General features: G+C 37.9%; 1 protein-coding gene and 1 long non-coding RNA gene across 2 annotated transcripts in view; both read left to right on the top strand.

The window, feature by feature from the left end:
- The first annotated feature begins 9,454 nt into the window (after nt 1-9,454).
- Nucleotides 9,455-46,561, top strand: HECTD2 (HECT domain E3 ubiquitin protein ligase 2). Its single transcript, XM_017804087.1, has 21 exons — nt 9,455-9,688; nt 14,238-14,367; nt 19,717-19,855; nt 21,594-21,696; nt 22,623-22,712; nt 23,306-23,370; nt 24,416-24,461; nt 25,523-25,632; nt 26,955-27,103; nt 28,613-28,736; nt 30,922-31,018; nt 31,902-32,009; nt 33,800-33,932; nt 36,915-37,003; nt 37,798-37,956; nt 38,359-38,433; nt 39,326-39,413; nt 39,656-39,762; nt 40,935-41,050; nt 41,679-41,822; nt 44,013-46,561. Exons 1-21 carry the CDS (start codon nt 9,470-9,472, stop codon nt 44,131-44,133), a joined length of 2,412 nt encoding a protein of 803 aa, XP_017659576.1. The 5' UTR covers nt 9,455-9,469; the 3' UTR covers nt 44,134-46,561.
- A 17,799-nt stretch (nt 46,562-64,360) lies between these two features.
- Nucleotides 64,361-65,631, top strand: part of LOC108510200 — a 13,120-nt gene continuing 11,849 nt past the window's right edge. The window contains exons 1-2 of the long non-coding RNA XR_001878757.1: nt 64,361-64,574; nt 65,123-65,258. This is a non-coding gene — a long non-coding RNA (uncharacterized LOC108510200). The remainder of the gene's footprint in view (nt 64,575-65,122; nt 65,259-65,631) is intronic.

Here is a 65,631-nt window from a genome sequence, read left to right as displayed (position 1 = left end):
AGATCACTGAACAAAAGCGAATCTATACTATTACAAGTTTTCTGAATTGTGTTGCCTTAGACTTTAATACACATACTCAATAAATAGTGTGGTGGATGGAGGCCTGTACTCTGCAATGATTACTGGAGGAGGAGATTTTGGTGATCCCTGGAAGAAGGTCCTTCCTTGTCTCAATGGGAATATTAGGGAACCTCCACAGTGCTGGGGATTTCATCTTCCCTTTCACTTTACTGTCAAGAAATATGTTATCATTTTGGGTAGTGTGTTCATTTCAGGTGTCTTCTTAATTATTTTCCTTATAGTGACTCTGTAAGGATAGTTCTGTTTCACCAAAAATGACTATTACTTACACCTGCTTCCAGGGCCCCAGCATCCTTGGATTATCACTCCAGTGTGATTATTGGGCTTCTTATTCCACAGTGTTCAGGACTGTAATGCTGGAGAATGGAGTAATGCTGGAGGAAGGTGACAGAGTAAGCTTTTGTATAATTGAAAAAGCCATGAAACTAAAGCATCTGCAACCACTGCATAAATAAGCCACTTGACACCTTTAAAAGTTTCAACATACTCTATTTTTGGCTAAAACTAGCATCTGTGCTGACAGCTTACATGCCAAGTTTCAGCTTGATGCTGAAAATTTGAAAAATCCTGAATAAAAACTGCTAAATCTCAGGAGCATATAAACACTACCTGATCCTAACTGACATTCAAAACAGACAGTAGCTAAGCTGGACTATTTATATAGTACACTGCTTCATACTCTGAAAGATAGAAACTAATCTCCTTTAGATGTGCTTTACCAAGTATCTGATTGGGTCACCTGAAAGGTTATTATAAATAGAACTACTTGGCTAAATACAAATGATGTTATAATTTGGCACCACTGTCTTGGGAAGGAGCCTGTACTCCTGCAATGCTCTCCAGCAAATCAGGCACCTCTGTACTCAATAACAGGAAATTCTGCAATACCAGCTAAAAATGTGGGACACTGTGCTACAAGCAGAGGCTGGTTCCCTTGTTCTCCTGCTGCCAGCTAAGCCCCTTGGAAGGAGCAGGGCCATCCTTGCCTGCCTTCCCGACACCCCTGCTCCCCTATATCCAGGCTTTGTGGCACAGGGAGGATCTACACACATTTCCTTATTGCCTCTTCTGCTGGACAGAGGGTTCACAAGAAGCTTTGCAAGAGCTTTCCTCTGCCCCTTTTCTTTATCCAGAGAGGTCAAGTGGAGCAGTACAGCGTGGAAGTCCAGGATGAGCCAATTTTGTCACTCAGATTGAAAAGGAAAGTGATGTCCTGCTCACGCTACCAGCACTGGACAACAAAGCCAGGAGCTGAAGCCAGTCTGAAGAAAAACACTTCCAGATTTATTTTGAAGAATTGTAATAATTTAGACAGGGAACTGCTATACAATCCTGCTATACAGGATTCTCTACTGCCTCTACTGTATGTCTCAGGAACTCCAGTGAAGGTGACGATACTTGCAAGAAAATATCAAAATATTTCTTTTTAAGGAGAATAGGTGCAGGAAAAGTTCAAAGGGAAAACATTTCTTAAAATGTAATTATTCAGGAAGAAGTCAGATGTATCAATCCTATTACCTAGAACAATGCCTTGCTTTTATAAAGTTTCTGCCCCTAGAATCAAGCACTGTGGTGGATTTTTTTTTTTAATACAGGGATACAGGGCAAGGATAGAAAATGTGATTATTAACCACTTGTTGGACATTTTCTCTGAAGATGACAGAAACAAAACAGCATTATTTGTTCATTTATTAAGTAAATTTAGTCACCATTACATTAGTTGTGTTTACATCACTCCTTCTGTCCCACACAAACTGAGAGGAAATTTTTGTGCTTTTGGGTGGACAAGAAGGTTTGACTAGAATAGACACTGTTTAGGAAGAAACAAGTTTTGAGTGAGTATGAGTATTTATATAAAAGAAGCTAGACAGTGTCCACAAACACATCCTGATCTTACTTACTCATATTTGTGCATTTTTTTTAAAAGGCCAGCAGTGAGTACACTCCTGCGACATGCACTGAGTGCTGTCTGCAGCCACGTGCCAGCAGTTCAGGGTGATCGAAGGGCATCCACAATGCACAGCACAGGGATGCCCTTGGCACCCATCCCATCCCATAAGCACTTCTGGTGCTTCTGGAAAATTGAGTTGTGTCCCTTGCTGCCTCTTGCTGGCACACAGGGAGCTTCTGGTTTCAGAGCCCACACTGACTGAAGATTTGTCCTAAAGCTGCTTCTCACCCCAAATCTGCTGTGAAACCTCATGTGCTCCTCAGAGGTATGGTGAACATTTCAGTCTATATGTGTGTGACAGGCCTATAGGGACACTACAGAACACTCTGGGGTCTTGTTGGGAGTTTGCTTCTCCCTTCTGTGATTCTGGTCTGTGGCTGCCATAGCACCACCCCGCTGTTCTTTATCTCTACTCTCATAGCTACTTTAGGTTGAAAAGCAGCCCGTGGGTCTATAGCAGTGTCTAAGGGGAACTTTGCAACTGATAGCAGTGTGGGAAAGTTAAGAAAATCTTGTGAAAGTGGAAGAGTTGGTTTTGAAACTGATGGTGTTTACAGGAGACAAGGGAGAAAGCCCTGGTACTCATTTTGAAACAACCAACTTTCTCAAATAACTTGCCTTGAGCAGGGAAGAAGGGAAAGTAAATGAGCCATAAAAGAGGGAAGGCTGAGCCTAGGAAAGCCAGGTACCTGCCCATTTAACATAGCACTCAACAGGTTCTGCTTGTTTCTGGGGCACATCAGTGTCTGTGTTACAGTTCCACAGGCAGATCCAAACCCAACTCCAGCTGCACATGAGGAACCAGATTTCGGGAGAACTGTCCTCAGGGCTTGCTCTGCTGCAGGAACAGCCCCATTAGTACTGTGGTATAGGCTCCCCCTCCACTTTGGGTTTCCATAGGCTTGTAGCAACAGATGAAAAGCAGAGCTGGTTTATCTTACAGACCAACCTGAAAAGCGTGGCAGGAAAGGTGCATATTCATTGGCAAGGACCAACCATTCAGTGGGGGGTCAGTAACAGCCACAGCCCTCTGATTCCAGCTGCCATCATATGTCTGCCAGAGGCCTTTCTTCCTTGGGAGAGTCAAGACCTCCACAAGTTGTTCAGACATCTCTCCTATTTATAAAAGTTAGCCATAAGTAGGAAAGACAATTAGAGTTAGCTAACCAAGATATTGAAAGAAGCAGGCACTGTACCCATCCCATTTAGACATTGCAAAAGGAATACAACATGCTGCATTAAAAATTCTCAACAGTCTTCAAGCATCTAGCTCTTAATCCTGCCCAAACCAACACATGGGATTAATTCTGTCTATGCCGTTTGCCCTAGCAGTTTCCAGGATACACATGCAAATCACGGTATACATGATATGACCTATATTTATTATCTTTAAAGTTCAAAAGCAAGGAAATTCTACCATGTGAAACATGTCTGTGAGCTAGTACGGAATTTCCAAAAGCCAGGAACCCCGAGTGCGATGATGTTTTCTGAGCAGAGGCCGGCTCCCTTCCCTGGAAACGCCGCCATGCCGGCGCTGGAGGGAGCTGCAGCCCCGGCTACTGCCGCCTCCTCCGGCACCCTCCGTTCCTCCCATTCCCCCTAAGCAAAGAGGATGAGCATACTGAAATTATTTAAATGTTATATCTCTCTATCGCAACCGTTCAAGAATGCTATCTTTTTAAAGAAATCCGAGTCTTTTTTTAACCACTAAGTAAGTGCAGGTTTGCAAAGCCATGCTAAACAAATCTTAATTCTAACAGCATTTTACTATTTTATAGGTCATATGATGACAAAGGCACAGCAGCTACTTTCTGAATTAAGCATTACTACTGCCTCCTCATTTGAAACTTCTTTATCATGGCACATTTGTTTCTTATTTCCAGTTTGAATAGAAATTGGATAAAATTCTGTGCCTAATATCTGCTTTTCTCTCATTTAAAAATAAACTCTGGATCAAGCATGACAAAGGTAGTGGGTTATGTCCCAGCCTTAACTTCTGTCCCTTGCCAAACATTGGGGAAGATCGTGTTCCTGTTATGTTCTGTAAAAATTTAAGTTAAATTAACTACAGTTTAAAGATTGAATAACCAACATCAACTTTCTGGAGAGAAGAAATGAAAACTTTAGTAAAATTATGTGGTCACTAAGTGAGTGCTCTTCACTTGGTAAATTATTCTCTTCCCATATCTTTCTTCCATTGTTTGCATGTTTACACTGTGTTATCACAGATAACCTCACTCTGGACATCATTAAAATAGCCATAGCATTTCTAAAGGAGAGGCTAATGATTTCTTTCAACCCAAAAGTCCTGTTCCATGGCAAGGGATAATATAATATTCGTCTTATTCAGGTAGACAAAAACGAGTTAATCACTAACCTAGAAAATCATCTGTTGCCTAGGCACCAGTGTCCATAAGCCTTTTTCAGTTAGCTGGTACAGCTGTTGTATTGCACCAGTCAGTGATGACAAGGAACCCAAAGTGAAAATGTAATGATATCAATAAGACAGAACTGCTGATTACCTCTTCCTTCTCTGTTCTAGGAATGCCCAAGTTGGATGCATCACGTCTGATGATGTACCTTCAATCAAAAAGTTACAACTTGCCAAAGAGAAAGATATAACTGAGTATCTGCCACGACAAACCAACTTACATGTAAGTGCTTCAGATGAATTATCTGAGGAGTTCTTTGCCCCACTTTTTATAAATGTCTATAAACTTTTTTTAAAAATGAGGCTTTCCAAGTACTGGAGGATGTCCAAAGGGTGAGAGCTATAGATTAGTTCATCTAATGTTGGTCATAAGGGAAATAATGTGGACTTAGCTCAGGAGAATTCGAGTGCACCTTGTACATGTGCTCCTGGAATAGAAGGAGCTTTTCTCTCTTGCANAGGGACTAAAAGACAGAGTAAGACAAGCTCAAGGTTGACATATTTCCAAATTTGCACCAAGAATAATAAACATAAATGAACTAGCTTGTTAGCAATGGCAGATGGATTCATAATCATTTGGATTCTTTTTGACAAAATTCTCCAAATTTATACCTTAGTCCAACTTTCAAGGGAAACAGATGGCTGCGGATAGGAAGGCTAGATAAGACTGGGGTCATTCCTTACAAGGTCTACGGTTGTGCAGTCTCAGAACAGTTATGATTTGTAAGCAGACATGAACTTCCATCTTCCCTAAATGATGATGTGGGCAGGTGGCACAGGAGGGTACTGCAGCTCAGGAGTTAGTAAGAGTCCAGAAGTTATGCTGTCTCTGATTTTGGTGATTCACATGGCAAATGTGGTGAGCTCTCCAACTGAGTCGGCAGAGTAGCAGGTGGATTTCAGTGGCATCTTGCCTGAGTTCTGCTAAAAGGTCACTGAAAAAGATGCTTCTTTGTAAAACATTTCCATTTCAATGAATCAAGTCTTTCTGTTGAAAGCGAAATGTTTTGCTGAAAACCTGTTGTGTTGGAAAACTCCCAGCCATTTCTTTCTCGCCTACTCCCATAGAGAGGAAATGGGTTGTCTCCAGCCTTTGCTTCCTCTTCTGCTTCCCCTTGTGCCCACTCAAGGTCTATCTTACAAAGCACACATCTGTTTAATCATCCAAATGTTTTTTACTGGGAAGTGTACAAGATCTTCAAAAGGTGTGAAGAGAAAGAAACAGGACTACTCAGTAAAAGAGAGAGACACAGTACAGATGTGTGATGCGAGTATATCGCCAACTGAATGGCAAAATTCAGCCTACCTTTTCTAAAGGACACAGGTCACTTCAGTTCCTAAAATACCAGTTTGCACCAGAGATGTTTGACACCATTTGATTGCAAACACTAGTAAACCATTTGAGGATCAGGGAAAGTCCAATAATGGGCCAAACTTACCCCTAATGTTACTGAATTAAACCAGAGGTAATTTTGGCTATGACTGAATTTGACTTCTGACTGCAGAGAAACATGTGAGATACTCTCATTTATCATGAAGATACTAGCCAGGGAATTTAGCCCTTTTTATTTTTTACCTTTGTGTATCACTCCCAAATGCCAGTCTCTGTGAGTGCGTCTATTACTTGTAAGCATTTACTAATCATTTGTGAACAAATGTTAGCATTTAGTTTGGTTCCATCTGTCATTCCTAGTGGCGGTCTGTGCCTGGCCACGTCATTGCACAGAGATGTGTCGGTGACTTTTTCCCCTTCCTGAAAACTCAAACTCTTTGGATAGAAGAAACATATTTTTGAACCATTTTAGAATAAATTGTCAAGGAGGTCTTATTCTGGTTGAAAGGATCAACACCCTGCTAAGGCAGGACTGTTCTTTCCATATGTAGAAGAAAATCTGTTCAGGGTCACATCCCGCCTGTGTCTCCCACCTAATCATTCAGGGCTGTTACTGCAGTGTACATATGTTTATCCGAGCCAGCAGCATGGCATGCCAGCATGGCGTCCAGTGGGACCGCAAACTCAGCCAGGAACCAGGGGGATATGTAGGCCCAAGCAGCATGTGCTTGGCATGAGCAACAGTTTTCAGCCGAACTTCATCTTTCCTCCTATCACCAAAAAATACTGTGAGGTAGCTGGCACCATGTGATTTAAGATTTCTAAGCAGCTTAGAAGAGATTTAAAAAATTAAGGAAAGGGTCCTTCAAAATACAGGCACTGAGTGTGCATGGCCCTCTGTCAAGACTCCCAGGCCATCTGGCCAACAAATTCATAAAGTTTGTAGAATGGCAGTTGCATACTTCCATTTAGTTTTGAAAATTGTGTATGCTGTATATCCTACGAATCTTGTGTTTTAGAAGATAGACTGTCTTTATCCTGTTTTCTGACTGCTCCATTGCCCACTACCCCAGTTCATCACTTTGGCAACAAATGACTGCAGGGTCTACATTCATTGCCTCATTACATGCAGCACTGCTGCTTCCAGCTAGCACCCATCCATGCTATCAAACTGAAAGCCAGTTTAGACATGTCCTTCACCTCTGTGGTTACATCTTTGACTGTTTTGTGGATCTATGAATTATCATAGAATCATAGAATCAGCCAGGTTGGAAAGGACCTCTGAGATCATCACTTTTAGTTTCAAACCCTGAGCACCAGATGTATGCTACATTCGTTAGAGGTAGGAAAATGTGTTTGCTTCTCCTTCAGTATGTGGTCCCTTTACTCTCTTACAAAAACAGGAAGAAATTTTTTAACAGTACTTTTGTGCCTATTTTCATAATTGTCATGAGTCAAAATATTCACTTTAATTAGTTTAGTTCAATAGAGTGCTTCAGCTTCAAATAGCACAGGAGAGCGTGGACAGTAAAATTTATGTCTTTGATGTTGTATTAGCTTTTTGAGAGATAATTTTGGTAGAAGGCTATTTCAGTGTTTTTGAAACTGTCAAAAATCAGGCCTTTATAGCTCAATGGAACTGAAAAAAAATTATGAGTTTTTTCCTATACTTGCCTTCCTACGTTTCATTTTCTCTTTGTTTCATCTCTCTCCGCAGGTTCAAGGGAGCAGATCTTTCCATGTTTCAAGCCGGCACAGCTCCACAAAACAGCTGTGCCAATTATTTCTAGTTAGGGACTGCCACTGGGTGTAAAGCTGCTTGTACTGAAGTTGCTGCAATTACTATCATTATGTTATTTCTTGGCATGGAAAGGAAAAAGATAAGTGAGTGTTTGGGGAGCTTTGTTTAAGTGCAGCAGGTCGCTTATTCATGCAAACTGCTGAGAGCCACTGGGAAGTAAGCACAGTGAGGACAGTGAACTTCTTGGAAAACCAGATCTCATATTTAATTTGGTAAGGAGACAAAGCCATTTCTTAAGGAAACCTAAAAAACTCCAGGTCTGCCAGTTCATTCAGAAAGGAAAAGCATTTTTCAGTGCGTTAGATTAACACTGCAGTACCTATTGTGCTTTTGCTTTTATGCCGCTTACAGAGATCTTTCCCACAGCTCCTGCAGGAGCTACTTGTGTAGAGCCAATGCTCAGAAAAACCATCACGTTTACCTCCATCTGAAAAACTATTTTGAAGATTTGTTTCAAGTGGTCTGTAGTGCTATTCACACACTGTTCATGAAGCTGGAAAGGAAACTCTTCTTCAGACACACGATTAGAGTGATCTGAAAGAAACTTGTTTCATCTGGCAGCTAATGGTTTGAAGGACTTAAATTTGATGTAGTTTAGGGTACACGACATGGTCCCCTCACACGCAGCAGAGCTCCTGTACCTGCACATACCAAGCCAAGGGGCAGTTCAGTACCCTACAGCCAAATGCTGTTTACATTTGGTCTATATTGCAACCAGTTCAACATAGCACCTCTTCTCAAGACAATTTTTCTTCATATAATTATAGCAAAGCTTCAGCATGCTCAAGGAGCCGCACAGAGGCTCCAGCAGCAGGTATTATTGCCTCAGGCTGCCCAGACCTGCCCAAACAAAGGGCCAAGACCTGCCAATTGCACACCCCTGGCACTGCTCTGGCTTTGCCACTGAACAGAGACAGGACAAAGACTTCAGTTCAACACTTCATCTCATACATTCATTACACATCCATTCTTCACAATATGGTTTAGTCCTTCACAATAAGGTTTCAGCCTCATGATATGGTGTAGTGGGCACAGTGGTATTTGGTCGAAGGTTGGACTTGATGATCTGGAAGGGCTTTTTCAACCTTAACGATTCTATGATTTCTGTATTTTCCTCGTGTGAGCATGACATGAAGCCGCGAGGAAGGTGCCAAGAGGTGACAGGACGGTGAGAGAGGTGCCACTGGTGTGAGAGGTGCCACTGGCAGCACAGCCCGGGGTGAAGGAGGAGCGGGCGTGCCTTCACGGTACCCGCGCCGAGGGCCTTTCACGCCAGATTTATATTTATATTTATATTTATACTTATGTTTATGTATATATTTCTATTTATGTTTATATTTATTACTTGTGTGTTTACTCGTGGCCCCACAACCCGGCAGCGCTCTCCAGAGCGACTGCGCAGGGACAGCCCCGGACCCAGCCCGGCTGCCCGGCCGGCACCGCGCCGGTTCCTGCGCCGCGGAGTTTCCGTCGCCGTGTCCTCCGCTGCCCCCGCGCCGCGCCCCGGTCACCAGGCGCGTTTCCATGAGCCGCCTATAAACAACATGGCGACGGCGGCGGCGGTCCCTCTTCCCGCCCGCGGTCTGTAGGTGGCGCGGCCGCCGAGGGGACGCCCGGGCAGTGGGTCCGGCGCCGCCGCCTCAGCTGCGCCGCGTTCCGCGTTCCCCCTCCTCGCCGGGGCCGCGGCGGGGGCGGCCGGCCTCCGCTCCGCTCCGCCCCGCCGTGCGGGGGTGTCTGGGCGCTCGGGAGCAGCTCGGCTGCTGCAGTGCCGCGGCGGCGCTGAGGGTGCCCGCGGGGGCTCCTCGGTGGAGCAGAGGAGGGCGCGGAGTTTCGGGTGCCGGCGGCAGCTGAGGGGCGGCCGGGATCGGGACCATGTCGCTGCAGAGCCCGCCAGCGGCCACGGCCGCCGCAGAGCTGCCCCCCGGCCCCGGCAAGGGGCTCCCGCCGGGCGCGGAGCTGAGCCAGGGCAGCACCGCGCCCCCGTCAGCCGAGGAGGGCGGCGAGGAGGAGGAAGGAGAGGAAGAAGGGGAGAAGGAAAAGGAGCGAGAGAAATTGCCGCCCATCCCGTCGGCGTCCACCGCGGCTGCCGGGGTAGGTCCCGTCAGCGCCCGGGCAGCCGCCCCCGGGACCGGACCGGGGACCAGGACCGGCTGTGCCGATCCGTGTTCGTTTGCTGTGTTTGCCGCTTTATTTGGGAAGGGAGAGGGAAGGGAGGAAGTATCGTGTTCGTTTTCTTTCATGTTCTTTTCCGTTGAGAGGCTTTCATTCAAGTTTCTTAAAAATAACAAGTGCATCTGTAAGCAGTGACATAATGAAGCTATAAATTCTCCATCCGCTTATAGTTCTTTAACATTTTACAACGGTCTGCTCCGGGGGGTTAGTCATGACTGAGGGTTTGCAGCACTGGTGAGTGTTCATTAAGGGTTCTCGGGGGTGGAGGGTTTGAGCGCAATACACTTAATGGCAAGAGAGTTAGATGAGAAATAGTTCTGTATTTTTAACTTTTTCTTAAGAAGTCTTCCGGTTTTTACTTTGTGTTGAAGCAACGATGACAGAACAGAACGTTTTGATGAAATCATGAATGAGTTAGCGCGGGTAAAAAACTGGGAGAAGGGTATTTGCCAGAAAAATTTCATTTCAGAAGCCTCCTTTGAGATTTTTAAGTAAAATGAAGTTTCTTTATGTTTTGTAACACTGTATGGTCAGCAGAAAATTTTCCTGGCATGAGTTGAATATCTTACGTAGCTTGGTGTTAAAACTTGGGACAAGTTACTTCAGTCCAACAGCAGAGCAAAAACATTACTAATCCTGTAGTTAAGTAATACACTTATGAGATTTTAGTTCAACAGTTTTGATAAGTATCTGATTTACTAGAAATTAGCATTTTACATAATTGAATGTTAAAAGATTGAGCATATAATATTTATGAATGTCAGGAAATAATTGTAATGTTGAACTAATCATATGCAAACTACAAACTCCTTGGAACAATTCTGCCAATTTTATGTTTTGTCTAAATGTTCCAATCTTCTGAAAGACTTTCAGCTTTGCAAATTTGTCAGAATGTGGAAAACTATGTTTGTTCTTGTGATTCAAATACCAGTGTGGTGGGACAAGTCTGTAATGGACAAGTGCCCAGGAGTTATTTTTACCTTTGAAAATCTCCAGACTTTGTATGGCAAATACCAGTCCTTTAGAATAAAGATACAAGTGATGGCGTAAAATGTGTCAGGCTCAGCTCAGCTAATGAAAAATGGGTGCACCTGGACAGCTGTGGAGAATCCCAACTGCCTTAAAGAATCAGAAGAACTTCCTTGTAGTGAACGTCCTTCATGTACCTCTGAACCGCTGCCCACAGGCACAAGTTCTCTAAGTTGACCTGCTGCAGAGGAGCTCAGGTCTGGCTGGATGTCACTGCTTGTCAAATGCAGGGCAGGGCTTGAATTTACAAAGAGGGGGGTCGACAGTATGTTATAGAGAGGGAGAGAGTTTTGTGGAGAGATGTCAGAGACAATTCCATAGCCCTGGGTTTCTCTGTAACAGAATGCCAGTTTTGATTGAAATACATCAAACAGGGAATGCTTGTATGCTTTTGCAAGATCTTCGAGTTGCTGTAAAGAGGATATTGGACCCTTGATCTGCTAAGCCCCAGTTGTGACCAGCTGACGCATCTAAATCCAGGGGTTAGTGAAATATGTTGTGACATTCATCTTACATAGCATGATTTTAATACAAATTCTTGAATTAAAAATTCTAATAGAATAGCTGAAAATGAGTTGCTTAATGCTTGTTTGATTTCTTTCTTTTATTTCTAAGGAACATTGTGGAGATTAAATTAGTCCATGAATAAATTACCTTGATCCTGCAAGGAGTTCAGGCTTTTCTTTTGGTCCAAATGGTGATTAGAAATAATGCACAAGGGGTGATGGTTTGGATGTCAGTATTCAGATTCTGAAAAGAAACTCGTGGGAAGGTAAATAACTTGCTCCCTAGTAAGCAGGAACAAACAGAGATTTCTTGGAGTAAAACCAGTCCAAAGTTACACCTTTCAAGCTATGAATGGAAGGGGAAATCCTGCTTCTTGTGTAGGCTGTTGCATTGTCAGTTGCCTTTTGGTAATGGGTGTCCTCCGTGTCTTCTTGCACAGGGAAGAAAATCTTTTAGTTTTCACTAGTCTTTACTTGCCACATACATATGGCTTTTAAATAAGCAATGTTAGGGCTAACATAGGATTTTCAAGAAACTCCTCTAGATGATCTTTTGTCTCTTCCCTGAGGGCGGTCTGTATGTGCTCTTCACAAACAGTTTGACTTGTTTTCACCATTTAATTTCACTTCAATAATTAAAATCACAGATTTATAAAATATAATGCTAGTACCTCTCCAGTCTTACCAAGGGTGTAATGTTTTGGAAAACTGCCACTAAGAAGCCAACAGAGTTGTGGATTATTAATATGCTCTTAAAACAGGACTAAAGATGACTTTGATCCACTTACTCCCTCTAATCATACTCAATCCTTATGGTGGGGAGGAGGTAGGGGAGTGCATGTTCAGTTTTCTGATGGCAGTATGTGTGTAGGCTCAGAAGCTCAGTGACCTCCTACAAAATTTTGTAAGTATGACATGGTGCTGTGCTCTTGTCCTAGATTACACCCCAGGAGTTGTCAGAGTTCCTCATTAATGAGCATGAAGTTTCCCAGTATGCCTCCAGAGCCTTCCAATGAAGCTTTTGTCCATTTGTTTGTCCATATGTTTGTCTTTGTTGGAACTGCACTTGAAGCAGGATGATGGAGTTACAGCATGTGCAATTTTTGTTCTTTATGATCACTTCTGAGGGAGGTGGCATTAAGAAGAAAGTTTTAAAATAACTGTTCACCTGTAGTATTTTAGTGGCATTGCTGGAGTAAAACCTAGAAAGTTAAGTTGATCAAAAAGGGTGTCACAATAATTTATTTCATAAATCTAATTTTCTCAATTATCTATGCTATCTATTCCCTATTCATCATAATTTGGCTAGTCTGAGCTTCAGAGGTTTTCTGCCTGGAACATACATTTTGTGACAGAGCAGATTGACCTCAGATCTGGATTTGTTTAAAAGTTCTTTTTCAGTCAATGATCTTTGTTCAGGGTCTGTTTTTCTCCAGTCACGTGCCAGGTGATTTTTTAAGAAGCGTCTTTATGATATTTCAAAGATTGTAGAACAAAAGAAAAAGTTAATGCGAAAATTACTGTGGTAGTTACATTTTATTTTTGAATGTTTGTTTCGTACAAGCAATTTGGAACTAGAAATTGAAACTTGGAATTTTTAAAGCTAGATGTCCTGCTGATTGTTCAAGTTTGTTATGTACCGAGTTATAAGCCATGGAAAAATAGCTGTTTATGCCACAGTTATTTAAAATTCCTGGCAGTGTTCTGGGTTGTGCACACTGTGGTGTGGTAGGTTTATGGGCTGTTATTACCCTCCTGGTGGTATTTCAGGATGTTGTGGTGGAAATGAAGTTCTTTCCTCAGAACTCTGGCTACATGTTGTAGTTCAAATTTATTTCTCTTAAGCAGAAAGGGAAATGTACTGGCCTAAAAATTTTGATAGGATGCTAATTATTCTAGGGTTTTTATTCTCGTTATGGGAATTAAAGTTTTGATTTTCATGGAAACATTTTTTTCCAGCTGAGAGCAGAGATGCCAGATATCAAACAAATGAGTCTTTAGGTTCGGTGAGGCTGAAAATCATGATGTGCAGGAAGAGTGTGTATCTTTTTTTAGGTTGACCTACCTTTTCCTGATATCAACTGATGACTTGGAGCTGATATGAAAATTAAAATCTTCATCATGCGACTTCTATCATCTTAGGCAAACCCCTTAAGACATCCATACTTTGCAAATTCAAGAGTAAATAACTATATCTAATAGCACCGAGTGTAAAACAGACTAACTGGCGCAGTTTTTTGGAAGTCTGTTGTGTGATTTCACTTCTGTTCATTGTTAAAACACATTAGTACACAACACTTCTTAGCAGAGACTTGTGGTACTCAAGTAGAGTTCCTTTTAGCGCTCCTTTTAGCATTTGTGTTAACAAATGTTTGTTGGTTAGCCTTTCTTACGTAGCAGCAGATGCTGACAATTGGAATCATTTGGGAGTTTTACCCAGGTAGTCAGTATTTAAGTTTTATTAGCAAGTTAGAATTTTTGGCTCTGCATTTCAAGTCTTGGGAAATTTTTCAAGAATACTTCAGTATATTAGGGTTATTTGGAAAAAGGAGTACAGGACACTTTCATCTGTTTAAACTGAGCTGGATGTAGGGAGGAATATAAGAGAAGTTAGACATTTGGATACAGACAGTTTGAATATTGTCAGCATTCTAATTGTATTGTGTTTTCCTCACAGTAATCCAAGGATATCTTCACATCCTGCGAATTAATACTTGAGGTTTTTTAATGTAATGAAAAGGAATTTGATGGTGTATCTCCTGATTTAATTTGAAACAAAATTGCAGAATCATTACTTATGTCTCATTTAATTTTTACCTCTCTGATTTCAAGATAAAAGGTATTTAAGAGAATTCTGTGTAATACCTCACTAGTAAGATTACTCTTGCAGTAATGTATTAGCCCTTCATAGCATATTGTCATCTTAATTACAGGGGTTGGAGGGAGGAGCCAAAAATCAGTTTTCCACTTTCAGCAATTTCATCACAACTATCAACCAAAAGAAAGAAGGCATTGGAAACAGAAATTCACCTACACAACTTGTTATACCCAACATCAAAACCGGTAAGAGAATAAAAGCCCTGTGTTACTTGGTTACCAAGGTAAGAAGGTGCTCAGTTTTCTGCCAATATTTGTATTGGCAGAAACTAGAAATCTAGTTTTCATTAAATTATGCTGTGTTGTACATTGTACAGGCAGGCAGTGATATATATGATAGTCCATCCTCAGTAGAGGTTGTGTCATAGAGACAAGTTGGAGAAGAGAAAAACAAATAGACCTGGAGGATGAAATAATCATCTGAAGTTAAAGAAAGTTACCGATTCAGTAGTCTATCTACAGAGACTCTCTGTCTAACTGCAATCAGGCAATGTCTCTAGAAATTGTGTCAGAATTTTGGAGAACATTTTTCAGTTGCCATCTGAAGGATGTCAGGGATGAGGCAATCATAAGGCTTTTAAGGGAGACAGTTGCTGAGAGATGGTGTTTTTCAGTGAAGATGAAGGCCAGTGCTGACACAAAATGAAATGCACAGGCAAAGACTGATAAGTTCTAAGGAGCTTTAAAGGCAAGAAGGAAGGTTGTTGTGGTATAATGAGGTAAAACAATAACTGATGAAAGGATAAAGTGAAGCTCTATATTCAGTTTGGTAGGCTAGAATCATAAAGCCTAGATGAGATGATGTTGTGGTTAGACCTGGAATTTTTATTAGGTTTTTGGGCTAGGATATGGAATTTCAGTATTTTGGGACTTTTATGAAGAGTCTGTTCAAATATTTGTCAGGTTTATATTGATTTGTCTCTGAGCAAGTCCCTTTCAGCCTTATTGTGTTGTGGTTGGCTAAGTCATTGTAGCGCTCAATGAATTTGAGGCTAGAAAAAAAGAAACTGCGTTAAGAGATGGCTCATAACTTGCAGCACTGGACCCTTACTAAAGGAATCTTTGTTCTAGCTATGCTGAAAAACGAGAAGTCAGTGCAAGATTTTTTTTCTTTTTTTTTAAATCAATTTTTGTTACGGGATAAAGACGTGCTTTCTAATTCCAAAACAAGGGCAATCACTGAAACACAAAAGGCAGTATTGTTTGAATGATGTATCAGACAGGATTCTGTGCTTTGCTCAAGTCACTTTGTACTACACAGAGGAAACCACAGTGGCTGGAGATGGCCAGTAAAGAATTCTCCCACTGCTGCATAACATACCAGAGTTAAGGTCAAAGTGGTGTTCTTGAGGGCAATATGTGGGCTAAGGCAAAAAGAAGATGCTGCAAAGCAGGTCAGAGCTCTGCTGATTCTTACGAAGTGGTGTAACAAAGCTGGAAAATGACCTTCAGGTGGCCATTGCTCTCACCTCTGTATTTTAAAGAACTCTTCATATGTGAATTGCATAGAAGCAATTGCACTATTGTTGCAATCTAAAAGTCCTCAGAGAAATAAAATATTTTGCCTTTCTTGGATAACGTTATTTTCCTCAGAAACTAAAAGTGACCTCCTATCAATATTAACTACTCAGCTGCTAGCCTCTCTACCAGAAACATGGATGCAGTTCATTCAGACTCCAAGCTGCTGTCTTTCATTATTTAAGCCTTAATTGTTTCCCGTCCAGCTTCTGTCTGAATAGTTACTTAGTACAATCTTAGGTCACAGTATGAAAGCTTGATGCTTAATAAAATTTAGGACAAAGTAAAATTAATATTGGGTCAAGCAATGTGAAAAATGCAGTACCCTCTTGCAGAATTCATTTCACTAAACAGAAGAAATATGCTCCTCTCCTGCCCTCCTGCCTTTTTTTTTTTTTTTTTTTGTACCTGGCAAAAATGGTGAACTGTAAACACCTTTCTGTTGAAGTGCCCTCAGTTTTGCTGCGCATAATCCTGTCCCAGTTGTACCCTCATAGGTACTTAGTTGTTAATTTTCACCCCACTAATGCATGGCAGTATTTATTATAGTCAAGGATATATTCTTGAAATAGAGCTCAGTGTGTAAAATTGAGCAGATATTCTGGTAGTTTCAGGATCAGAGTAACTTGCCTATATAAAAACAGATTATTTTTAGCAACAGTGCAAGGTGACTATTTTGAGTCAGTATTGTATAGAATAAGTAACAATTGAAACAGATGTCTCAGTTAAAAATGCTGCTTTTTCTCTGGCAATCAGGAATAATGCTTAGTTGGTGTTTTGGCATGTGTTTGTTTATAAATATATATCTATATTTATATCTATACATGTGCTCTCTCTCTGAGCACGTGTAGATATATATATATATAGGCATATACTGGTAATACTTTAGTCTTTAGTTAAAGGATGTTAATTTTACTGAAAACAAAAGTATGGAAGAGGTAACGCTGGTAAGTACAACATGAAGGCCAGGGAGATGTTTGTTTGCTACATAGCTGCCCCATGTAACAGGTCTTCTAATGTAACAATGGTCTGGTATGAAATTTATATATTAAATAGATTGATATATTTCTTTTCTAATGTTACAAATACAAGTAAGTTTTGTTTGCTTTAACTATCTTGAAAATTTTTATCTGCCAGCAGCTGCGTTGATCACCATGAAAATAACTGCTGTTCTAAATTCATTTACTCTGAGCTTCCCCCTGCTACTCAATTCTGCTTTGTATCAATGAGATTTTCTTCCCCAGAGTTTTTGATCATTCCTTAACCAGCCATGCATTGCTGAATCTTTTTACTTGACATAACTGGGCAAGAAGCCAGAATGATTGTTTTTTCTCATAATATTGTGTTATTACTGCTTATCGACTAAATAAGTAAAGTTTCAAGTTTCTCCTGGATGACACTCGTGACAGATCTTAATTAGTACTCTTGACTGGCAAATGAGCAAATAAATCTATTTACAAATCAACTTGAATGATGACAAAACATATTGAAGTTAACTCTATTTGTTAAACATATTATTAAAAATCAATTTTAGCATATCTAAATTAAACTGCATATATTTCAAAGAAAACTGCATGGATGGCAGGGTGCAGCTTAGCACCTGCAGCCTCAGTTTGCTGAAATGAGAAACAGTTTCTGTCAGCAGATGTGAAAAGAATATTTTCCTCATTTCAGTGTATTCAGCTGGTTATAACTCAGTAGGTTATAATTCAGCAGGTTATAACTCAATTTTAAAATCCATTTAAAATTGAGAAGATAGAATGAGACAAATGAAAATGGCTTGTTATTCTCAGAATATAAAAATAAGACGAAGTCTTAGTTTCTTTGAAGTCAGTCCATCCTGCCTTCAGGAAATGATGCACAATAGCAGAGCACTTGCATGGCGGGATTGTTTGGCAGCTTGGCTTGAATTACTTTAGTACATTTGTCCACGTGGGTTTTTTTTTTAATTACTACTTTTCTCTTCAAATAGCTTTAAATTCCAGCTGTGAATATCCATATCTGTAGTTGATGCCACACTCAGGGGATTGAGGGCAGTTCTGATCTGTTATCCCATGAATGGTGACTGAGTTAAGTCACAATGACAGTTTCTCTGTCATTAGCATGAGTGAAAAGAATCTGCTTTTGGGATGTGGGGATTTTGTTAGCATCTGTTTCCCTGCTGTGATAAATGGAGTAGGGAGCAGAGTAGTGATACTACTTTGATGTGTAGTTAATTTTTAAAAAAAACACCTCTTGGAAAAGGCTTAGAGAGCTCTTAGACATAAGAATCCTTCATAGAGGATTTTTGTTAAATATGTTTGACTTTTGAGGACAGTTTTAAGTAGTGTCTTTTATCCCAAACATATGTCACAATTCATATAAATGCTTTTAAAAATGTGCAGTATAAGTCAGATTAAAAAAGCACTTTGAGGATATTTGTCATAAAATGAGTGTTGGAAATGCCCTGGAAAATTTTTTCATGTTTTGGATGGGTTTACCTTAGCTGGCTACCAGATGCACTCTGAGCTGCTGCTCCCCCTCCTCAACAGGACATGGGGAGAAAATAAGATAAAAAAGCTCATGGGTTGGGATAAAGACAGGGAATCCACTTTCCAATTACTGTCATAAGCAGAGCCGATTTGAGGATATTAATTTACTGTCAGTTAAACAAAACAAACCCAAAACTCAAAACACCTTCCCCTGCCCTGACCACCCACACCCCCTTGTTCCCAGTCTCAACTTCCCTCCTTTTTTCCCCACTCTACTGCCTTCTTTCCTCCAAGTGGCACAGAGGAGTGAGGAATGGGAATTGCAGTCAGCTCATAACTTGAACTCTGCTACCCTTTCCTCCTCACTTTGCTCCCCTGCTCCAGCATGGGGACTCTCCCATGGGATACAGTCTTTCACAGACTTCTCCAACATGAGTCCTTTCCATGAGTTGCAGTTCTTGAAGAACTACTCAAATGTGGGCCCTTTCCACAGGGTAGTCCATTAGGAATGGCGTGTTCCAGCGTGGGTCCCCAGTGGGCCAGAATTCCTGCCAGCAGCTGCTCAGGCATGGGCTCTCCATAGGCTGCAGGGGGATCTCTGCTCTACAGTGGTGTGGCAGAGGGATAACCTGCTTCACTGTGGTCTTCACTGGCTGCAGGGGAATCTCTGCTCCAGACCCTGGACCATCTCCTCCTCCTTTTCCGCTCATCTGCGTGTCTGAAGGGGAGTTTGTTTGCTTGTTTGTTTGTTTCTTAATCCCTCCTCTCTCAGCTGCTGTGCAGTGTTTTTTACCCTTTCTTAAATATATTATCATAGGGATGCTACCAGTGTCAATGATGGGCTCAGTCAGCTTTGGCCCGTGGTAGGTATGTTTTGGAACTGATTGTGTCTGACGTACAAGCAGCCCGATTTCTCCTCTAACAGCAGCTGCACTGTTGCCGAATCTTGCCTCGCTAACTCGATACTATGTTCTCAGATCAAATAGAAAGTAAGGAGTAGAATAGAAAGACCTTGGTAAAGCACTGCTAGTGCTAGAATGGCAGCCAAATTTTTTGAGGAAATGTTTAAAGATGCTGTTGTTTCACAAATTCTCTAAGACAAAAAAGTTTGCCTTTCCCATTTAATTTATTGGAGGAGTTCTTTAAGGAGGCAGTAGATAATCTGCAGTCAGCTCTAGATAAAATTACATGTCACAGTGTAGAAAAATGGACTGAAGTCTTGTCCTTGTATGACAGTTGGACTTTGGTGTGGTTGTGCTTGAGATTTTTCATAGCTGTAGGAAACACCATTGTTGCAGTTTGTATATTACAGTATTTAAAATCTATATTGTAAATACAATAGGGGGCAACACTGCTATTTCTTTCAATTAGTCAAAGTTTCCATCATGTCTGGGAGGTGCAAATGGTAAGAAAAATCCTTGTTTAAAGATGTAGGATCGAACACTGTGTTTTCTTTTTTTTCCTAATTCCTATACATCTGCATTTTACTAACTAAATATTGATGGATATGATTGCATTGTATTTATTCTTCTTTACCTTTTTTTAGTGAGAGACCTACCACCTATTTGCCTCGACGTACGGCAAAAGCAGCGCATGTCTATAGATACGTTACCCCAAGAACCGAAAGCACCATTTCCTCCTGAACCTTCCCTTCCCATTCGAACCAAAACTGTGAAAGATTTTCAGTAAGTTATACTGGTGTCCTTAAAAGTGTACTTTCTTTGGAGTTTTTTTTCATTTTGACCTGGTTCATACATTTGATTTTGTTAGTGTCAAATGAGGAAGCAGTTGAGTAAGACTGACAGGAGTTTGGTTGTGATGGTGGAATCAATAACTCTGTAGCTGTGAAAATTATCAATTTTTTTTTTTTACCTTGAAGTGTTGTTCCATGCAGAAAATGGCAAAACATATACTTCAGAGTTAGAAGTTCAATGGGTGTTTAGTTTTGGAAAAAAATATGTGTGGCTTATTGTAGGCTGTAAAATCCCTTGCAGTCTTAAGTATTTTGTTTATACTACCAATTATTTCTCTTTTCCACGTTTGAAATTTTGTGCATTCAGTGAAGAAAGGGAATGCTTTTTGATTGTCCGGTGTGTATTTTGGTGGGAAAGGCAAGTGGTGTAAAGGAGAATTTGAAAAGTTGAGGAACTTGTTACTGACAACTGAGCCACTTTTCTCTGGTCTCCACTTGAACATTGAGTCATTGACCACAGGTCTTTGACTGCGACCATCCAGCCAATTCCTTATCCACCAAGTGGTCCACCCATCAAATCCATGTCTGTCCAGTTTAGAGACAAGGATATCATGCAGGACAGTGTTAAATCATAGAATCAAAATCACAGAATAAACTAGGTTAGAAAAGACCTGAGATCATTGAGTCCAACCTAATATAAGTTTGTGTTGGAGGAGACCTTTAAAGTTCATCTAGTCCAACCTCCTTGCAATAAGCAGGGACATCTTCAACTAAATCAGGTTGCTCAGAGCCCTCTCCCAGCTGATTTTGAATGTTTCCAGGGGTGGGGCATCCAGCACCTCTCTGGGCAACTTGTGGAAGTGTTTCACTGCCCTTATTGTAAAAAGCTACTTCTTATACCTAATCTAAATTGACCCTCCTGCATTTTAAAACTGTTACTCCTTGTCCTGTTCCTTTTAATCCTCTGCTGTGAGCCCCTACTACCCTTCCATTGCCCCTCTCCCATGACTGCCATCCACCAGGAATGGCTAGGTTCTTCTTTGTTGGATCTGACAGCTGCTCCCTACACCGAGCTGGGTTTTGGTTTCCCCATGCTGAGACTTTCTTGCACAGTCTACTGCAAAGCAAGAGAAAGGGGCTTCCAGGGGAAGGCCTTGAACAAGTCCAGGTAGATGATATCAGTCATACTTCCATCATCCACCACCACTGTAACCCCATTGTAGAAGGCCACCACATTTGTCAGGCACAATTTGCCTGTAGTGAAGCCATGTGGGCTGTCACCAGTGACCACCTTGTCATGTGCCTAAGATTGTTTTATTTGAAATATTTGAAGAGAAATAAAATTTTGCAGAAATGGTAATGAATGTAATTGGTTTAGGAGCCTTTATACTTAAATAAATTAGTCTGAGAAATTTTATCTCGTGTTAGTGTAGCTTCAGCATAATTTTGTTCTGCTAATTATTTGTCTTAACATACTGAACTGTGACATTGTGAATTAACATTTTGAATAAAAGACATTGCTCAGGTGTATCAAACACAAACTATGCTTTTGTTCTCTTATAATACCATGATCTTTAAATGACAAGGAAGATGTTAGAAAGATACTGATATTATACTTGTCTGTCTTCTAAGTGTACTTAGTGAGAAAAGCTTAGAGTTTCAGTGCATTCTAGAGTCTTAAGTGGCTGAAAAGATCAGACCCTTATATTATTTTAATGTATTTTTTCTAGGGATGATGTGGAAAAGTCTAAGGCATCGGGAGATTGGAAAGCTGTACATTATTTTTATTCTACAACATTTGATTCTTTTCTGGAGATAAATGCTGCATTTAAGGTAGAAAATAATTCATAATACTATTTAGTAATTACAGTGCTTTGCATCTTCAAAATGTTTACAGAAAATATCAGTTAAAGGCTTGCAGGAGGTTACTCAAAGGCCACTATGATCATTTTGTCACAATCTCGCTTGCCTTTGATAGACAATCTGTTATTGTATTTCTTCATTGATTCCAGTTTAAGCAACTATATTTCAAGTTTATGTGGAGCTTTAAAATTCCAGTATGTAATTTGTTTTGTGACACTATGACTGTGTGGATACTTTCTACACAAATTACAGTTTTAAAACATCCAAACTAATGCAGCTAATGTGGAGACCCAGGTAAATCTGGAAACAGAAATTCTCTGTCCCTAAAAAAGGGTGTGATATGGGCTCTAGTAGAGCTGTTCGTGTGTTATGATGGCATGCTTGGTTTTCCTTGAGAAATAGCTATATTTGTGTTTCTTAATTCATGCTGAATTGTTATTTCCTGCCTATTATAGAGCAAACTATGCTTATGGTATTTCATATGGACAATAGGGCCTGAACCTAGACAAATAACCTGTCCATTTAAAAAAACCTTAACTTTTAATTATTTTACAAATATATTGAATGCTTAAAAGGTCATTGCTTTTGTCTGATGATGGATCCACAACAAAGATAAAAGATGAAAGTTCGATGTAATTCATTATTTGAAGCCCTCTTACATTTTTAAAATAGAATGGCAAGGTAATGGAATTACCTGAATATTGCCAATGTGTCAGAGTACTGTTGTTTTGCTTCATTTTTCACGTATCAATTGCAGAAACCTGTATTCTTTTGTTTTGATAAGGAAAATAGTTACATATGTTTTCTTAAACTGTTATAATTATCTTTTTCAAGGATAGATAAAATATTTGAAATATTTCAAACCCAAAATGCTTCATGTATTATCTAACTTACAGAAAGATACCAGTTCTCCATTTAATACCATTGAGGACTCTGGAATCGATGCAAAATTTGTGGATGTTGTCTATGATGCCTTATTAAATACTGTAAGTAGAAGAAAATAATTCATGTTTTAAAATGTAGCGATTATTTCAGTGAAGAAATATGCTAAGAAGCAATTTATACCAAAAGTTTTTCTCAGATATGCATGATTTCTGAAGAATCTCTCAAAACACACTTAAAACGATCCCATGAGAATTTGCCATAGAATCATGAAAGCTGCTCTAATAAAAGAGGAGGAAATTTTTCCTACTTGTAAAGCACAGTTTATACTGTGGTAGATCTTAAAGGCCACCACATGACTTGTGGTGGGTCACTGCATGGTGGGAAATAAAGAAAAGGTGAGGATGGGGACAGCAAAAAGTAAATACTGTGCCTAGTAAACAAAAGGCACAGTATAATTTAGACATTATATTTACAGTTTTTAAGTTAGTTTAAGTGTTGAAAGCCACAATTGGCACAACCTCAGGCCTCAGCTAGTAATCTGTGAGGAAGATACTTAGGACCTCAGCATCATCACACAAAAGATTTCTTCACTGTCTTGAATCACAAGCGAAACAAACTAATTTTTTGTTACAATATCTTGTATTGAACATGTATGGTTACTTCAGATTTGATTTTTCCTCTCCTTTTTCCATAGCCTCAAGACGTTCAGAAGTCAGTCTTAAAAGGAATAATTAATGGTCTGCTACAAGAATGGACAGGGTAATTATAACAAATGTTTGCATTAGTGCTGTGTCAGCACTTAAAACTGATGTTTTGTCTTCATCGTTTTAGACAAAGAAAGAAAATGCTGTCATGCAACTTATTTGATGCATAAGAAATTCTTTTTGCATGGCAAATCTGCTGACATACATCTTGAACTCTGTCAGCTAACATTTAACCTTTGGGAGGCAGATCTAGACGCAGCCATACGTTCCTTCACCAAATCTCAGCTGCTTGTTCCCAGGGCATTCCTTTGGACATCTGATTTGGGAGATGAGTTAAGGAATTTATTTAGGGTAAAACTTATTGTCCACCCCCCAACAGCAACTAGGGTAACTCCCTGATTTGAAGTTTACTTCACAATACCATTTTTGTGTGGCAGCAGCATAGGAAGAGCAGTGCAGGATGCAGAAGGGGATAGCCCAAAAGTAGTTTTTCTGGGAGATGACAACATGATGATGAGTTCTTAGCATGAAGTAATAGAAGTGAGAATGCAAAATTAATTCATAAAAAGATATAGCAAGAGACAGTGCCTTGTTGTGACTCACTTGTGATGCAGGCCTTGGCTATTCCTTTCTCCATTTTATGCTACTTTTTCTGTGCTGTTGCTGCATGGGTGCTTTTGGTTATGTGAAAGCCTTGATAAATGGCAAGACATACAGAAGCTGCAGTGGTAGAAGTGTATGGAGAATTCTTGCAGGAGACATAAAAGTTGAGGCAAATAAACTCATCTGTGGTGTGACTCAAGATAGACAATAGCATGGAATTGCCTCTTTGATCAGAATTGAAGAATAATAGGTTCTCTACTTTTTGACCTTCTCTTGTGTTATGCTACAAAAAACAGATGATACAACAGTCTACTGCCTTTAGGGAGTTGTCAGAATCTGTAAATGTCCTTTTCATTTACTGAGAGCAGTGAAGATTCTTAAATATGGTATTCTGTACTTATTGACCAAGCAAAACACATTGTGCGTGATTTTATGACTCTTAATGTGTGTAAATGATGCATACATATGGTTCTGTTTGTTATTTTATTCATTCATAGGCCACGAACAAAAGATGATCTTAGAGCATACTATATACTTTTACAGGTAAGAAAAATAGTCTTTTTGTTTAAAAATGTGTCTGCTTAATTTATAATCTATAAACCAGTATACTATGCAAACAAGATAATTTGTATAGCTGAGATACTTCACATCTATGGAAGAAGTGTAGGGAATGCATGATGGGAGTGGGACCTTGATGGAAAATAGTTGATGGGGAAAGGTTGCATAGACTAAAACTGTGAACTAACAGTTAGACAGATAATTGTTTCCTGTTATTTTGTGGGTTGAAAGAACAAATGTTTTACCATGTTACTTGTTCTTATTTCATACTTATTCCCAGATTTGGTTTATTGGTATGCTGTAACTGAAAGTTTCAGTATATGCACTTTCTGATATTGCTGGAACTTTCTCCAGTGTTGCATTTTAAACAGCAGACTTTCTTCAGTTTATCTAACTGGCTGCATTGTCTGATTTTTGTCTGAGTTCACCTATTACCTTTGTTACCGTAGGTGATTTGCGTTTGCAGCAGATTTCCCCTTTAAATTTTGCCAATGTAGGCAACACCTCTCCACACAAGGAGTGGTTTCTACTGTTATTTGACAATATCAGATAGTAATTTAATTTTTTGAGACAATGGTTTTCTTCTTTGGGGTGGTATACTAACTGTGAATTACAAGGGCTATCTCCTGCTGAAATGTGGGAATGTGTGAACTCAGACAAGAGGGACTGACATGCAGAGAGATAGAAGCTACAAGAATCATTTTACTGAGATGAAAAGCCCATCACTCAGAGAAGTGTAATTTATGTGCTACAATGTAAAGGAGAATCCAGAAAAATACATTGGTTACTGCCTTTGGGCTACCTATGGACTTTCTTTTGAAAAAAAAAATCATACTTTTACAATATAGCAATTATATATTTCTTATTGGGCTAGCAATTGCAAGTCAGTTTTTCTCATAGTTTTACCTCTGTCACAGCTATTTTTGTGAATTCCTTTCCTGTGTAATTGAATTGTATTGGCAACAACAAACATAAGAAAAAATCGTAATGACTTTTCTCCTTTTATGCAGTTTATTAACCTAACACATTTTTTTAATCTTTTTCAGAATCCTCAATTTAGTAACACTTCTACTTATGTCATCTATGCTCACTTGCTAAGACAGATAGCAGCCTTAACAGAAGCTGACCATCATTTCCTAGTGCACTGGTCTAAAAAGTAAAAAAAAAAAAAAAAAAAAAAAATTTAAAAAAAAGTTAAAATTCCATTTTTAGGATTACAATTGTTATTGTATTTCCATTGATGTTGACTGTTTTATAAATTATATGAAAGTTAATTTAATTGACTAAAGAGATTGTTTTTGTTGTTTTCAAAGTACATATGGACATAGTCCACTAAGTGATACTGATTTATAGATGCAATATGTATGTAATGTATAAAAATTAATATCTTTATGCAAAAAAGCCATAATTGGAAAAAAACTTGCCTAAGTTATTCTTCCATAAGACATGCAAAATAACTTGTGTGTAAATTTTTAGTTACATGTTTATATGGTATTATTAAAACAAACATATTTATGATCTTTGTTTAAATAAAGTTTTATCTTGCATAATTTGCAAAAGATATTGTAATGTTACTGTATTGTGTGAAAACTATGAATGAATTAGAGTCCTTGCTTCATAGTGTAATAGAGGTGGTGAGAGAGTGTGGTTAGGGCATTAGATTTGTAATTAATTGAAATAACTCTAATAGCTCCTCACTAATAAAGTCATAGGGGAGTTACTGCCCGAAGAGCAGCTTCCAAGTTGGTATGCAGATTGCTCTCCTTGTACTGACTGTGCAAAAAGTTCAGTTTGGGGTAAAAAAAAAAGTTCAACCATATTTGCAATTCCCTTATCTCCTAGGGAACCTGTTAGTAAAAGGTTTTATTTTCTGCAAGGATGGAAATTTGGTAAAATATGATTTCATTTGAACTGGTGTTTACAAATAAGGTTTGCACTCTTGGTTAAGGATGCAATAGGCATATCAAAACATCTATTAGAAATGGAAACCATTAAAATAGGAGAGATGTTGTTTAGAAAAGGATATTTTAACATACCTACACGTGTATTGTTGTGCTATTATGGAAGTGGTGCAACATGTAATTTAAAATGTGCACTTGTCACAAGCACTTGAAGTACTTTTCCTCTTTATTCAATAGGACCAAGTATCTCAAAATAAAAAAATCAGAATTCCTCAGTATTCAGAGTATGGAGTGAAATAGATAAGGCATTTTGTTTGCTAAAAGTCAAGAAGAGATAATGATTCTATTGCTCTTTTTTGGTTGTTTTTTTTTTACAGAGCAATAGTTAGGGACACACTGAAGAGAATTACCGTGTGTCAATATTTAAAAGCACTCTTCTTCAAACTTTGTATTTCAAATTGTGTTTTTATGTATAGGACAAAAGCATGTTTTTGAAAAAATAACACTGAAATCTGATAGCATAAACTCTAGTGTAGACAGTGATCACATGAGAGTAAGTACAGCATGTCTATTTTAGGATTTCACAGAGGAGGTTCAAGCAGGTGGTGGACAGGTTACTGCAATTCATTTCTTTACGTCTGTTTCCTGCAAAACCTGAAGAGTTTCCACCTATGGTGAAATGTAACTGGTGGATTCCATCAGCAACAAAAGTCCTGGCTTTATTTAGTAGGTATTTTTCTTGAACTCTGTATGCATATGTATGTTTATATATGTATGTTTGTGTGTATATATAATGTTTGAAAATATATATATATAGATGTCGAAATATATTTAGAGAGAGAGAGAGAGAGGATAGTTTATGCTGCTCCTCTTCTGGGGGAGACTGACAATGATGGTGGCACAGTATAAACTACAATAAAGGTAGTAAGCAACAAAGAAAGTCTTCTGTTGCTTTCCAGTAGATGATAATTGCTATGCATCATTTTCCTGTGACAAAAACTGAAGATCGTTCAAACAGAAATCCACAGAAGTAACCAATGGTTAAGGTTTCCCTTAGATTTGTAAAAGAAATGTCTTAAATTTGTAATTGCCAGAATTTCATCTGTAACTGGCTTACCCCCACAGAACTATTTAGCATCCAAAGGAATTTAGGCAATGCATGTGCTTTTTAAATCCAAAACAACAGCGTAAAAAAAGTAAATTTGTGCTCAGTTCAACATAGAGCACAGAAAATTTGACCACTGCAAATTCAAACCTTCTCCTCAACTCATGCCAAATAGTTTGGTGATTAGACCATATACTTTCTCCTTTCTAGGAGAAAATAAAGACACCAAATTAAAATTAAGATTGGAATTAAGATGCTTTCACTCTCAACACTTTTACTTAAAAGCATTCTGCACAATTCTACCTGTCCAGAATTAGGCACATAAGCACACCAAGATGCGTGTTTTCTAGTCATCTATGAAAGAATTGCCAGTTCCATATTCTGGAAAAAGAACTATTTAGTAAATCAAAAGACACTACTTTGTGTCTGACTGACCAAAATTAAACTATGTTGAAGTGCAAATAGAGAAAACTTACTAGCTGTTTGACATTATATGAATGTTACACAGTGAGATAGCTTAAATGTGAATTAGTTCTCTTCATTTAGTCGAATACTTAATTTATGTGCAGGTGAATCCAGATGCTATAGTAGTTCCCTGAGGAAATATGTATATCTCTGCATACTATGTTTTATGCCCCTCCCTTTCCATGCCTTTTGCAAAAGGCATTGAGCACAAACAGGTAATTTTTAACTGGAAAGCATGTAGATGTTCTAGCCATAGCTGCATTTGAAATTAGGTGGATTTCTTAAACATTTTCATTTAACAAACTGCGTTTTCATCGATTTCAGCAGAACATAATGTCCTTTATCTGTGAAACCTCAATTTAGTGTATGTCAGTAAGGGAGCTTGAGTCAAACTGAGGTTCCCTTGTCATAAGTGGGCTGACCTAAGGATTTACTATTTTCTACAGCAATTAATATGCTGTCATAACGTGTTATGTTATAGTGTAATTCTGTAGCTAAGACTGAACTAAGTTCTGTTGCTAAATTATTTGTTTGTTAGTATTAGTTTATTACTATTATTTTAGACTTAGCCTGAAGTTTCTGACTTCACTGGTGCCCATGATGCCGAGAAATGAGTGTGCTGAATCCAGGCACTGTTTTAAAAGACTATTATGTTTTCTTTGTAGATGCTGCAAATAGTCTGATCAGTCCTCCTATTATTTCATATACGGATTTCTATAATTCTACACTTGATCATATTGATCTTATGGAAGAATATCATAACTGGCAATGCTATGGGAATTCTCACAGGTAAGAGGAATAGCTGGTTGTTTCTTTTTAAGTAGTATTTCAAAGCACTGTATCTATGCTATGTATATCTATATTAAATATAGTGGATATATATATATATATATATAAAATGTGTGTGTATATGGTATACATACCATTTATGTGTATATATATCCACATTAAATACTGTATTTTATTGGACAAACATAGCATAGCTACTACTTGTTATACTTCCTACTGCATGGATGTTAGATTGACTGGAATAAATCTCATTCTGCCTTTGCAAACTGGAGAAAAGATCTAAAATATAGATGATAATAAAATAACTTTATTAATTATGGGCATAGACTTTTAATTGTGTCTTACTACAAACGTATTTTAGCCTCCAATACATTCATAGACAGTGATAATGTGTGCATACTTACCACTTAATGATGAAAATGTATGTAATTATATGTATATATGTGGCTCCAATCATGTTTGTTCCAGTGAAATCAATTGTACTATTTTTGTTGCCTGAAAATAAGCTCACAAGTTAAATCTTTGGACTCAAAGCTTGCGAAGGTATTTCTCCCCTCGTGAGAGGCAGCCCAGAAGTATGATTTAGAATCATCCAGAGAAATAGACATTTCATCTTTTTGCTGAAGTTCAAAATCTTATTAACGTTTTCTTAATAAAAATGGTTTTTTGCCTAGCTGTATTTTTCAACATGTCACTGTGTGTCACTCAGTCTTTACAGCTTGAATCACAAGATCAATTAAAATTTCCCCATATCTTGAGACTTTTCAGTAAGCTAATTTAAGACATCAGCCCTCTAAATGTAGCTTTTTGTTTATTGTGTGTGCACTTTTCCTTGCCTTTAGCAGCAGTTGGGGAAAACTTGGAGACCATAATTTGTTCCACTAAAGCAGCTATTTCAGGTTAGGCTTCTGTCTGATACCTGATACTCTGCTTGGGAAGATAAAAAATCAAACAAATGAAACGAACCACACAAAACCCAAATAAATAAATGAAACAATTGCTCCAAATCCCATGATACATGATAGCAAAACATGCAGTATGCTTTGCATAGTCTCAGTCAAAGCATTGGTATATGAATAGTGCTGAGCTTCAAATGATTTTTTGGTATATTTTTTTTTTCCATTGGAACCATCTGGCTGTTTTGGCATCCACAACCAATCTTATAAAAGGGCTGTGAGATTTCCACCTGCTCCAGTTCTTTTCAGTTAGCTGGGTCACTGGGAATTATGTCAAAACAAAGTTTGCTTGACACATAATTGTTGGAGTAGCTGAAGTGAAGACTAGCTGCATTATTCTTAAAGTATAAATAATTCTGTTAATTTGTTACAAGGACTTTTTTTTTCAATTTTACATCTTTTGACTCCTTGTTGTTCCACTTAAAACTAAACAGAAAAAAAACCCCAACCTGACAACAGAGGCCGAGTAGGAGCAAGTCCTCATCTACCTTCCATGTGGAATATTTTGAAATACATACTTCTTTTAAGTCAACACACTTTGGTAAAATATTTTGGATTAAGATTTCCAAGAGACCAGGTGGGCTCTGGTTATTTCGATGTGAACTTCAGCTAGGTGATGTATGAGCTAAATAAACAAAAAAACTTACCAAAATAACCAGTAATTAAAAAATCTTTTACATGATGAATTCTGAAGTTTTTCAAAATCATTTTTATTATCTGATTGCAGTGGAATGTGGCTGTGATCTGGTATTTCAGAAGTCCTAAACACATGTAACCCCAGGATAAGTCTAAAGGGCCTGTGGAAAACCAGTTCCTTTGAAAATGAGTTCTAAGAATGCTGCACTGAGATAGATGTTTTTCTTTTACTTAATAAGAAGATATTGTTGTTCGCTTTAATTCAATGTAGTAATTAAAATTATGGTATTTAAAGCAGATGATGACTGGTTTTATTAGGTCTGTTGATGTTAATAATAAACAATTAAAAGTGATCTTTATTTAGGGTAAGCATTATTGCAGTTTCTAGCAGTAAATGCAAGTTACAGTTTGTTCTGCTGAATTGAGTATCTATATATACAACACAAAAACCCCCAGCAGCTATTTGCAAATTACTGTCAGTGGAGGGAAGGTAGTTACTGAATGGTAATGTAATAATTCACTCCTGTATTCTTAAAAACAGTATGCTATATGCTAAAAAGGAAATATTTTATATTCTTTTCTCTTGTTGTTAGGTTTTCTTTCTGTCAATACCCATTTATTATTTCTATAGCAGCAAAAAAAGTTATTATTCAAAGGGACTCTGAACAACAGATGATAAGTATTGCACGGGTAAGTCAGCGATAAATGTTTGTGTCTTGTGCCTTGCTATTTTAGTAAGTTTTTTTAGGTTGGTATTACACACAACCTGTCATTACAACTTCTAGTATTTCAGACTACCCCAAAAAAGAACTTAAGCTATTTTACTATGGCTACAAATGTCCATGCTGGATTTTTTAGTTATTTTATTTTTTTACTTTTTATGTGCTTAGTTTCAGGATGCTTATATATACTAGTGTTGTGGAGAAAGTTATAGTAATTTACTTATTCTTTTCCTCTTTTGAGAAACCAGCATGTGCCAGCATGCTAGATTAACAAGATAAGTAAGGAAGATTAATTCTATGAGAATTTTAGACTGTTTCCTGTTTTATCCTGTGAAGATATGTTGTCATGGAAGACCAAGATTCAGCTGTATACTTTCAAGTCATGGAAGAGGTACTGCTTCTGGGCAGCCTCCTCTGTTTTGAAAGAGGCATTGTCTGCCTCCTTCAGTGTTAATTTTCTACAGGTGCTAGGTGAGACTCTTTTCCTCAGTGCTCTACGTAGCAGAACTATCCATTCTTGTCTTGCTGGATACACCTTGTGAATAGCTGATTAAAGCACAAACCATTTCCAGAATCTATATTTTCAACAGTTTGGAAGGTTGAAAAAGTTGCTGCACAATTGCCACTTTCTTGTTAAACCTCCTGATAAGTTAGTTCAAATATAGGGAAAATGCTATCTGCAGTAGGAAAGAAATTGCTCTTCATCTCTTAGACGAGACTGAAGCAGATATGATGTTAGGGAAATGTCTTTAATGCAAGATACTGAGAACTTCTTACATTTAATTAGTGTGGCACTTGGGTTTTTGAAATGAAGATACTGCATGTATGATGTTTCTTTTTCATTCAAATAGCAAAGCCTTGTGGATAAAGTCTCTCGCCGACAGAAACCTGACATGAATATGTTATTCCTAAATGTGAAAGTGAGGAGGACACACCTTGTTAGTGATTCACTTGATGAGGTAACAAAAAAATGTAAATGATGTGTTGCTGCAGAATAGCTGTTGAACTTAAATTTCAGTTTGATAATTCATATTTAAATCTTTCTGCACTAAGAGATTGGGACTATAACTGCATAATACTAAATAAAAAGAACTTAATTACTGTCACAATTGCAGTGCTGCAGAATAGATTGTGTTAGACATTCTGAAATTAATTTTCTGTGCTCATACTGCTCAGTGGATAAGCCCATAATGAACATACATGCTTGCATGTGGTATTTTTTTGTGTTTGCAATTTTTGTTTTAAAAATACAGTGCATAATTAGCAGAGTATGTAGGACTTGAGTCCATGATAGGAGCATGAATAGTAAGTGACTAATCCCTAATGAGTTTGTTCTGTTCTAATTCTCAGAATATTTTTGTTCTTTTCCTTTGCTAACTTCTCCACCCTATAAGAATTATTTTGGGCTTTTTTTTCTTAAATTCTTTTAACAAATTCTTCACATTCTTGAATGTAATTTTTCCTTTTTTAGAAATGAAACATGTGTTCATTAAAGTAGGCAATTCTTCAGTATCCTCTGATCCTTGATAATTAACATTATTTAATGAAATATAGTTGCCTACTTGGCATTGAGAATGGCCTGATCATATTGAAAAATAAGTCCAAGTAGTGAAAACAAGATCAAATAAATTCTGATTACTCATGTCAGAAAATGTCTATTTTGGCCTTGTCTCGTAAGACATAAGACATACAAGTGGTAATACTACTTTCTCTCAGGCATCACAGATTTTTTTTTTACCACCCTAATATAACCAAGAGCAACTTCAAAAGTTCTGACAGTCAAAATATTCTCCTATTTATTTTTATTGTTTTCTTCTGCCCATTTCAGAGATTAATAAGAATGTATTATATTATTCATATTCTGAAAAGTATGGGGAGTGGCAGGTGGAGGGGGAAGATGTCTTATTTGTATTTCAGATTTTTAAAAACAATTTGGAAAGGAAGATCACTTCTAATAAATAACTTGTTTCAAATAACATACCTGTAGTTGTAAAATGTGTGCAACAGAAATTTACTTGAGCAGCTAATAACATGGAAATTATTTTGGCACATGCATCTTCCTGACTGATTTAAAAACTTTCTCTGGAGCTGGCCAGTAGTTAATGATTTAAAGACAAATTGTATAGGGACTTGATCTGAAAGATCACTGTTAATTATGAAAGTTTGCAGGTTTTTTGCACCCCTGGATGAAATGCTGTCTCCTAGGACAAAGCAACGAAAAGAGCTTTTACCATTGTCTAAAAAAGAGTTGTAAAAAGCAGCTGATACTTGCTGACAGGTATCTTATGCTGAACTGAATGGTGTTCAAATATTGAAAGTTTTAGCTTACCTCCTTATTTCTAAATATTTCCAAATTATGTCTAATTATTTTCTTAATTTCTAGTTTCTTCCTGGTAGAATGTCTTCTGTAAAAGGTAAAAAATTTTATAGGTCTAAAATATTCCAGACAGACTCAGTTCATTGTATGTAGTATCTCATTAAGTCTGTTTGTACACCACCCAACTTCTTTTCAAGCCTGGAGAGTGACACTATGTGCAAAGTAGTTGATGATGTCAAGTAGTCATAATTGTCTTGCTTCTGTAATTCAATCATTGTTTTAATATAGTTTTGACCTATTAGTAGAACATTCTGCAAATTAATAGCTTAAGCAATGCAAGAGCAACAGAGACAGAGATGTGTTCTCTCTGGTTAGAGGTAGTGATAATATGTTAAATCTCATTTTTCTTCTTGCCTACCTGTTTTGCAATAGCTAGCAAGGAAGAGGGCAGATCTGAAAAAGAAGTTAAAAGTCACATTTGTAGGAGAAGCTGGTCTTGATATGGGTGGCCTGACAAAAGAGTGGTTTCTTCTGCTGATTCGCCAGATTTTTCACCCAGATTATGGTGAGTCGTAGTAAATGTTCTTAATTTTTCACCCAGATTATGGTGAGTCGTAGTAAATGTTCTTAATTTTTCACCCAGATTATGGTGAGTCGTAGTAAATGTTCTTAAGTACAGTGTGAAACTTTGTTTGGACTCTATGTAAACACTGCTCCAGCCATAATGAAAAAGTTTTTTTATTATAAACAGTGGTTTCAACACCAATCCAAAACATAGCCTTGTACTAGCTGCTATGAAGGAAATTATCTCAGCCTAAAACAGTGCAATGCTGTAGCAAATATTCAAGTGGAGATAAGGCCATATGTATTAGTTTATCATCTACCATCCCTGACTCTTTCCTCTCATGCTGCATTTTCTCTTTTTACACTGCCCTCAGTTTTCTTCATATTGCTGGTTTGGGGAGTTTTCCTGGGTTTTGTAAGTAGCTACATTGGATGCTGTTACTGTGCTCAGTTCTAGCAAACTGCTGACCTCAATCTCCCATGTATCGATGGTTTCTGTTGGTGCTGATGGTAGCACTGAGAATATCTGCACGTTCTAGCACTATTTCTGTGACTAGGATGGGCAGAGGTTATGTCTTACTTGAATCTTTGCCATCGTATATTCTGTTTGTGGTATTTGTGTGGCCAGTATTCTTTTGTGGTCTGGGATAACCTCAGGAAAAAAAGGTCCAGTCAGTGCAGAGACAGTGTAGGAAGGTGTGAACCTGAATGAAATAGCCTGCCTCTACTGCTACCAGGACCTGTGAGCCCATAATGAAATTTGCCTGCCCAAAAGAAAACAAAAAAGAAGATTTTTTTGAGCAAATAGGAGATTGTAAGACACGAATGAGCGGTCATAAACAGGCAGTCCAATCTACTTGGTTTTTATTGTCTACAGAGAGGGATCTGGGTGGGTTTTATTCCCCACTCTAATATTTGTTAAACCAATCCGCTTTCCTAAGCTGGGCATGGATACATTACTGCTGATTTAATGGGTTAAATTGTTTCCAGGCTGGCTTTTAAATTAGAAACACTGATTTCCAGGGACTTGAGTCTAACACCCGATAGTCCTTGGTAGAATGCGAGAGCTTGTCTGCCTTTGCCTGGGAGTGTTCCTATCCCTTAAATCCATGGTCCTTTGTTATTTATAGAACTCCTTCTAAAGGTACAGAATTTTAAGTCATAAATATGTCCTCAAATCTGCTGAGATCATTATTTGCCTGTAACCCTTTTTGTGGTAAAAAGGAGTCTGTGTGGAGACATTACATTCATCGTAACAGCCTTAATAGGAAACAATTTATCCTGGAGAAAGTGTTCTGTAACTTTGACAGTTCTGTTAGTAAAAATGTTGTCAGCAGAGCTTGGTAACTGATGCGTTTGGAAACATTCAGAGTAGTTTATTTTTTCACCATCTCTGGCAGGCTTCCTTGCTTTAAAGTGTAAATTCTTTCATTGTTATGACTGTCAGCCAAATGTGGGAGGAGTTCAGAAATATTAATGTCCTTTCGAAAGGGATGGTATCCTCTGCTGTCTTTAATGTTTAAGTTGCAATTAATGTATGTCAGAAGCTTAGAAGGGAAAACATCACTGTTCTTACCCTTTGCAGGTTAACTAATCCTGCAGATTTAACTTGTGGAATTTAGAAACTCATAATTAACTCAGCTGTCTGCCCTCCTATGCATTTTGCAATGCTTTGTTCATCTTGCTGTGGACAATTAATAAGTGGGATTTGAAACCTATTTTGTTCCTGCATCCCTGCTGTCTTTTAGTATGTGAACCTTACTCTGCCTTACATGCAACTGTTCTGTTGCTTCTGGTGAAAGAACTGTCTGAACCTTTTGTGATGAGCACCTTTTTGAGCTAAAATTCAAAAAATAAATTGTTCAGGAGAGTAGGGAGGAAAAACATGAATGCAGATTTTGCCTATAATTTATCATAAGAACTAGATGTCCCTGAAACAAGTTGGATTTTCGTTCTTTTTTTTTTAATCAAAATGACTTTGATTTTTTTTAATTTAAATATTACTTTTCACCAACTATATCTTCAAACAGAGATTGCAGTGAGCTGTTGCATGCAAGATGTCCTTAGAACTACTCAGTGCTTTGGTTTGTACAGGCTGTGGAAACAATCATGAACTGTTGGCCCATTTAATCCCAACAAATTAAAACCAGTCATCATGTTTCATCCAGTTTAATTCAGCATTGCTGAAGTTAATTTCACTGTTAGTGCACACTTATCTAGAGTATGTCTTGCTTCTCTGAGCAATACTTCCTAGGCATCTTGAAGCTGTTATCTGCTTTCATTATGTAGGTTTTTATGTTCTGTCACTCTTTAAAACAGAATGTTCCATATCTGATGCAAATAGCAGTCAAACTTGTCTATACTCATGATTTCAGTAGGATCTAGCTCGTCATTTAGACCCATGAGTAACTTTTTCAACTTCTCTGATAAAATTTTTTGGCAGCAAATGTGAAACTAACCCCTTTGCTGCTAATGTGTGTGTATAACATAAACTTTGTATGGATTTCTATTCTAAGAAGGTAAAGCTTATGGTATTTGTATTATGGGATTCATGCCAGCATTTCTAAAGACTGTATCTGTTATTGACCTAGGAAGAAAGGAAGAAATAAATGATTTTACATTGCAGTAAGAAAATTATTGGTTAGACTGTTTAATGTTTCTGGCTGTACAGATGCTGAAGTACAGTGAAGAAACAGATTGTACAGAGACAGTGCAGAATATCTACAACTAGAGGCCCTGAGGAATATGTTGCCCTGGCACCCAACAGGGCTGGTGGGCTTGAGCCTGCTTCAGGCTTGGCACTGCCCTTGGTGGTCCTTCCCAAGCACCTGCCTGCAGGCTCCTGCCACGGGTGGGATGAGGGGGCTGAGAACAAGCATGGAGATATGGGCACACCAAGGAGCACTTCTAAGGGTGCGTGTGTGACAAAGATGAGGCTTTGTTGAAGTTCAGGCTTTGTAATTGTCATGTTGCTGTTCTGCAGGCATGTTCACCTACCACAAGGACTCACACTGCCATTGGTTCAGCAGCTTTAAATGCGATAACTACTCTGAATTCCGACTGGTTGGAGCTGTATCCTTTCATGTCCGCTACACGGTGCCGAACCACGAGCTGACACGGGGGCGAAATAAGGCACTGGCTAAAGCTCCTTCAGAGGTTGTATATGCAACTGTGCTCCATTTTTAATGAATTTTTTTGAATGTCATTCTAGCAAGTGAACTAAAAATAGGAAGAAAATGGTGGTGTGTGGGTACATCATACATTTTACAGTCAGAAAATACTAGGATCAAGATTAAACATGCAACCTTTTTTGTATATAAGTTGTAATTTTTAGTGTACTTAAACCTCTGAGTTTCATTCAGTAAACATCAATGCACCTGTATGCATTAATGCTTCATTGAGGATCAGTTGCTCCCTGTTGATCAGTATGTGGCTTTTTGCACTTTACCAGTGGAGGTTTGGTTTTATATGTTTAGATTTATTTAAAAGAAACATTGATATATTGAGCTCTCAGTAGAACTTATTGTGGATTGAAAATATATATGTATACAGTTCTCTTTTTTTTTTAATAGCAATACTTTGGAACAATTTATTGTAGAAATACTTGTATAGGATATTATGAAGAAGATTGTCAAGTGTTTTGTCAATGTGCATCATATGACCATTTTAACTGCTACTTAATTGTAATGCAAAACTGCATTTAAAACTGTCGGTCCAGAAAAAATTAAATAATTTCCATTCCTTCTGTTTGTGGAGCATGCATTAGAGTATGCTGAATAAAATCTTAAAATATTTTTTCTAAGTTACTAAAATACTAACTATAATAAGGCTATGTTAATTTTGCCCTTAACATTTGACATATATAGCTTATGGGACTTGCTGTATATAATAGCATAGCCTTGGATATTCGTTTCCCACCTTGCTGTTACAAGAAATTATTGAGTCCTCCCATTGTTCCCTGTGATCATAACACGCTTGTAGGCATCTGTGATGTCACATTAGATGACCTGTTTCAGATTATGCCTGTAAGTATTATGGGTTTTTAAGAAGCTAAATTACTGATTTAAAACCTGATTTGTTTATATTTAATGCTTGAGTTATAAACTGTTTGAGAACAACTTTTGTTTTTCAGTACAAGCTGACAAAGTCTCCTTTTCTTCTGCTGAAAACAGAAAATCTCCATGTTTTCTATTACTTGAAGTTAGAATACCAAAATCTGATCTGTAGTAAAAATAAAATTGTGACAGTTTATACTGAAATAAAAATACACATATTAATTAAGCAGTGAGTTTTTCTCTGTGCATGCATTTTAAATATACAGCTTTTTCCAACGTACTTTCTGTGTAAAGTAATGCTTCTGGCACGTCCTTGCAGAGTGCATCACTTAGTTTTGTAGATTCACTAAAGAGTTCTTACTCATATTGTAGGAATTGGCCCACGGACTAAATGAACTTCTGTCCTATGAAGGCAATGTCGAAGAGGATTTTTACTCAACCTTTCAGGTCATTAAATACACAACTGTAAATGATTCTCAGACTTGTTCAGTAATTTTTACCGACGTTAAAATGGCAATAGAGTGACCTTCTGTGGTGTAATTGCTGATTGTTTGTAAATAACTGCACAGGTTTCAAGACCAGTACTGTTCTGGGGCCTCTGGGCATACAGAGGCTGACTGTGATGGGGCTTGAAGCTGTTGTTCCCTGACAGTGTAGGTGCCTCCAAGTGCTGACTGCCAGGGTCACATAGCCAGCTGCTGGGGCATTTCCAGCTCTTTCTCTGACACCATCACCTTGCAATCAGTGCCCTGGCTTGCAGAATTCATCTGGCTGCAAGACAATCCCTTTTGTGTCTAACCCAGAAGCTAGTCAGAGCTTCCTTGTTTCCTTAATACCCTCTGTCCAGGAAATCTCACTTCAGCAATAGCTTGTTCAAGTTGTGAAAGTTTTGCCTGACCTTTATGTCTTAACTGCTACTTCACTCAACGAAGTCTTTTTCATTTATTCATTGCTTTAGAACACATACCAGTTAATAAAATTTCAAGTTGGTACTTTTTAGTTCCTAGGTAAGCTACAGCAGAACAAATACCTTCTTAATTGTATTTGCTATTCCTAGATTGTTTTTTTGTATGAAAAGCTCTGTGCCTCCAGAGCCTCCAGAGCAGGTCAGTTTGACATGTGTAAGAGGCTCAATTTTTTTACTTCAAATACTGATTTCTTGAGCAATTTGTTGAAAATTGTAATTTTTAACTTCTAAAAGCCCAATAACCCTCAGAATTACAGCATATGGTAAAGAGAGAGACAGGGGAAATACATGGCATAATAAATATCAGATCTATAATTTATGAGAATATGAATGTATTTTCCAGTACTGACCTTGACTCCTTTTTTTCTCTAGGTTTTTCAGGAAGAATTTGGTGTTATAAAATCTTACAACTTAAAGCCAAATGGAGATAAAATTCCAGTCACAAATCAGAATAGGAAAGGTACCTCAATATATATTAATTACACATATTTGGCAGATTAAAGTTTTTTCATTCCTCTAAGCCTAGGTTTTCGTTAACAGTGTGAAAATGAAATTACTGTAGTCCTTTCTAGTATGCCTACCAATTTAATGGTATCTAAAATGAAATGCATTCATTTTTCATAATTCACTACAGTTCAGGAGAGCAGAACAAATAATTGATTAAAATTATTATAATGTAACAAAATGTTTTTTCCTTTTTAGAATATGTGCAGCTCTATGTTGATTTTCTTCTCAACAAATCGATCTACAAACAATTTGCAGCTTTTTATTATGGATTTCATAGTGTCTGCGCTTCATATGCATTACTGGTAAGAATAAAGTGAAACATAACTCTTCACTTCTGTTTTAAGTATTTGACAGTGACTTATCTAAATTAAACAAGTTGTGCTGGTTGATTTTAAGATTTGTAAAGAACACTGATTAATCCATAGGCTTGATTAAGCCAACATAAGTAGAAAAAATTAAGCAGGTAGTCAACTGTTCTCTGTAGTGTTCCGTTGCAAACAGATAAACCTAACCTGAAGAGCTTTATTTATCAGTATGCATTCACAGACGCTTCACAGGATCTCTTGTGAATGTTTTTGAGGTTTCTCTGTATTCCCTACAGTTATGAACTGCAGAGCAACTATGTCTGTGTGCTCCTGAGTGACTCCTCTGAAAACATCTATTACTTTTTCCGGGAAGAACACTCAGTGAGGTTGAGATTAAACATTCTCTCTTCAGTCCTGTTTGGCTGTTGGAATGACTTTGTCATTTACATCATCCCTTCTGCACTGAGAAAGAAGAGGCAGTTGCAATTTGCATGAGATTTTTTCAGTGCCTGTGAAATTAGTGAACTATGACACACTTGCAGCAAGGCGAGATGCGACTGACTGCAGGGAAGGTTCCGGAAGGAGAATGAGAATCCACTGAAATGCCATGACATACTGCCATGCAATATTGCAGTGTTGTAGTAAATGAATAAGTAGATTCTGCGGGTGCAAGTTTAGTGGTTTGTTGTCATAAGTACTTGCTTTGCACAGCAGTGGGTACAATTAAGTGCCAAATTCTGTCAGCTACCTACACTGGGACTGGTCAGTGTAAATTAAATTGAAATTGTAACCAAAATTGACATCAAGACCCTTCCTCAGAATTTCATCCATACAAACTTAATTTTCTTCCTGACCCATTTGTAATCTAATCAGATGGCAGACAAGTCAATGTAATAAATGTAAGAATGAGAAAGAGATGAGGTACAAAAGAAATATGCTAGAATATTGTCTTATCCAGTAATTTACTTTTTACTACCTACAATAGTAAAAGATTGTTTAAAGTGCTGAGGGATTAATTTTTCTATAATCAGTATATATCCAAGGTAGAGACTTATACTGAATGATAGTCTGTTAATTTTTCTAGAATGACAAAATAAAAATTTAATCTTAATATAGTAGCATAATTTCTCATCTAAAAAAAAATATATTTTATCTTTGATTTCTGGCAGCTGCTTCGTCCAGAAGAGGTTGAAATTCTTGTTTGTGGCAGCCCTGAACTGGACATGTCTGCTTTACAGCGAAGTACCCAATACGAGGGCTACCAAAAAACTGATCTTACTATACGGTAGGCTCGTGTTTTTTGTTCTAAATACTGAATTTGAAAACATCATAAAATTTTAACCTTTCACCAATATTTCACCAGAATCTCTTCAAGGATAATCTGAGAATGATTGAATAAAAACCTATTTCCAAATAAGACAAAGATTCTTATTAAATTATCCTAGGTAGGAAGAGTTGGGTCCTTAATGGTGTGTGTTGCTGAATATCCTTAAAAGGTTCTGACTAGATGGAAGTGGAGATAGTTTAAAAAGAACAGCTTCAAATCCTCCATAAGAAATCTGAGTATTTATTTTTATTATCCTGTCTTCTAAAAATAGTCTTTTTTTTCCAATTCTCTTTGATACTAAGGACATTTATATTAGTGAGTAGAAAGCATTTATCTTTGGCAGGTGGGTTGGGGTGTCATCTGACAAGATATAATTCCAAAATTAATAAAACATTGTACTTATCAATTCCCTAGGAATTTAACCTTGTATACTGGGATACTACTGATCTCCTATATATTACATTAATTAAATTCTCAGTAAGTGACATTCCTCATGTAGTACTTGTGGTTGTATTATTATCTTCATACTGTTTGTTCATGATATTTCATCTTGCAACATTTTCTTCTCTCTCTGCCCTGAGCATAGATACTTCTGGGATGTAGTACTTGGATTTTCTCTTGACCTTCAAAAGAAGCTGCTACATTTTGCTACAGGAAGTGATAGAGTACCTGTGGGAGGAATGGCTGATTTGAATTTCAAGATTTCAAAGAGTGAAACATCCACAAATTGGTAAGTAGTATTTATGGATTTTTAAATTTTTTTCATAACAGTGTTTCCCAAGAGACCTTATTGCTCTTGAATGTCTTTTTAAAGAAGAGCAAACAAATATACAAGAAGAAACTTCATGGAATCCTTTAGTTTGTCTTCAAAATACCCATTTATTGATTGCATAAATTTTGCAGGTGACTATCTAGCATAAAATTGTTTCTCAGTCAATGTTTATATTTGAGGCCAGTAATTCTTTATTTATAGAGATCCCATTCATGTTTTCAATTCAAATAAATTATCCATTTAATGGTTCTTATATGACAGCTGAACTAATGAAAATATACTTGAATCACCATGATTTTTACTGAATTCTTTGAATTTTATGGCATTATTTATAGCAGCCCCTGCACCTGCAGAAAATACTTGCGTTTTCTCTTGATGGTCTAAATAAGAATTTTAACATGTATGGCTGCAAAGATGTAGCATTCCTTTAGGGCCTCTGGGGTATGGCTGATACAGAAATTGCTCAGAAGATATCAGAACAAAGCAGTCTTGCAATTTCATTGTGAGGATTATATTGTTCATGCCAAGTTCTTATGTTTCTGGTAGTGTTGTATTTTGTATTGAATTGACTTGAGACATTCTACACACTTTCTAGCTAGTATTTTCCTTCTCAAGACTGGAAAAGTCAGTTTAAGTAATTTGGAAAGCTGTATAGAAAAGCTTGTTGCTCTGAAAGTCACTGATAAGCAGTAATTACTGACTTTATCTAGATTTCTCAGACATTTAGGGTAATCAAAATACTTAAATAGAATTATAGTTTCAAAGTAAAATTTTTTGGGGGTTTTCCATGGAGAGCCAAACTAAATGCATAAACAAAATGAACTTTGGTTTTGTTTTTAAATTCAATTTATCTTGTTACCGAGATATTTCTAATGCTGGTTCCAATGATGTTAAAGGAGTATGAGCATCTGAGGAAAAATGAAAAAAAATCAGTCAACATTGAATCTCTGTTTATGTTCCTTCTGTAAATTGTTCTTTTTCTTAGAAATGAGAAAATGGATTTTGAAATAGTGTGCATTTTAAACTGATGTAGGTCTGTTTTGCAAGAGAGTTGTCACTGTCAGACTGCCTGCACAGGGATGAATGGAGATATGTTGCTCACACAAAAGGATCAAAGAATATAATAGCAATAAGAATTGGCAAATTAGTAAAAGTTTCTCAATTTTCCAAATTCTGAAGCATGTAACTCCAGTCTGATTGACAGATCTTTGCTAATCTTTTAAAGGGCAGGGAGGGGAAAGTAGCTTGAGTTTCCACATCTAGGGGGTTCAACCCCCTTTCCAGGGGGTTTACCAATGATCATATGCCCTTCAAAACACTGACGGATTAAATGAAAAGAGAACTAGAGAGCTTTTGAGCCACATAATAAAATTTAAATTTTAAGTGTCCAAGTTTTAGAAATTTTTCAGTGTGTTTTCCGAGTATCAGGTGGAGCTTCAGCTCATTGTCTTTCTCCTCTCTCCCCTCAAGTAATCAGTTGTAGGACCAGGCCATACCCTCAGTGCTGTCCTGCTTGTCACTTGAAAATTTAAAGAGCAAGAAGATCCCTGGCTTCTTTTTAGCTGTGGCTCATCAAACTAATCTGTTCTAGTGAGAAGCAGAGTTTCCAGTGTTTCAGTCAGGCATTCCTTAGTATCTGCAATACATGTTTTCAAACTCTCTGCTCAGAAGAAACTTGCAGCTGAAAGTGTCCAGCATTTCAGTTGGCTGAGGGATGTCTGTAAGGATGTATTCTGCCTGGCTGACCTTGAGTTCTGTATCCTCACCGTGGTTCCTCCAGGTTTATCTATACCTACTGCAGGACCCACCGTCCTTCACGTTGTGCGTTCTGACTGTACCCACAGTTCATGTTTAGAGACGTTATGTGGTACCTGGAGTTTCCAAAATCTGGAAGGAGATGTTTCCAACTTAACAAAAAAATAAAGACAGGGAGTTGCAGGCAAACAGATTCACCTGAGGTGCTTATGACCAATAGTGGTGTTATTTGCATTCAGCAGAACTTGAACCAACATTAGGATAAATGTTTCTTTTACCAGGTTTCTTACTTAAGTAATGTTTAACTGAAAATGTGTAGGCAGTTGGCAGTGTTCTGCTTCTATTGAATTATTATTAAGTGTGTTTTGTTGGGTATTTTTTAAATTATTTTAGGTTACCTGTGGCACATACCTGCTTCAACCAGCTTTGCCTCCCTCCTTACAAGAACAAGAAGGAACTGAAGCAAAAGCTGATCATTGGAATTTCAAATGCAGAGGGGTTTGGTCTAGAATAACATTTAATAATCAAAGAACAGCATTTTTATGTAGCATTCACTCTCTTCTGATTGTGCCTTTAAGCTTTTCATTGTTATGTCTCTTGATACCAGTTTTATCTCACTTAGATTATTTTTTTTAATTAAATATGAAGTGTATGTTTTCACCTGAATGGCAATACATTTACTGCTTGCTTTGTCACAGAAGGTAGCTTTCTCTGTACAAAAAGCTTGTCTCTTTGATAAACAAAACCTAGCTTAGGCAATTTCTAAGTTTTAGTTTTTTCTTGATAGCACTTTATCATTAATCATAATTCCTTTACATCAAGGATTCCCACTGGGAGATAATATACAGAACATTTCTTTATTAGTTAATCCCAGTGGTAGAATGTTTTCAATTAACATGAATAATAGAGAAATGTACAACATCAGCATGTAGCCATTTTTTCACAAAGGCAAATAGGAATTTTAGTCTTTATAAAATGTATGTAGTTTTATTATTCTGGTTTTCCTTCTTAGTGAAACCAGTTGTCTAAGAAGTATGTAAATAACTGCTTGTGAAGAAATAGGGTTTTGATAGTGCCATTTACTGCTAAAAATTATTTTTTATGAATAAGAGGTTTTAAAGGTTCTATATTCAGTTTTTACACTTGATTGTACAAGAGTGTTAAAAGGTATTTTTTCAGCTTGGGGGGATTCAAGTTCAAGCTACAGGTATTAAGGAACTTGTATGTTCATTCTTTGCAGCAAAATAACCAGATCTACTGTAGCATTATATTAATCAAAACTAGATATGTAAAATAAATTCCACACATGGTGAAATGCTTTCAGGAAGAGGATTAAATCCACAGTTCATGGCAAACTGATATAGTGTATCATGCTAACATTTTTTTAGCAACTCTGTTGAAAGTCTTAAGTAAGCTGTGACAAAAGTGAATACAATAACATTTCAGAAGAATGTTGAAGCTTCCATTAATTTGAAGACCAGCATTTAAAGACAATGTTTTGTGTTTTTCACTGCACAAACTACATGAAATGAATAATTGGTATGTCTGCTCTGAGTTATCAAATTAGGAGCTGGGAAATAAATGGTTCTAAAATACTGATGTAATTGTAAGTCTGGGTTTTATTCATTAAATGGAAAGAATTTATTAGCATGCAGTATAGTATTTTTAAATATGAATAGCTACTGTGTGTTCTATAGATTTTTCTTTCAGCTGAATGAGGCCCAGATCATTCAAGACACTTTGGCATCTAATTTGTCAGCTTTTCCCATTGACTTCTGCTGGGGCATGGATGATTAAATATCTTGTAGTGTCTGTGCTCAGATATTATATTAGTCTTCTTTTCTCTCTTTGTATTATTTGCATATAATCAACAGATTAACAAATTATGAACAAATTAATCTGTCTAATTCATAGTTTCAAAGCTGTTGTGGATATTCTTCAATAGCGAAGTGTAAATTTGATTTTATTCTATATCTTTATGAGTTACTGGTGATTTTACTGTTTTATTAAAGCAGAGATAAATACTAGGATATTTTAGAATATTTGGCAATGTATTCTTTGTGCTGTCCTTGAAACCAGTAGTAAAATTTTTGTTGACTTTAGCAGAGAACTAAACTGGGTTAGCACAGAGAGTGTTAAAAGCAGCACTGAAAAATTCTGCATTTTACATTGTTTCTCCCAAATGGAGATTTTAAAATAAATTTTAACGTACAGGATTTCAGATGCTAAGAAATAAATGAAACTTTCACCATTGCACTGAATGAACTAGACAGCTTCAAGCAATGTTAAATTTCTGATAGCTGAATATGGTTGTAAAGAAATCTGGAAATAAACACTGCCCCCCTTCCCCTCTCTGTAGAATTGGATTCATGGAAGGTTGGCTTATGAATAAATAGCTATACAGTTTATCTGAAAACATGGCAAATTAGCCAAAATATTTTTTTATGGCTCAAGCCCACTTTTAGTAACTATTTATCTATTATTGTTAAAATAAAAGCTTTATCTTCTCATTTTCACTGAATTGCACTTTGCCTTCAGTTTAGTTTTATTTATTGGAACTTTTTTTTATTTAATGTGTAATATTACCTCAGAATTCTAAAAACGCTATTGTATTTGCATCAGTTTTTAAATAAGATTGTCATTCAAAGACATTTTATATATTTCCTGATGTTGATAGATTAAATAGTAAATTTTGTATTTGTTAAATGAAAGCATTGCACTGTATATATGAAATAAGACTCAGATAATTTTAAAACTTTTCTTCAACGATGTTTTATTGTTCTTTTGTCTTGCCCTGTAGTCCAGCAAATCTTTTTTTATTTCCATTATTGTTTTGTACCATACAAAAGAAGTCTGGTTTGTATAAACTTGTTCATTACTAAGTATCTATTTTTATGTATTAAAACTGTGCGGTCATTAAATCAAATATTTCAATTTTTGGCCTCATTTGTTTAATTTCAGATTTCCAAAACTGATCATATTGGGTTTAAGATTATTATCAACTTTTCTGCTTTTGGTTTATTTTTCTTTTAAAAAATTTTCTTAACAGTAACAGTTTGGCTAAAACATTGCATGACTCACTGAAAAGAGACTAAGTTTCAACTACCAGACACGCACCAAGAATTATATTTCATAATTATACTCAAAATTACAGGTGTTCTGGTGCATACCAGAGTGTAATAATGCTGTAAAATAGCATGGATCCTCAACACGGAGCCAACAACTGAGGCACTTTCGCATGGAGAACAGAAGGCTTTGGGGACACCTCATCACAGCCTGCCGGTACCTGGAAGGGGCTTGTGAAAAGGAGGGAGAGGGAATTTTTATACAGGCACAAGTGATGGCACAAGGGGAAATGGCCTCAAACTGAAAGAGAGCGGGTTTGGATGTTGGGAAGAAATTCTTTACTCAGAGGGCAATGAAGCCCTGGAAGAGGTTGTCTGGAGAAGCTGTGGATGCCCCATCCCTGGAATTGTTTAACACCAACCTGGATGGGGCCCTGAGGAACCTGATCTACTGAATGGCATTGCTGCCCACGGCAGGGGAGTTGGAACTAGATGATCTTTAATGTCTCTTCCCAAACAAATCATTCTATGGTTCAGTGATTCTAACTTAATTTCCCTTATTTTTTTTTACTACCTCAATTGCAAGACTATTTTGAGGTGCACAGAGAGACAAAGCCACAAGCTGTTGTATGTTTTATCTTGTGTATTTTTCTGCCTAATTTTAGCATTGAAGTCAGGAGGGACAGGTAACAAGAACATCATGCTTTCTCACCGACATAGGTCCTGATCACAGGACTGTTATCTGTCTGGATTCAAACGTTCTTCTTGTCTTCTTTGTACCATTCAAGCTACCTACAGATGGCAGCAAAGATGAAGATTGAAATAATTTAATTAGAGGTCTGACTCTCCTCTTAACTAGCATTAGTAAGGTGTTGGTACTGGTCGACATGCTCCAAAGGCAAATGGTATATCTATTGTTATTCTTCATAGCTGTGGCATTTAATATTCTTTTAGAACCCCTCTTTGGCAAAATATCTTAAAGGTTCTTAAAAGCCTCTGTTTTAATGTCCTGACTTTCAGATGATCATGTGTTTTTTCTTCTAGAGCACATAGTTCTCTTCCAATAAATTTGTTTGAGTCAAGTAAGTTTTCAGTGTATTTGTAATTTTTTTTTCTTCAGGGTCTGTGCTAGTATGGTGAAGTTCCTTGCAATTTTAAATATTCATAGCATATAAGAAAATAATAATGGAACAGCCTGGACTGCCACAGCTGTTTCACTTGTTTTGGAAATGTTCTAATTAATAGTTGGATAGGTTTTGCTGTTAAATTAATGAGCAAAATGGGCCGCCAGCAATCTGCACCTTTCAAATTGTTAATTAAATTCTTACTGAATTTTTTAAACCCCAGTGGCTTTATGTAAAATACAACAGGTATGGCAAGGGTTCTTATGGTCTGATGTAGATATTCTTAACTGTAGAATGGATATTTGATACAAAAATAATTCCTTATATAAACTACATCTAGGAAAGAACTCTGAGGTCAAGGAAGATGGAGATATTTTGTCTGATAATCTGGTGACATAGTTGCTCATCAGACCCCGACAGGGTGGAAGAAGTTCACTAAGCTGGGCAGCACTTTAGTTTTGGACTCTTCTGCAGTACTAGAATTAAGTAATACCTATATGTGTAAGAGTAGGATATATCAATGAATAAGTTTTATGTTTTAGGAGTTTTGTGTTCTACTACAGCAAGGCTTCATTTACCCTTTTTGGCATCAGTTTAATGATTTGTTACTTGTACTGAGTGATGAATAGACTTTTAATGCAATATTTTCTTCCCATGAGAGTTGTCCTAGATTCTGTAGATCTATGATGTTCAGGTTTAATTTATGGGGTTTTTGTTTATTTGGTGCTTTATAACATGATTTCGTATTAACCAGGAGAGATGCATTATTCTCACAGAGTCCTTAGTTACTTTACACCAGGATCTCTGGCAGCTACCATACTATGGATAATAACAATCCAGCCTCCACTAGTCTCTGTAGGCATTACCAGAACAGAACTATTTGTAACTGTGTGTGTGTTATTCAAACCATCTTGTCAATGGGGGTTTACTCAATGTGCTCTCAATTTCTGCTCTAGCAGAGAGCTTGAACATTAATTTCTTTTGGTATTTATTTTGTGTCAGTAGCCATACTGTGGAAAGCAAGAACTGTGTTTTGTGCCCTGGAAAATCAGTCCAGCTGGATATGAGGTAGCCAAAGCACAGTCATTTTGAAAACAGGGTGGTTTAAACTCAAACACGTCGGTCTTGGTTTTGGTTGTCTTCTGGTGAATTAGTGTAACCTCACACACCTTGTTTCCAAGAACTGTGGTGGCAGCATATATAGTGCTTGGGGGTTTTAGTAGTTGCCCTTAATTAGTAGGAAGAAATGGGTAGATGAGCCAGTAACATATACCACACTGAGCAAAGAAGGCACTTAATTTTTCATCTCACTTATCTACTTTACGGAGAGATCTTTTCCCAAATCTTTCTGGATTCCAAGATGGAAAAGTATCCTGCCCAGATTTTAAAACTCCCCGACAAGACATGTTCTGTGACACTAAATGCATCATATTAATTCTTAAATGTTCATTAATAGAAAAGTTAATTAATCATGGCAGATAAATGTGTCCTGTGTAAAACAGAGATGAGCAGAGCAGCAGAAGAGAAAAAAATTTACTTTCTTGTAGAGAAGTTCAATAGAATGGCTTTTTAGTTGCAGAAATCTAATTTTATTCCCTTAGCTAATGTGGTTTAATTTTTCTAGTGTTTAATTTCTTAAGGAGTTTAAGAACTGAAATTATCTTTCTTTAATTCAATCACCATGTTAGATAAAGGTACATTTGAGTAAACTGTAATATTTTCCTACGTACACCACTGTGTAGTGCCTACTGCATTGTCTAATTGTACTGAAATCAGTAAAATGTTCTACATCAGTATTCCTTTGGAATTGTAACTTTTCTGGCAATTTTTACTGTGAAAGAAGAGCTTTTCCAATCATTAAAAGCACTTGTATTCATTCAAACTGAAGCTTTTAAAGTAAGAACATAGATGTGTTTCTATTGCATATAAACAACCTCATTGCATTTTGGTTTGGGTGGTTTTGTTTTAGGACTCAGAATCTATTCAATATCATATTTCTGCATATTGATTGAAACGCATTAAGTTGTCATGTGAAATGGCACATTCTGGAAGGTAAAAACTCACTTCCCAGTAGCTTGTGCTACTGGAAGTTACTGTAAATATATGAAAAGGATTCCAAGGTTAGTAATTTCTTACTTTGGTTTGTTAGTTGCCATATAGGAGTTGGAATCTCCTAACGCATTACAACCAAGCTGTGTTTGAAATACCTGGGGGATGTTTGCTTCATCCTATTGATCATCTCCTAGCCCATGCTGGCCCAGTTGCTACTGGTGATGGGTTTCACATGCTTACAGGTGTTTTTAATTGTATTTCTTACATTGGCATATTTAATATGCATTAATTATTCCTTTCAGAAAGTGAACTCAGTTTCTTCAACAGTCTGTAATGCTGGGCAAGAACTCAAAGGTGCAGAACTAAAATCTCAGTGAAATTAGTTTGGAACACTTTCATTTTCTTATACTTGATTTTAAGAGTTAAACATCATCCTATAATCAAAGCTGTTGAGGCAACATCAACTCAGCTATGCTGAGAGCTGTGTCTTCTGTTCCTCATTCCCTGTTATTTTGTGTAAACTACTGTAGGCATGTAACCAAAACACAGGAGATATGATAGGAGTAAGTTTTTATGTGAAAGTGATAGTGTTGGAATTTTTTTTCTCTCTTGGCTTGATTTCTCATCCCCATGTGCTACTTGTAGTTGTGTGTGTTTTTCATTTGTAACTATTTGCAATGTGAGCACTGCAGCTGGGAATCTGAAGGTGTAATTGCTTGCATCATTTTTTATATCATTGTTCAAAAGAAAAAAATTACCTGGATTTTTCTTCCCTGTCTTCAGGGCACCAATTGATGCATCAAGGCTTTTATATTTTATGGTGCAAAGGTATTCTCAGTTGATCTTCTGCCCTTGAATTTCTTCTCAGTTTATTTGTTGCTGGCTTTATTAGTTGGTCTTATTAATTATATATGACATGAGCATGGCTGCTATGCTTAATCATACATTCAGTATAGCATTTTCATACTTGCAGGTGCACTGTGAAGAGGAAATTACTACTTTCATGCAGCACAACCAACCCTTGGTTAATTTCTGCTGTCATTACTTACAGCAACAATCTGCATTCTTTGTATAGTTATGCTGCCTTTCACCGTGTTCAAGATCTACCATCATTCATAATAGATAGGTAATTGTGGAATGATAAATGGAAGCTTTCACTTTGAATTTCCCTAGATAAGAAAATCATCCCTTTGACTATTTGTGGCATTTTTTTCTACTTTTTTTTTTTTTTTTTACTAGACCTCGGGTTTTATTTTGTATTTTCTTGAGACATAGGGTAACTTAGGGGAATTTAACAGACATTTTAGAACTGAGTTGTCACTTACCCAGGTTAATTATTTGGCTAACTCACTTGCCAGTCCTTAGCCTAGCTGCATGCGATGTCAATCCTCTATTTGCAGCACATTTGCATAAATCAAAGTGATTCTAATATTAAGGAAGAAAACATAGACAAAGCTGCTGCAAAAGGATAGTGACGTGTGTCTAGGGTGCAACTTGTAAATGAGTCTGTGCCTCTTGAAAAAAAAAGGCTGATGGAAAACAATGGTTCAAGGTGGTGGCAGGGGGAAGTGGAGAGAATTGCTATCCTTCGTCTCTCATTTCTGGGGAGCTACACAGAAGCTACATATTGAAGATATCCTGTATGGGAGAAAAATTGCTGTGGGGTAACACTAGAAGCTTCAGATCAGTCATTGTAAGTCCGTCTGCTCTTCCTTTTTGTTGCTATTAGCTTATTATTTGAATTACCTTGGGAATGTTTGCTTTTTTCCCTATTGATCTTGCTGTAGCCCATGCTAGTGACAGGTTTCACATGCTTTGATAGAATTCAGATTTAAATTGAGAAATCGAGCTCCACTTACAAGATGAGAAAGGAGGCAAGGCTTGTCTTGGACCATCTGAAATCCCAACTTTTTTGACTATATGTAGACAGCTGAAGTGTTAACAGTATCTATCTCAAGTCTGTCTTGGGGGACCCATTTTTGACCAATCCTGATGGCAATGCTGCTTGGAGACCTTGTTTGCCCAGGTCATATCACAGAGCGCCGCTGCTGCAGAGCCAGTGCAGAGGCTGCAGCTGGGGCTTGGCAGTGCAGCAAGTTGGCTGCAGCCTTTCACTTCAGCTCTCCAAATGCTTCTCAGTTTTTCCATTTGGATTCATTAGCACTTGTTGATGTCAGTCAGTCACCAAAGGCTGGATCCCAGCTGAAGCTTGCTGAGAGTATTGCCTCTGTATTCAGTTCTTGATTTCTCAATCTTTTTAAAACAGGTTTTACTAGAAATTGATAAGTGTAGGTGAGCAAATAAATTTGAAATGTTGGTTTGTTACCAAATTGATAAGATTAGTAGGTCAAGTATCAGTAATTTCTTTTGATGGAAATAATTAAGGGGGGAAAAAAGCCACAATCTATCTGCCTTTTTTAGGTTTCACTTGTTCATGCTTTTTAGTATGTGGCCACAGAGCTGTCCTGAAAATGTCATAAATGCAAAACCCTGATGTGCTAAATTTCTGCAATTAGCATTTGTCCTTAATTAGGTCCATGTAGGTATCTCTGTGATTCCTTCATTCAGTTTGAACCCCAGGGTCTTTTCAGCTCTGGGCCCAAAGAAGAAAACCAAGAAGCAGGAGATTCTTGTGTATTGGGTGGATCAAGTACTATCATCAAGTTGTCAGCCAGGTGGTTGGTGACTGTTATGAAGTTTTTTAAATCAAGGCAGTTTTGGAAATGTGCAACATTTATATAATTGCTTCATTTGTCTTAATTATTGCAGATTAAATGACAAAACATCTGTACCAAACACCATTTTAGAGCTTTTTATTAATAACAGCTTATCAAACATAAAAGCAGTGATATAAAAAGAATGTGGATATTATTGAATATTACTAGTCCAAAGGAGCCAAATAAAATAGTCTCATATTATCTTAACATATGGTACATTCCTGGTATTATCTGTCTGTTATATCTTTTAAAACTGGACAACAGCCTTTCCCATCTCCCGCACTGTTTTTTTAGCATAGGCAGAATGTGAAGAGAGAACCACGGAAAATACTGAACCACCCATTGGCAACTTGCATGTGAAAAAAAAAAAGGTTTGTTCATTTTTATGTATTAAAGGAATTAAAGGACAGGGTTTCTTGGATTTGTTTAGTTTTGGTGGTTTTATTGGTGGTGTTCCCAGACTGTCCACAAGCAGAGCCACAGCTGTGGGTGAAGGAAATTAAAAACCAAGAGGTAACTCTAGGGCAGTGTTCTAGTTTCTAACTGCTCTTGACCTTCAGGTTATCTAGCCAGTAGTGTAAGTGCTTATTTCACTAATGATTTACTTTTGTAGCAAAGGTGTCTGGTTTTTGCAGCAAGATAATAGAGCATCCATAAAATATAGCTACAGGGGTTTGCATGCTTGGAGCTATTCAAACTTATAGTAATCGTCCCTTGTGTCTACTGGAGTTTTTTGTTTGATCCAAAATTGCTGATAAAATTTAATGGTTAATTTTGGTTCATGAGCTTTGTGGGGAGAAATATTTGGTTTACAAAAAGAGGAAGGTGTCATGCTTTTCCATTCTTTCCATTCAACACTCAGGTGGTCAGAGCATTTACCAGCAAGGCAGGGAATTGGCATTCCAGTCTTCTGAGGGCAGGATATGAACTTGTGTTTGTCTGTAACCCTTGAGTTCCTAAATCTGCGGTTTCCATCAGGCAGAGGGAGGCTGGTCCTCTACTCCAGGTGAGCACACTGAGTCGCCCAGAGAGAACTCCCACCATCATACTGAATGAGCTCTAGCTTTTAACTTCTGTGGGTGCTCTTGTTAAACTTCTCCAAGTGGAATAAAAGCTTCATTTCTGATTCAGTGTAAAACATGGCCTTCTACTTCCTCACCTTAGGAAAATAAAATAGCCCCCACTGCAATGTTATCTTGATTTATCTTGAGACCCCACCCAGGGTACTGTGTCGAGGTCTGCAGCTCCCAGCACAAGAAAGACATTCACCTATTGGAATTAGTCCAGAGGGGAGACACTAAGTTGATCTCAACTCTGGAACACCTCCTGTGAAGACAGGCTGAAAGAGTTGGGTCTGTTCAGCCTGGACAAGAGAAGGCTCCAGGAATACTTATAGCACCTTCCAGTACCTGAAGGGACTGCAAGGGAGCTGGAGAGGGACTTCTTACAAGGATATGTAGTGACAGGACAAGGGGGACTGGCCTTAAGCTGAAGGGGAGAAGGTTAGATTAGATATTAGAGAGAAATTCTTTACTGTGAGGGTGGGAAGGCACTGGAAGAGGTTGCCCAAGAGAGGTTGTGAACCCCCCATCCCTGAAGGTGTTCAAGGCTGGGCTAAATGGGGCTATGAGTAACTAGGTCTACTGGAAGATTTCTCTGCCCATGGCATAGGGTTTGAAACTAGATGATCTTTTAGGTAATTTTTCAACCCAAGCCATTCTATGATTTTATATCAATCTTTGTTTTCTGTAAATCTTTTTATTTGATGGCTAAACCAAAATATTAATCATGCTCAGGAGTCATGCCTGAAACCCTCCCTCCTACTCACAAGGCAGGTGCGACCCAAGAACAGAAGGGGCCGAGAGTGGGAAAGCATTCTGGGAAGTGTGGTAAATCTAACAACTAAAGTACCATTCTTCTTCACATCTCAGTATGCAATTTTCCTGAGCAACATGCAAAAATAACAAGCCAGAAATACCTTATTGGATGAAAATACAGAGAACACTGTGAAAGCCATCATGGCAAATTGTTCAGTTATTACATAGCACTAACTTCTTTTTTACTATCAAACTCAGAAAATTACATGTTTTATCCTAATTTTAATGCTACATTCTTTGGGCTGCATTTAGCTATTTGTGTAACATCATAAACCTTCAAACAAGGCCTTGCCTGGCCTCTGAAGCACTGAAAGGATTATTTTCTCTGGGGAAACTGCCTTCTCTCTGGGGAGCACTGACGTTGGGTCAGGCTTTGAGCTTGATATCATTGTGGGATTTATTTCCTGATGCCAGTCTATTTACAAATATTTTCTTGTGTGAAAGAGACCTTATCGCCTATTCTTACTGTTACTTTTTGATATTCCAGTCCATATTCTACACAGTACAGTAATTCTGTGTGAAGAACTGCAGTTTAAGGCATCCTAAAGTTTAAGCTTCTATTGCTTACAGACAGATTTGTAAATGTAATTTTTAGTGGGTATTTGCAGAAACCACACCAGCCAATGAAATTATGGATGCTTTCTAGGCTATTTCTTCTGGAAAAATCTGTTCTGGGTTGCAGATAATTGAAGAAAAAAGTTTAATTGTTTTTTGCAGACTTTCTCAGTAGAAAAATCTTTGCACTTCAAGTGCTGGAGGAGAGCATGCCTATGGCACTTGGAAACCATTGCCATCACCAAAGAACAGACTATTTTGCACAAAATCACATACAGAATTGAATCCAACATGCTTTTCCTGACTTCTGGTTCTCTGTTCTACTCATTAGCTGGGTTTTTTTCCATGTAGATAAATGAAATATAGACAGTTTTGAAGAATACTGTGTTGAAAAATAAGCATCTGGAGTCTCTTGAAACTTTGAATTTTTAATATGCTGAAAAATGCTAAGCTGAAAATAATCCGTTTTGACTATAAAGCTTCAAGCAGTTTTGCAGAGATAGGTGTTGAGAATGCTGTGTCATTTGCATTGTGAAGCATATCCTGTTAAAGTCCTTATTCAAGCTCATGGAAATGCTCACAGATTTCGATAGGCTTTGGATGAATCCCATACTTGCCAACTTGTAAAAATGCTGTCAATACAGATCTCAAGTTTTGACTGTAGAAAATTCAGTTCAAAAACTTGATTGGCAAAGACTTTAATACAACTATTTATATACTCACTAGTTTACAAAATGTGTTCCCCAAACTTAACAACTTCATCATTCTTTTTTTATTTATGCAAATTATAACTTTGTGCATAGAATTGCAATCTGCCCAATGAAAAAGCATGTTTGAATCTTTATTTTCTAATACTTTTCCCCTTTATCAAGCTTGGATGTTTTGTGAATGTTTATATCCAATGCATGCAGCATGCCAAAACCATGTAAAGCTGTTATCCCCTCTGTATATTCCTAAATTTCCATATTATTAGGTTACTTCTTATAACACCCTTGAAAGAAAAATACTTCCAGTTCTAAATGAGGAGGAGTTTGTTTCCAGGCAAATAGCATTCCTGTAGGTATTCCACCCTGCCTAGAAGTACTACTGCACCAAATATTATGCATCTTTTTCAAGGAACCTCTCGTTTTTTAATGAATTGATTTTTGTCAAGATAAGGAAAATAGATTGAAATGGGCTTACAACTATCCAGTCTGCAGGAGGGACCACAATCAGCTGCAGGAACACTGTGGTTCTGAATGTGCTATGGAGAAAAAAAGAAAAACAGCATGAGCAATTTTGTGTCTGTTTCCCACAGGTATTTATGCAGCATATATTGAAACATTTTTTACATACATCCTATTCAGTAAGAATGAATAGTACCATAAATTAGCTGCTCCACTTCTATGTCTGGGCTTAACTGTGCCTAATCATATTCCAGTATAACTCCCCTAGCTCCAGATGAAACTCTGCCTGAGGTGAGTTTGATCACTCCCTTACATGACTCTATTCTGTGCAGTTGCTCTGAGGGTGCAGATGCTGCAGAGGGTACAGACCCAGGCCCTGATCTGCAGGCAGTGCCTTCCATATGAGTGGTCTCTTCCAAAACTGTTGACCACTTTTGAATGTTTAAAGTTTTGAATGATGAGCCTGAATGAATCACACTCCAGAATTTTAACATTTGAAGTTTCTGCAGGTACATTATATTGGCACATTATATACATTATATTGGTATCTCAGTATGGGCTTGTATAACTCACCACCTTTAACTTCATCAAAATCATATTTTTTAAATATTTCTAATTAAAAAAAATTATTTCTGCAGTCTAATTTGTTTTTATTTATTTTGAAATAGCTGGGGGGTTGTCCACTAATCACGTGGTCTGTTGCTCTTTTGCCCTCTGTTTTAATAAGAGGTGTTTGCCAGTTGTTCTCTAAACTTGTTGAAGGATGTCTGCTCTGTCCAAGGCAAGAAATGCTGTTGATAGGTTGACATGGAGTTCATGTGGGGAGCTTGCTCGAGTCAATGTATATTGTCAGCATCAAAAGCTATGATTCAGAATGTTAGCAGAAAGATGGCTATTTAAACAAGCAGAGCCATACTCCATCCTAAAGGTGCAAGTTCACACTGGGCAAGAATCTGTCCTAAGGCTTTATCTTCACATAATCCTCACTTTAATGCGATGGAGTATTTGCTCAAAAGAGAACCCCCTGAAAGGATTTCATCTGCAGAAATATACCCAGTCTTGCATTATAAATTTTTAAATCATTGTTAAATGTTTTCTTTATCTAAGAGCAATTCACCACCTAATTACTTCTATCTTAAGTATAATTGATGCATTCTTGAATCACAGCATAGCTTCTACGTAATGCTGGGATTTGTGCATTATGGACATCGGACTGCTTAGAGCACAGAGTACCCTAGTGTCTCTGGCACCCACTCCCTAAAGCTGGGTTCATGGGCTCTGCCTCCTCTGACTCTGCAGGTGGTCTGGTCCATCAGCAAGAACTTTCTCCTGGCAGAGGACTGCACCTTCAGTCCCAGTCCCACAGTTTCATAAAACTGTTCAATTAGAACAATAATTTAATTTACCTTTATTTAATTTAACTTTGTTAAATTGTGAACTGTTAAATTGTGAAAGGTGAACTCTCTCTCATTCAAGTGTGAAATTGCTGATTTTCAGAAGGAAATAATTTAATAATCCACGGGGGAAGGGACTGAGGTGACCCACTATTGCTCCTCCAGGATGGAGTCAAAGCCTATTTATTTGTGAGCTGGACTGGATTTGCAGCTGAAGGAACAACCTCTTGTACCAAGGTTCTCAGCCTGCCCTCTCGGTAACAAGGCTCTGTGAGTAGTGTGTTAGCGTGACTTGGCAATCACAGACATGCTTCAGGCAAGTGAAAATACTATTTCAGACTACTCTTACAGCACCTTTCCAATACTCTGACTGTCATTTCTCATTGCAGACCCTTCTCTTAAAATGCAAGCACAGCAGCTTGCAAAGAGATGGAGTAGAAAGTGAAAGAAACCAGAGTTTATGTTCTTTTTACCTAAAATTTTTTACTTTGTGTATTTAGGTTTGCATTAAGCCTTGTCCCTGACAGCAACTGCCTCTGAGCCTCCCATGAGCAAAGTGTATTTGGCTGAGCCCACTCCCCAGGGTTCACACACTTCTTTCTGCAGCAGTTGGACTTCTGAGCACAATTAGACAAATGAGGAGGTCAATGCCATACAAGGTAAGATACTGCTTTCTTTCCCTGTGCATTCCCAAGTCCTGTATTGTTACCAGTGCAGTAAGACCATGAGTGATCACAGGATTCAGAAGATTACAAAAGCCAACTTATCTATCAGGTGCCAGGACAAAACAAACAAACAAACAAACAAACAAACAAACAAACAAACAAACAAACAAACAAAAAAACCCCCAGCCAAACCACTAAATGGAAATGGCTCATCTGCCACATCAGCCACAGCACATTGTAGGGGCCTGCTCATCCCTCTGGTGCCATTTACTGCTGAAGAGCAAAGAATCAGTATATTGGGCAGCTGATAGCAAGAGGCAGCACTTCATGCAAATTGTAAGGTCATGGATACAGCAATAACAAGGAAAGGATTTCATTAGCAAGGCCTGCTCTGTTTCCCTAAGGCTGGTCATCTCGCTAAATCTGATCTGAAAGCTGTGTATCTGTTGGTAAATTATCCTTTCCTAAGACCTTTTTCAACATCCACAAACTTTCTGCAAAAACCAGACGGGGATGCTGTTTTTTCAAACTTGCCTAAGGATCAGTATTACAAAAATCAAATAGGAAAGTAATAAAAATACATCTTCTTGGCAAGGTACATCTCCGGGGAAAAGTCATCTAATGCCGAGATTAAATTCAAAGCTGATACATACATGATAAATTTGGATAATACAATTTTCAAAATTATACCATTTTAAACTTAGGCTCTGATAAATTTTGTGTGTCTGCTTTTTCTGGGAGATGAGTCTCTTGTGGATCACTGAGATGCCAAAGTCCTTTTTTCCAGCAATTAGACAACGGACGTGGTATGTCAACCTAGTAGGCTATTAAATTTTCACCTAGTGGGCTATCACATTCACTGGTATTTTGGGATTGACAGCTGGTTACTAATGTCTCTAATACTTTCATCCCAGCTGGCATTTCATGAATAAAGATACAAATCTAGCTCTGAATTTAACTCATTTCATGTTATGAAACATGAATATGTTTGGGGGAACTTAGATGACAATGCGCATTCACATTGCAGGTGTGTTTAATGGGTAATCACCTAAAGATACAAAGGTAAATCATCTTTCCCATCTGGCTTCACTTCACTGAAGTGCATTTGCAAGGTAGCAAAAGAATGTTTCATAAAACTATTCAATTAGAACCATAATAATGAATGTTAAAGGTGAACTATCTCATTCAAATTGAAATATGAAATTGCTGATTTGCAGAAGGAAATAATTTCCCTGGCAATCTTTATGTAAGGTCCAAATGATAATGTAATGCTTTATAAGCAGTCTTTTCAGGCTTGCTGCAGAACTCTAGCAGGAATAAACGTTTCGATGAAAAGAACAAGTAATAATTGTTGGTAAAATTCTGTAGACTTCTCATTATAATTTTTGTTAGATTCTTTTTATGAAATTCTTGCCTTTTTTTTTTTTTGTATTCTGTGAGATTTTTCCATAAAGGAATTACAGATTTTAGGTTTCTTTCATGGCTTTTTCTTGTTCTTTTCTTCTTTTCACACACCATCATATACCTTGCAGTTTGTGTGAATGATTTGATGGAGAATGAAGGGGATTTGTGATGAAGGAACTGGCCTGAAGCTCCAGAGATCTGTACCAGGCTTTTGTGCAGAGCACCTGGCTTTGTATCAGGGCTTTTATGGGACCTAGAGCAGGCAGCAGCTAGTACCCAGTGCAGCCCTGCATGGGGAGAAGGACATGGAGTCTGGCTCTGGTCTGGGCTTGGTGGCTCCACAGGATCCATCCCTACTGACCAGGAGGTGCAGCAGCAGTTTCTGTTGAGCCTGGGGACACCAAGCTGGTGTGACCAGCACCCATGCTAGCCCAGGTTTAGGCAGCTTCACCATCATCCCACAAACCTGCCCAGCTCCTACTTAGCTGATGAGCAGACCCACAACTCCTTGCACGTGTCACCTCCAGCACCTGCGGTCACAACACAGCCACACCCACACACCCTCAGTAGAGTATGGGGGTCCCTTTAGCTCTGTCCCTTCCCCGGGAATTCAATCTCAACCACGGCAGTATTCCAGTCACTCTCCATAGCTTTTTCCAAGGCTCCAATGATGCTCTTCCCATCTCCTTGCAGCTCCCAGGTAACTTCTCCAGATGACACCTGTGTAGATGGAGGCAGCCACAGACCTCTCTCTAATAAGGTAAATATGATTATTTTGCTTTTGGGTTTAGTACAGCGACCTCATTCCCTGAGCTGCATGGGCTGTGTGTGACACTCCCTTTGCAAACATTGGTGCGCTTTGTTAGGGCACTGTTTCGAAAGCAGATAGCCTACACCCGGAAATTATGGTATGTTGTCAATTTTCTCAAATGAGGCTGCAACAAAATTGTTAATTATTGACCTGACAGTACATCAGATAATATTCCTGGGCTTCAATTTCCCCACATGGAAAAGGGTGAGCAGTGCTGAGTTTTAGTAAAAGCTCTGGATACTGAAGGACACCAGACAGTAGAATTAAGATAATTCTGGACTCAGAACAAACATAGCTGAGATTTCAGCTGGGGTAAGAGTGCCTTGATGCCAGAATAAACACTCTAGTTTTACTCTGGCCTTCCTTTGGAAAAACTAGCTGCACACACATAGCTGCCAGCTTCTGTTGGCTGAGCTGACACACTTCTTACACAAACAGATTTAACTCAGACAGTGATTACGACAGACTTTCTTTGCCTTTATATGGTTGTTTCATGTTTCTCTGCATCTAGTTCAGCCTACTCCCAATTATATCTTCACAGCCTAAGAAACAAGCTTTGTGTTTCTGGGCATCCTTTTCAATTTCTTGAAATAGTGTGGCACTGATGCTTGAGGGATGCTAAACCCACAACTTCTAGTCAGTTGTTGAAACCTGATGGCATCAATAAAGAATGATGCTGATAAGTATTAGAGCAGCCCCATTTTCCTCACAAGAAATGTGTTATTCTTGATCACTTTCCCCTAAGATTGATCCATATTCATCTTTTTAAAGAGTGTTCTTAAATAAGCATCTGATCTTTGTTTACACATGGAATAACTATTTGACCAAATCTTCACCATATTTTAGCAGAAGGGTGTTCTATTCCCAAGGAAAGTTTGCTCCAGGACATGGGCTAGTAGCATTGCATTAGCAGAATAAGTCTGGAAGCTGGAACACGTATCTCTATGCTATTGACTTTTAGTTTGTACAGTAAGAAAGTGCAGCCTATGTCTCTATATATGATAGCAGGGGTTTGCTACAAACCAGCATTATCCCAGGAGACTGTTTTGTTTCTTCATGGAAAGCTTTGTCCTGAATCTGTGCGAGTCAGTGTAATAATACCACAAACTTGCAGCCAGCCTCAACTTTTGTTATTCCTGGGTCAAAGCAAGATGCTGGGGTGCCAGAGTGTTGCTCAACCTTTTACCAAGTTGCCTTTTGTCTGCCACGACTTCTTGACCGCAAGAGCCCTTCTTGCCCTTCAACAACTGCTAAGTTGTAGTCAGGTTTGCACTGTTTGGCACTTTCTGTGGCCCCAGCACTGCTGCTAGGAATATTAACACCATGAAATTCCATGTTAATAGTCACAAAATTCTCTAAAGAGGGTTTAACAGAACCAGAAAACAACACTGGTAAAGGCAGCAAAGGGCAGGCAGGGTCAGGGATGTTTAAGAAACAAAATGCTTCGAAAGGAGAAAACTGTGGCCAGAAAAGAGTCTAACTCCTGGGGGCCATTCCTGCTTAGCAGGAGCTCACTTGGACTTTCTATATTGGCAATTTGTACCAGATTTCTACGCTTTCCATATCCTGGGTGACTAGGGGAAAGAGAAAGAGACATCATGACCCAGAAGCAGTGTGTAGCAGGTTGGCTCAGCCCCAAATCAGACTTATCTGCCTGCTGAAAGTGAGGTCATTTTGATACCAAAGGTATGGCATAGGTACTTTCAACTGGCTTTTCTTTGCCTAAAATGGTTGAACATTTGCCTTGGTTCTGCATTTTCCTTTATTTGAGCAATATTTGTGTCGCAATAAGGAATACAAAATAGATTGTTTGAATAACATAAACCTTATCAACATGTTATCTTTTTGACACATTCAATTAATCCCACACAGAGCTACATTAGTCCACTACTGGAATATGACACACTAATTTCTGTCCACACCAATTATGCAGAACGAGGATTTTGGCCACTGAAATGAAAACACCTCATACAATTTTCTTATTCTGAACACTTCAGGAAGAATTGGATAAGGCATTTGCTTTTGGATGGCAAAGAGCCACCTCTGTTCACTTAACCAGGAGGACTAACAGCTCCAATCAAATTCAGAGCCAACAGAGAGACTCTGACTAGTGCACTTCAAAACTCAGGGATGTACTGAGGGGCTGCATTTGGAAGAGAAGTATCACTCAGTGTTTGTGGTGGTGTGGATCCTCTCTGAGTTCGTATTACAGCGGTGTAGCTCTGGGATATAAGTATTCATTGTTTAAATGTAATTGAAAATTTACTATGTGGCGTAACTACCCAGGGTTGGCTTTTGTTCCAGTGTTGGTGGATGAAACCTGTGTGGTTGCATCACATGAACAGGGTTGTATGCAACAACAGGCAGCATTTTGGCTGTTTGCAGATGAATTTGTGTTTTCTGTATCCCGAAAGTGCATCTACTGGTTCACATACCAGCTTTCTGGAAACCTCTGGTCAGCTGACCTCACGCCTCCTAGCTAAAGAATTTTAATATATCAGCTGTGAGGATTATGTATTTTCCTCCATTTGTTATGAGTGTTTTAAACAACGTGCATGCATTTTTCCTAAAAAAATCTGTTGGGTTTTGTTGGGTTTTTTTACTGTTCTTAGATTGAAAAAAACTGAACAGATTTTTAGGGGACTGAAATGGCAATAGGACTGCCTGTCAGACAATGAGTCCCAAGGTATTTCCATATTTAATAGCTAGTAGGTATGAAGATAGAAAGAAAGCCACTTTGATTTAATTTTTGGCAATACTGCTTTTAAAGAAGTTTAACCACTTGTTTAGAGGCCAGTTGAATAGGTTGCTTGGGGAGGCAGGAGAGGAAGGGAAGACCTCTAGTGCATGACATGGTTTTAGTTCATTAAACTGCGGAGTGTTTACATTTTTATTTGCTAAAGGCAGAAACAGCCCATCTCTTTCAGCTGAGAGCTGCATCCAGGAAAGTGTGTTGAAATACAAAAAGCACATAGCCAAGGAATGGCTTATGATGTTGCAGCAGAGTCATGTTTCTGGAAGACATTAGTGGGAGAATGTATTCTAAAATTTGTTAAGAAAAAGAAAGTTCTCACAGTTCAGAAGCATTTCCTGTAGTTCACATATGGCACATGGTTTTGTCAGGAGCTGTATTTCTCCCATAACCTGATAAGTCATTTTTGCTTTCTGGTGCAGAGGTCACAACAAAAGCTTTTGGCTTTATTGCCATCTCCTTGCATACCAACAGTAGTTCTTTAAGTGTCATATCACAAAACTGAAGTTTACACATGCTACTGAAGCAGGCAGGTGGAAATGAAGCACTGTGTATGTGCTGACACACTTTGGTGGGTACTGTCAGTTTTACTGAAAGCAGAGGTTCTTCATTCTGCTAGAAGTTTGTTTCATGACATCTCCAACACAGAGCAGAGTCTGAAATTTGCTGCAGGGCTTCAGAGATCCCTGTAACATTTTGGGGATGCTTGTGCCTGAGCTAGAGCATTTCATCCTCTCAGTTCTGGGAATGAAGTCAGCATCTAATTATAACCGAAAAAAAACCATAAAGTTGAACCTGTGACACTTATCTCCAGCCTCTAAAATCATGGAAGAGCTTTCACAGCTGACCATCTTTTGAATTAATGATAATTGGATTTAAATGTGATAATACTTGACTAATAGGATATCAGCAGATATCTGTGTCAGACACAAGGTGTGTAGATGGGGTAAATACTGATATTCACACTGGCGACAAGTGACGTCTTAAAATATTTACACTAAAGAGAAACTGTCGGGAGGGTCATTTTTTGAAAGGGCAATCTGAGGTGATGTTTTTGAAAAAACAAAGCACAGAACAGTGTTGACGTGCCTCAGGGTTATCTGAGGTGGGTCAGGATGGGGATGGGGAGCAAGCAAGCACAGCTTCAGCGGCACACAGGAAAGCTGCCAAATGCCAGGACCTTGCTCCTTTTCCTGCAGAAGGAGGTTCGGCCTTCAGAAGCTTAGGAAATCCCGCCACAAATGAAGAGAAATGGTTGTACTGAAATTCCAGATGAAACCTCAAATCTGTATACTGGCACAAACTAAACTGAGAAAAATGGACCAAAAAGATGTTCCTAGTGTTTCCCTTCACCTTCCCAGAAGCAAAGAAAGGTACATACAGCGCATATTCAGGCTTCCATTTGTCAAAGTGCTATCTAAACAAGACACTTAAAGCCCAGTATGGACTAAAATTCTCTGTTGCATAGTTGTAGTTGTTCACATCTGGACTCTGTGGTACTTTCAGCATAAGTTGCATACCCAAAAAAAAATGGTACTACTATACTGGAGAAGGAAGGAGAAAAAGAGGGAATGAGAATACCAGTGCCATCCCAGCTCCAGCAAGGAACTGTTTTTGCAAACAACCTTCATTGCTCCAAATTCATCCTAAAAGAGCTGGGACAGAGGTCTAAAAGACTTATTTCAGCAGCACATGCAGATTAAATGAGAAAAGATTCTGCTTTTGATTGCTCAGTCCCATTGTGAAGTCTTCAAATTAGTCCATCAGACAGTTATTAATTAGCATCACTCTAGAGGAAATATCTTTATTTAATAAAACAAAAAGGGCTTTGGTAATCCCCATTTTAGGTCAACAATCTAGACTAAACTTTTTGCTGAAGTTTTTTGTTGATAGTTTTTGTCTCTTTTTTTTAACTTCAAAGGTGCTCAAAGAGGACAGAATGGTTTAGTGAATTGGATCCAAGAGACATTTCACCATGCTTAAGGCAGATATTATCAACACGGATCATTTGTATTGGCAGGCCTTCAAAAGTTACTCTCTAACCAAGCTCAAATCAGGTGAGTCCCATGGAAAACTCCTACTTGATTCTGGCCATGGCTTCAAAGTGTGCAGCCACACAACCGAGAAGATGACTGTTAAATTTTAACTGACATTACAGGTTCTATTTGATCTATTAAACTTGAATAACCTCTGATTGGTAAATATGTATTTTTAAACATCTGCACATTAGCAAACACATGGAGGCTAATCAAAAAAGTTTCTCTCCCCTGGGGTTTGAATGTAGCTTTTTTAGTAAAAATTTGAATGGTTGCATCTTTAATATATTGTAAGAATTTTTTCTACATTGCTTCTACATCATGCTGGTGCATTTTAAAAAATTAGAAAATTTTACAAGTTAGTGAATTTCTTTCCTTCTCCTCTCCTCTTCCC

Source organism: Lepidothrix coronata, unplaced genomic scaffold, assembly GCF_001604755.1.
Source record: "Lepidothrix coronata isolate B3197 unplaced genomic scaffold, Lepidothrix_coronata-1.0 Scaffold8, whole genome shotgun sequence".
In the NCBI taxonomy this organism is placed as follows: Eukaryota; Metazoa; Chordata; class Aves; order Passeriformes; family Pipridae; genus Lepidothrix; species Lepidothrix coronata.
This window is presented reverse-complemented; position numbering and strand designations above follow the sequence as displayed.

Bases quoted from the DNA above. Each gene is read 5' to 3' on its own strand.
- HECTD2 (XM_017804087.1), top strand. From the start codon at position 9,470: ATGTCGCTGCAGAGCCCGCCAGCGGCCACGGCCGCCGCAGAGCTGCCC. The intron at 31,019-31,901 runs GTAAGTCAGCGA...TCATTCAAATAG, and splicing joins AGATGATAAGTATTGCACGG to CAAAGCCTTGTGGATAAAGT. The intron at 39,763-40,934 runs GTAAGAATAAAG...GATTTCTGGCAG, and splicing joins GCGCTTCATATGCATTACTG to CTGCTTCGTCCAGAAGAGGT.